Source organism: Juglans regia, chromosome 12 (genome assembly GCF_001411555.2).
Source record: "Juglans regia cultivar Chandler chromosome 12, Walnut 2.0, whole genome shotgun sequence".
NCBI lineage: Eukaryota > Viridiplantae > Streptophyta > Magnoliopsida > Fagales > Juglandaceae > Juglans > Juglans regia.
In genome coordinates, this window is record NC_049912.1 from 8,279,091 (window position 1) to 8,351,179 (window position 72,089).

At 35.4% G+C, this 72,089-nt stretch overlaps 2 protein-coding genes and 1 long non-coding RNA gene across 7 annotated transcripts; 2 read left to right on the plus strand and 1 right to left on the minus strand.

The window, feature by feature from the left end:
• The first annotated feature begins 3,168 nt into the window (after positions 1-3,168).
• LOC108999304 lies at positions 3,169-6,884 on the plus strand. Its single transcript, XR_001997471.2, has 5 exons — positions 3,169-3,397; positions 4,890-5,020; positions 5,310-5,344; positions 5,889-5,939; positions 6,401-6,884. It is a non-coding gene; the product is annotated as an uncharacterized LOC108999304 (long non-coding RNA).
• Positions 6,885-10,639: 3,755 nt separating this feature from the next.
• Positions 10,640-12,696, plus strand: LOC108999306 (3-ketoacyl-CoA synthase 1-like). The gene has a single exon (XM_018976187.2). It carries the CDS (start codon positions 10,952-10,954, stop codon positions 12,542-12,544), a length of 1,593 nt encoding a protein of 530 aa, XP_018831732.2. The 5' UTR covers positions 10,640-10,951; the 3' UTR covers positions 12,545-12,696.
• Positions 12,697-15,984: 3,288 nt separating this feature from the next.
• On the minus strand, positions 15,985-28,866 carry LOC109017231 (heterogeneous nuclear ribonucleoprotein Q-like). Of its 5 annotated transcripts, none has more exons than XM_035683850.1 (9): positions 28,736-28,866; positions 26,652-27,098; positions 26,445-26,561; positions 26,215-26,355; positions 25,943-26,119; positions 20,654-20,858; positions 16,683-16,861; positions 16,514-16,599; positions 15,985-16,414 (listed from the first exon to the last, which is right to left on the minus strand). In XM_035683850.1, the coding sequence occupies exons 2-9, from the start codon at positions 27,075-27,077 to the stop codon at positions 16,276-16,278; spliced, it is 1,470 nt and encodes a 489-aa protein (XP_035539743.1). In that variant the 5' UTR covers positions 27,078-27,098; positions 28,736-28,866; the 3' UTR covers positions 15,985-16,275. The 5 variants fall into 5 exon arrangements, with proteins under 5 accessions (XP_035539743.1, XP_035539744.1, XP_035539742.1 ...); XM_035683851.1 differs by having other exon boundaries at positions 26,652-27,093; positions 28,731-28,866; XM_035683849.1 differs by having other exon boundaries at positions 28,473-28,866.
• Positions 28,867-72,089: the final 43,223 nt, after the last annotated feature.

Consider the following 72,089-nt stretch of genomic DNA (forward strand, 5'->3'; position numbering starts at 1 on the left):
GTCTGCAACTGTTCACCTATGTGATGACAAGAAATTTCGGCATGATACACCTGAGAAAGCTCCGATGCTTAAGTCAGTAAGTGTAACAAACAATTTAGAATTCAAAAGAGAGAGACCGATCCCTTACTATCAAAGGTTACCTGGTATATATAGATTCCAACGTGATGCCTATCTGCTGCAGAGTTTATCGTTGTGGATCATTACCCAGTAACCGAACTGATCACGTATCTGCATGAAATCTCTATCTTCCCGTGAAAGGTGATGTGTGGTGTGTGTGTGACTTTGTTGGGCCTTGAACCCTCTAATTCCCTTTGGTTAACAAAGAGTCTTTTATACTGGACTTTTTTCATAAGTAGGCCTTCAAATAAAGTAGGCCCTCCACTACCCACAAATGAATTCATAAGTAGATAGTTTAGAAGATGGAATGTTGCAAGCAAGATCTAGACTGGAGTTTCACTTTCAGTGATTTGTAAAGAGTTTTCGTTTGGACGTCAAGAGTATGTTAGATCACTTATAAATAATAAAGAAATAATTTATAAATAATATTTAATTGTTCGATCGTGAACAAAAGTCTGAATACAAATCGTGTTTCCAACCGAAGGTTGAGATTTATGTCATTTCATTGGGCACAGATGAGGAGGGGTCACTTCCATCAGGAGGCATGCGTTGTGTTAGATAACGATCATTAATTGAATCGGTTTCTCGTTAGCGGATTGTAATACAATGCCGTGGTCCCCAACGAATCGGTTTCTGGTTAGCTTGGACTCTTTTTTTAGTTTATTTGATAATCATAACCTCTTTTTTTTTTTTTGAACTATTCTTTTTTTAGTTAGTTAGTAGGTTGGAGAAATTGATTTCCGGACAATGTCATGATCAACATTAATAAGAAGATTGAGAATATGGTAAATTACTTGGTGAATCATTTAGATATTAACTCTTTTTTTTTTTTTTTAAATATTATTTCATAGAGAGGGATCAAGAAATACTCTCAACTCATCTAATCTCATATTATTATTATAATTTTTATAAATTTTCACGAATAATATAGTAAATAATTTAATTTTTTTAAATTTTAAAATAATAATAATAATATTAAAAAATAATATTTTAATAATATTTTATTTAACTTTATATTTTAAAATTCTATGATAAAGACAATGGATTTAAGTTCCTTTATTTCCACTCAATTCGCATGACTAAATTCAATTTCTCCCAAAGCACACTGCTAAAAGTCAGTGAAATTAATTGAGCAATAACAGCTTTAGGACTCGTTTGGATTCGTAAGTGATCTCAGCTCATCTCAACTCATCTCACTACTATTCAGCAACTTTAACTCATAAATCTCACTACTATTCACAACTCATCTCATTACTATTCACAATCCATCTCAGCTCATCTCAAATCATCTTCGAATCCAAACGTCTCCTTAGTTTCCCTGGCTGTTTGGTGGTGCTAATAACTCTATTCCGTCATAGGGGGGTGACGGTACACACCGAGAGACAGAGAGATTCTTATCCGATCCTTTAACAAGCAATTATGTAGCGTTGGAATTACGCAAAATGCATTTGATTATGCGTTAAGAAATATTAAAGCACCGTAAGTTGTCTGCTCCACAATTGGGCACGTTTCGTTTACTTTTTTTTTTTTTTTTTTAAATATTTAAATTTTCGTTCAATTATATATATTATTCAAATGTAAAAATCAAAATAACTTTTACAAAATTTAAAATAAAAATTACTGTACTAATTCATTGTAAGTGCTCGTTTTATCAAGAGTTTCATAAACTGAAAAATGGAAAGTACGAAGAACAGAAAATATCATATGTAGACTATTAAAATGAAAAATATTGTATGAATCAAGTGAATTGATCATTTGTGTTTACATTTATTTATACTAAAAATAGAAAATAACTAACTAATGTATATTGTCTACTTTAGTCTTGGTCTTTCTTTTTTTGGATTTTAACTCCATATTTTCTGTATGGAAGATGCTACACTCCAACATGTTTAGATAAAGAGATGAGATGAGATGATTTTAAATTATGTATCCAAACAAGTCCTAAGTAATACACAGTTGCACAATAGTAATGTTTTTATTATTCATATATTGTTCAGAACAACATATAAAATTTACGCATCTATTATTTATTCTTCCTACAAATTTCATTTTTAAAAAATTATATTTAAATAACTTTTCAACTTTATAGTTTAATTTTACAAATTCTAATATAAAACGTAGTTAAAAAATATATCAAAATTCTCTATTTCTCTCACAAAATTCACTTAATAATTATCAAAATTTTCCAAAAAAGTATGAATATAAAATACTTTAATTACAAAATAATTACATAAAAATAAATTCATAAATTGATATATCTTGATCTAATTAATCATTCTAGCTCTTGAAGAGTTGACCATTCTGATCATGGCAACCAAACTCCAGCTAGCATACAAATTTCCAGAAAATTAAGTTCCCTTGCCCGCCTATTTTTCTTTAGGTACCTTGGGTTATACATGATTTCTATATCTCTATCATATCCCGCTGATTAAGCCATACTTAATCTAAATGCATATTGTAACTAACTCTCTTTCGGATTCGTGGAGTGTTTTTTTTATATAAAATATCATCTTAATTTATTACTTTTACTTTACTCTATTCATTTAATTGAGCAAAATCTTATTTTACTGAAAAAATAGCAAAATCTTATTTCATATTCAGAGCCTGTCCAGATTTAATTGGGACCAAGGATAGACTCTTTCATGTCTAATTGCTTGGAAAAGATAGATATATAATCTTTTAGTCCAAACTTGAACCACTATAAGAAAAAAAAGGTATTTTTCAGCAATTTTTAGATCGCCGTAAAAAACAAATCGCGGCAAATAGATTTTTAAATTCGCTGCTGAATTTGAAAAATTCTGAGGAAGAATTCAATGTTAAGTTTTTGTGATGACTTTTTTTTTTGCTGCAAAAAACTATTGTGTCGAAAATTGCGAATTTTTGTCGCTGCAAATGAGGAGTACCAACAATTTTTGCTCCGCTGAAAATGAGGAATTTGTATTTGCGGCGATTTTTTATTAATTGCGGTGATATTATGTCGCCGCAAAAAATAATAAAATTTAATTCACCCGTTCGTTTTCCCTTTGTCATTTCCCTCCCGTCTCCCCCCACTCCGCCGCGCACGACCCCACCATGCCACTACCATTCACCTCGACGGCCACCCCCTCGTTCTCCCCCAGCCCCCCGTCGATCTCTTCCTTTTCCACCCGAATCTGGCCTCACCTCTCTCTCTCTGTCGGATTTCTCTACATCGCCGCCGCTAGGGGCGCCGTTCGCCAGTCCTCCGTCGAAGCCCCCTTCTCCTCCACGCAAGGTCAAGCGATACAAACACGCTCTGGAGGTCTCTCTCTCTCTTTTTTTTTTTGTGTTTTTTTTTTTTCGGAATAAACTGTCACCATTCTCTGCACTCTCTTTATTTTGCCCAAGTTTATATTGTGGGTTGTTGTCATTCGCTTATTTGTGTTCAGCTTTGTCCTATGGAAGCGTTTAAAGTTGTTGTTAGAAACAGAGTCTGGGTTTTTTAAATGCAAAATTTTTGGGAATTCTTTATTGATTCATTAAAAAAAATTTGCATTTCAAGTTGAACGTTGCGACTTTCTTTGGTTTAGGATTTATTCTTGTGTTCTTGATTGGTAGAAGTTGCTTTAGGATTTATTCTTGCATTGCTTTGACTGGACGTTGGGTTTGTTGTGGAAGATGGCTTGTACTCGTCTACTTGCCTATTCTGTAATGATAATTTCTGGGGAAGTTTTGGAATTGCTGTGGATCTACTAGTGTTGTTGAAGAACTATGGTCATTGTGGAAGTTTCGGGTGATGCATCTCACTAGTTGTTTGGCTTCTACACTATGCATTTTGTTTGGTTGCTTTTCTTGAGCCGTTGGTTTTTCCCCTTCGCTGTTTTTTATATCGGCTCTAATCCAATAGTATCATTATGGCTTTAAAGCTGTGGTATTCTTCTAGTGCTACGGGATTCTAAGTGGTTGTTTCCTCCCTCCTCACATTCTATATAGTGGGCTATTTGCAAATAGTAAATTTGTATTTTATTGATGAAATAGGGGCCCAATTGATCTGAGTAGAATGTGAGGAGTCAAAACTGACAACAAATCCAACCTTGGAAGTACTAATTAGTAATTTATATTTAGATTATTGCATATGCTTTTACAGCCTTGATGATACTACTCATCTGATTCTAAAGTACAGAACTTGATTATTTAGATTATTGATTACTCTTCACTATGCATTTTTTACTTAATGTGCAAAAAATATATCTGTTAGGCTATGATGTAGATAATTGCCTATGGATGGATCAGATTTATACTGCTTGGGGATGTGATTAGAAACATTACAAATTTAGAGAGATTAATTGTAAGAACCAAAATAGTAATATAGGATATTTTACCCTTCTATATACATATATATATATATATATACACACACGTGTATGCTGTGTTTTTACTGTCCATGGCATGCAGGCAACAGTGGTGGTGATCGTACGTGCATATGGTTCAAACCATGGTATTATTTCTTTGGAGTTTGTAATTTTTTTCCTTTTGGAGCTATATATATATATTTAGGATGTCTGAGATGTTTTCCATGCACAAAGAGTTTCTTCTCGACTATATTAACTTGCTGCTATAGTTTTTTCCTCTAGTTCCTCATGTTAGAGTTTATTACAAAGAGTGCTCATACTCTTGGATAGTTTGGGCATCATGGATGATAGAACTTATATTTAAATGTCGCACTACTTTCTTGTATCGAAAGTATTTTCATATTTATGCCACTGTGACAGAAAGTTAGTATTGATTTAAAATCTGGGCTATTTTTGTTGTAGGCTGCTGGTGTCGACCTAGTAAAAATTCTGGTATGTATGATTATGGCCATGGCTACGTCCTACTCATGTAGCTATCACGAGGATCTCTTCGGTGGCTAATATTCTATTGAGCAGCTCAAGAATGCGATCAGGTACATTAGGTGTTTTCATTGTCTGTGTTCTCCTTACTTGCAAATTAAGGTATTATAGAAATTGGATACATTAATATTTGTCATGGCTCTTTTCTTGAAGTTTCTTATCACCGTAATTTCTTCACCTAAATTTCAATGATTGCTTTGAGACATTGACTAAGTTGTCCCAATATATTTTAGCTACTCAAGAGAATAGTAGCTATAAATAATAACAAGTACTTAAATAATATCGATTGAAGTTTCCAAACACTAACGTTATTCCTTGTTTTTTTCATTTTTGTCAAAACAGCCCCAGGACTAAGGAACTATTTTGGCTATACAAAGGTGAGGTTTTTATCTCTCTCTATAGATAGGCTGTGATACTGACATACATAAAATCATGTTCCACATTATATATAATCGCTTTGATGTTTAGTTGATTTCTAAGGTACTATGTAACTTCTATATAATCGCTTATTAATAACTCTCTTTTATTTTAGCACAGACAAACCGCGGTAAGAATCCATAACTCTCTTTTATTTTCTTATTATTTTTCTTCTTTAGTTTATCATTTTTTTTAATCTTTTCATTTTTTAAGGTACATGAAGTGAGTGAATCATATATATATGACAAGGGAAAAAAAAAACTGTACAGAATGCGGACTCAACCAATAATGAAAAAATATCCTGTACTGACACATGTCCCTAATTAAAAATAGTTACAAAAATAAACTAAATCCCTTGCCGTATCATTCACATAAAGCTTTAATGTTAAGTGTGACATTAAGCAGTTCCAGTATAACAAGTAATGCTATTAATGACCCTATTAATGACACTTTTAACAAAGCAGTTCCAAACGTTTGATGTTCTTCTTTTCTTCATCAATACAGGATATAAAGTCAGTCGTCAGATCAGACTTGATTTATATTTCCGTGACAGAGGTGAGGTTTCTATGTATAATTTAAAATCATGTTGTTTGAAGGATATATGATTGAAAGGCATGACATGAATTAATGACCTAGAAGAATTGGATAATAACCGAAGTGTCTACCCAATGAGGGATCTGATCTTGCTTTTGTATAACAATCCTCGATTATGAGCCACATGATAGCTCAAGACCATCAACTAGCTGGCATATATAGAATCGAGCTCAACTCAATTTAAAGCTAGCCTAGACATTTAAATCTAGAGGTTTTAGTTTATATATATATGTATATATATACACACATCAGTTAGACTCCATTTCCCAGCTGCCAACTTTTCTCAGCCTTCTTAAATTTCCAGTACTTTCTCTCATCTAGCAAGAATTTTCAATTTTCAACTTTTAAATTGTAACTTGTTTTCTTCAAGTGCACATTTTCTAATGTATCTCTTTGTTGTATTACTAATTGGAATGATACAGGTTGTTGAGATCACAAAGGGAAGTAAGGTGAAATATGAGCTTGACAAGAAGATAGGACTAATTAAAGGTATTGACCATTTCGTCCTCTTAAATGGAAGATTTTAGTGCTAGTCTGAAAAGTATATTCTTTCGGCGTTGCGTTGAAGCATACTTAACTAGAAAAGATTGGTTCAAAATGCTTCCAGTCCAAATGCTTTTTTGGGTGTTTCTGCTAAATGAGGACTGTAAGATCTTTGGAATGGTTTTTGAGTTATACTTATATTCTGGGAGAATCTTAGTTCTTGCATTTTGCTACCTTGTACTTTGATTAGATATCTTCCATCAGATTGATCTTACCATCTGCATCAATGGCTCAAGTTGATCGTATTTTGTATTCATTAGTAGTATATCCTCATAACTATGGTCTCATTCCTCACACATTGTGTGAAGACAATGACCCATTGGATGTTTTAGTTCTAATGCAGGTAGTTTTTTAGTGTTCCTATTTATGTATTCAATAGAAAATTCTCAGTTCTCAGTTCTTTGAGTGTTGAAAAAACAAATCTCAGTGTCATATTTTCCAGATAATTATGATATTGTTAAATTTTCAACAAATTTCTTATTGAGAATACAAAAGAATAATTCATTGTAGAAAGTTTCATTGTTTACCTATATTCCATTTCCAGAGATCCCTGAATACAAACTGTAAATTCCTGGGGTTTTCTTAGATTGAGACACAAAGTGCACATTGCTCTTCACTTCTTCGTTTTTCACTTTTCTCCAAGTCATTGCAGTAGTTCAACAAATTTGTCACAACTCTACCAAATAAATTGCCAGTGATGAATTTGCCACCACGTACTATGTTCATTGGAAGCACTTCCATCAGATTTTTGAGTTAAATATTTATTACCAGAAATAGAATGACTATACATGCAAGTGGTAAGTGTTTCCTCCAGTTCTTTACTTAAACATGGACTATTAAATGCATGCTTAGTTTCTGATACTACTATTCCCATCTGTCATCACTCTTCTTTGATGAATACAATCATTTATACTCTTGCTAACATTTTTGAGTTATGAATTATTTGTTATTTGACTTGGTTTCTTAAAAATCATTTTTTACACTCAGATATTTTACCCACTGGCTTTTAGATAATTTGTAAGTCTGGTTTTATGCTTCCCACTTGTGCAGTTGCTTTTTTTAGCAAGAACATATAATTTGGATGTATATTATATTTTTTGTGCATTTTTTTTAATTTTCTGGAAAACTCTTTTGCGGCGAGTAAATTTCGCCTCAAGTAATTTTTTTCGGCAATTTTAGTTATGTGCGGTGATCAATGTTTTGAATACCGTACCGGATGTTGTACCGGTCAAGGTACTGGAACGAAATATTTCGATACCGGTACCGTTTCGGGATAGTCGATATATGAATAAATTATATATATAAATTATATTCTAAAATAATAGTCTATATATGAATAAATTATATATAAATACATATATATATATAAATTATAAATAGTCTAGCTTGAATTGGGAGTAAAAAAATGAGCTTATAGGTTGAAAAAATGAAAAAAAATATAGGTCGAAATATCGGCCGGTACAGGTCGAAATACAAGCCGATACGACTGGTATTTCGACCGGTACGAAATACATATAGTACCTGTACTGGCCCAGTAGCCGATATGGAAATACCGGCCGGTACGGTATTAACAACACTGGTGGCGATACTTAATCGTCGCAAATAGTCATTTTCGGCGACAATTACCCACTGGAAATACATAATGGGGACGATAATTGAAAATTGTTGGGAACATATTGAGTCATTTGCGGTGATTTTCTAACATTTTGCGATGATGTATATCACCGCAATGGAGTTTTCTCAACGATTTAGGGGAAAATGAAAAGGCTATTTCCATTGATTTTTTGGACAGTTGTGATGAAAAAAAAATTGTCGAAAATAATAATTTTTTGTGACAATTTTCGTCAATTGCTAAAATTGATTAGAAATGACACTTCAATTTCTTCGAACATGCAGTGAATTAGAAATCATAAAAAATGATCAATTGCAGTGATTATTTAGAATATTTACGACGATTTTAAGCACTGGAAAAGACCTGATTTATTATAAGTTAAAGGAAAATAATATAACAATATTTATTATTATTAGTAAATAGAACCTTTATTATAAAGCTTTTAACTGTAGAATTTTGTTAAGAAGTTACAGTAATGAGAAGTTGTTTATGATTCCTTTATTAAATATACGTTACTTGCATAAACTTTTCAATAAAATCTTCAATTTAGGTTTTTTTTTTCCATAAAAAAAAAAAAATATTTTCAATTTTTAGATGCTTGAATCACTTTTATTAAATGAAAACTTAGATAGTTAAAAGAATTGGTTAAACTCTCAAACTCAAAAACTAAAACAGCACGAGTTCTTCTACATGGAAGCGGATGTAAATAACATATTCTTCAAACCTAGTTACCTTTTTTTTTTTAAGAAAAATTGATTTTTCATCATTTATTCATAAAAGAAACTTACATTTATGACCAGATACATTCTAGGATGTCTTCATATTAAACATGACATTATAAATTAAAATAATATATATGGAGCTCTACCAGTATATTATTTCTTTTTATGACTAGTCTGATTTTTATTATTGCTGATATTCTTTATATATAAACGTCTAAGTGACAACACTCTATATCTAAACAAAAATTCAACCTCATATTTCATAGAAAGAGATAACTCAACCTTTACAGATAAAAGTTTAAGAGACGATTTTTTTTTTAAATTAACAATAAGGAAATTAAAAAGAAAAACAGTACAAATAGATGAAAAAAAAAGAAGATTATATTTTAGACTAATTTTAATAGACTTTAAAATTTGTGATGACCTGTAAAGATAATACACTTATCTCTTTTTAACTATAAAAGACGTCATATCTAAAAGGTCATATTGAAGAAAATAAAATAAAATAAAGTAAAAGAAATATAAAGTAGATAAATGGTAGGAGAAAAGGGTGGAGAAGCGGAGGCCCAGTTACCTAACAGTATTTAATTCGTAAAATTTAAAATATTAAATATTCAAATCTAATCCTATCAACAGTGAAAATGACGGTTCATAAATAGAAATTTTGTTTTGGAATTCGCCCGGACTGTAGAGATTTATTAGATCCTTTGAATATACTGCAAAAGTCATCGTAGTCCTCCGGTGTTTTTAAAGAACGTCCGTTCTCTTTATTTTGCGACTTTGAAACCAAACTCACGAAATCTCTACAGTCCGGGCGAATCCCATTTTGTACTGTCCAATGTTGAATCTTTTGGTCAATATTGTACGAGTAATAAATAATATCCACCCAATAAATTTTATGACATATTTTATAGTATATATTATAAAATAAAAAATACTCTTTATTTTAAAATATTATTATGTAAAGAGATCAAGTACTATTCAGTTGCTTAAGTAGTACCGTTCTATTTGACCGCTAAGTTAAATTGATTTTTTTATTTTTATTTAATTTTTTATTTATTTTATTTAGCATTTTAAAATATTTTTAAAAAATATAAAAAATATCAATACACTAATAATTATTTTCTTAATTATATTAAATAAATAAAAAAATAAAAATACATAAAATATCAAAATATAAATATAAATTAAATGAATAAAATAACATTTTTCTTGTGTAAAATATTATAGAAGGTGATGTTTATTTATAATTTTTCGTATTATAAATGTGAACTCGACGACATAATATATACTATTTTCTGTGTACGTACACGTAGTGCATTGGATTTTTGAAAGGTTAGAGGTTAGCAGTTAGCAGCTACCGTATTATAGCTAGCTAGAGTCTTGGATTTGTGAAAGGTTAGAAGTTAGCAGTTAGCAGCTACCATATAACATTTATTGTTCCTTGATGGACGGCCACCTACGCCACCCACCAATTTATTTTCTTCCTCACATATTAACCCCTTAATTCCCAACATATTCTTCAATTATCCCCTAATTCCAATGGAATTCCTTTACTTAAAATTTGCATGTGAAACAGTACCTACCCATGCAGACTATTTCCAAGATAAAAAAACTACTTGCCCCAAAAAGAAAAAAAAAAAAAACATCTCGACATTCCAAAGGGAACAACAATTCACAAACCAGATTTTGATTTAAATTTTTGAATATTTACTACGTACCATGTTAAATAACGTAGGGTTGTTGAGCTACATATCTATCCATTCTTCGAACTACCTCGATCCCATTGATTCAAGAGAATAGAGTGATAGACCATCACCACAAGCTTTCAGTCAATATATATTAAATTATTCCAAGCATAGCTGTCTTCCTTATTCCAGCTCCTCAGTATTCATTTCAGGTTCAGATCTCTCACGCAACAAACCGTACGTGTAGGGTTCTGCTTTCAATTCAGCGTGTGTGTGTATACGTGTATATGTGTATATATATATATCCTTTTTCTTTGGAGGGTTAAGATAGCTCAGCTTCCCCCACCGACTTTGTTCAAGAACCCAAAAGAACAAGCAAATTGTTCACTACTACTGAAAATTTAGATTATGAATAGCATAGAGATGGATAACGAGAGACTAACTGCGGAAATGGCGTTTAAAGACTCGTCCTCGGCTGTTATCAAAATCCGGCGACGTTTGCCGGATTTCTTACAGTCCGTGAAGCTCAAGTACGTCAAATTAGGCTATGGGTACTCATGCACCCCTGCCACTATTCTGATGTTCGTTATGATTTTGCCTCTGGCCTTTTCCTTATTGCTTCAGGTCACTGGTTTAAAGCTGGACGGAGTTTCTGAGTTATGGATAAACCGGAGGGTTGTGTTCGATGACCTCGTTAATGCAGGCACGAAATCGGCTGCTTCTGCTTTGTTTCTCATCCTTTTTTGCATCTATCGAGCCAAGCGTTCCAAGCCCGTTTATCTCGTAGACTTTGCATGTTACAAGCCGGACAACGAACGGAAAGTGACCGGCGATTTTTTCTTGAAGATGAGTGAAGATAGTGGAGCATTCCAGGAGGAGAGTCTCCAGTTTCAGAGACGAATAACGGTCAGGTCGGGTCTTGGCGACGAGACATATCTGCCAAAAGGAATTACGTCCAGACCCCCAAAATTAAGCATGGAAGAGGCCCGATCCGAGGCTGAGGCTGTCATGTTCGGAGCATTGGATGCGCTTTTTGAAAAAACTGGCATTAGAGCAAAAGACGTCGGAATCCTTGTTGTTAACTGTAGCTTGTTCAATCCAACCCCATCTCTGTCCTCCATGATTGTCAACCATTACAAGCTCCGAACCGACATTAAGTCCTACAACCTTGGCGGCATGGGTTGCAGTGCCGGCCTTATTTCGATCGACCTCGCAAAAGATCTTCTTAATGCAAACCCCAACACGTACGCCCTCGTTGTAAGCACCGAAAACATCACTCTCAACTGGTACTTCGGCAACGACCGGTCGATGTTGTTAAGTAACTGCATCTTCCGCATGGGGGGCGCGGCAGTGCTCTTATCGAACAGGGCACAGGATCGGGGCCGATCTAAGTATGAGCTCATCCACACGGTTCGAACCCACAAAGGCGCAGACGACCAAAATTACAACTGTGTCTACCAGAGAGAGGATGATAAAGGACTTGTCGGGGTTTCCCTCGCTCGAGAATTAATGGCGGTGGCCGGAGAAGCATTGAAAACGAATATCACGACCCTGGGTCCTCTGGTTCTGCCATTTTCCGAGCAATTCATCTTCTTCGTTACGCTGGTGAGGAAGAAGATCCTGAAAGCGAAGGTAAAGCCATACATACCGAACTTCAAGCTGGCTTTCGAACATTTCTGCATACATGCAGGCGGAAGAGGGGTGTTGGACGAGTTGGAGAAGAACTTGCAGCTGAGTGAGTGGCACTTAGAGCCGTCAAGGATGACCCTGCACCGCTTCGGAAACACGTCGAGTAGCTCGTTGTGGTACGAGCTGGCTTATACGGAGGCGAAGGGCCGTGTTTCATCCGGTGATCGAGTCTGGCAAATTGCTTTCGGCTCGGGATTCAAGTGTAACAGCGCAGTTTGGAGGGCGCTGAGGCCGATTCCGGTGGGCGACAGCCGAGGTAACCCCTGGGTAGACTCCATTGATATCTACCCGGTTAAGGTTCCTGTTGGGTAGGATATATCACTGTACGTGTGGCGCAGCTCTGCGTGGAGGCCGAGGTACAGTACTCCATGTGCCCATGTGGGAGCTGCAATATGACTGTATGTGTGGTTTTTTTTTTTTTTTTTTTCCTACCCTTATATTTGAGAAGAATATTGCTATTTTAGTACGAGTTGTATTGTTTTTAATCATATTAATTTGTATGAAATATGAATTAATATGATTTAAAATAATAAAATCTACGATATAAAATAATATTTTCCTTTTTTATTTGTACGATCAATTATATATGATATAATAACATGCAAATATTTACTAAAATACTCTTCTATATATTCTTATGTAATAATATTAAATCGTTACGTGACCTTATTATAAATAGATACAGTACTGGTACTCATGATTGCTGCACGAGAGTGCAATCTTGTATACATCTCACAATTAGATAGGTAGTTATATAGTCGGTAAGTGCATTGAATATTGAATATATATAAAAAAAAAATATATATATATATATATATATCTTATTGAGAATGTAGGAATGACAATGTCTTGTTGTATGGATTTGCGTCGTGTCAAATTGGAATCGTGCTGTGTATAAGTCAATTCTAATTCAACTTATTTAACTAAACCAGTCAGATTAATATTCAACTTCACTCCTTAATTTCGAATTGTAATCCATCCGTTGGTAGCTCAAATGGTAGGGGCGAACTTGTGGGAACGAGCCCCATGCATCTTACAGTAATTTTGATTCTCTTTGAGATCAAATTGTGATTTAAGTGGAATGTCATGATGGTTTCTTCAAGAGTTGTAATCGAGTTGAGCCAAACCGGTATTTGATTTACCGATCGAGCTCGACTCGATTCAAAATTCTCGATTCAAAATTCTCGAATTCAAAATTTTTATTTATTCTTTGTTTGAGTTTTTTTTTTTTTTAAAAAAAAAAAATTGTTAGATGTCATGAGAGGCGTAAATGAATTACATAACATTTATTAGTCTTCGAGTGGCCAACTATTTTTTCTCCATTTTAGAAAATAAAATAGAGACAAACTTATTGAGAAATTCTAAATTTGACCACCTCCAACTGCATGCGAGCAATCACGACACGTACGCTTAATTAGTGGCCAAGACGAAGAGAGCCCTTTGCTATGACGTTGTCGTTTAACGTACTCTGGTGAAGAAGACGTGTAGTTTGGCTATTTTAATTATTTAGTATAATTTGTTTGATATATCTACCCTATATATAGTCCGAACCTCTGCTTAATTTGTGGCTATGGGTCAATGTTGGCATGCATTTTTGTCACATTCCCTATACATGCTAGTGGTAGCTTTATCAACGGCTTTAATTGATTCCATCCACAGCTTGATTGGGACTTGTAGGCAAGGTTTGTTCACCCAATCTTTTGCCCAAATTTGGAGTCAATTTTCCTTTTTTAAGTTTATTTCTCCATTTATATATTTAATTTTATTATTCACTAGTTGTATGTAGACATATATCAAAAGACGCAATGATTTATGTGATAATTCGATACTAAAACTTACCTCGGAGTGAAATCGACTATATAATATTATCTTTAGTACAAGATATCATATTCTTTTTAATCATATGATAAAGTGAGAACAGAGATGACCCATAGTTATTGTGCACATGGTGTCCATCTGTGACTTGCACGGTAAAATAAATGCAGAAAATAACAATAACAAAAAACACAGGTTCGAAATTAAGGCTTCGTTTAGTTGTTAAAATCATCTGAATTCAATTCAATTCAGTGTAAATTTAAACTAAATCTAACATCTAAATACTTAACTCTCAAGTTATTAAATTTATTTCAACTCAAGACCAAGACCTCTTTACAAGTAGGATCTACAACTTTTTTCAATTCAATACTTCTTTACACAAGAAGTTCACAACCTTTTTCAACTTCTCATAAATACATCTAAACTCATCTTAACATCTAAACACGTTGAAACTCATCTTAAGTGAACCTCACAAAACTCATTCTACCATCTCAACTTACTACTATTTATAAAAAACTCAACATTCAAACATAGCATAAAACTTACTTCTATAGATTTTAAGGAAGTGAAACCAACTATATAATATTATGAGTACATACTCTTCTCTTTGAGCCTTGTGTCCTTGTTGAATTACAACTTTATATTATCTTCTCTTTGCTTTTGGCAAGACTTTAATTTGTTAAAGAACCATGATTGGGCTTTATCCCTAATAAAAATGTAGCATATAATATTCTCTCCTCTTTTTCTAATTCCTTTTTTATTTCAAACTACTCATATCAATCTTAGAAAGTGGAAATTGTCTTCACAAGCCATAATAAAATTCCCCTGCTCACTATCTAGTATCTACCCTTTTTGGCAGAAGTGTGGAAAGACTAGCCAGCGGCTTTGACAATATTACCATGGCCGATTTATAAAGGGATGATGAATACGCAATCTTTAGACTTTAATCCTAAAATTCTAGAATTTTTATTATCAACCAAGTTTCTTGTCTATGTTAGCGGCGTCGTAAAAAAGATGATCAGTTTTCATTAGTTAAAAAAACTCAATGACCTCTGTTTATTTGAGAAAATGTTTGGTCTACAACTCCGTCAAAGAGACACCTCGGCTTATGAAGTTCTTTTTGTTGTAGTTCTCTCTGTTCTTTATTTGAGAATGTTTGTTGCAGGACCAACTTCATGCCATTCAGCTCTCTCTCTTTTCCCTTTTCTCCCCCCAAACCACCCCCCCCCCCCTTCCAAAAAAAAGAATCTCAGACCAGAGAAGAGGGGCTGGAGCTTTGACTCCTCCCTCCCTCATCTCTCCTCCCTCTTCTCCCTAGTTTTTCTTTTATTTTTTTAGTTTTGTTTACTTTTTCGTTCGCAGTAAGGCAAAATGTAGATCTATTATTCTCCGAAGCCAGGCGACCACCACACACCCCCTGCAAGATTCCCAAAGTGCCGATCAAAAATCTCATTGAATGGAGCGGTGCATGAGTCACATGCACAAACCAAAGAAATTTGTGTATTGGAAAGCTTTAAAAGCAATAGTTAGCTTGTGTTCTATATGTTTCAGATCAAAATTATAAAGTCCCGTTATGAATGAATAAAGTTTGTTCTACCTTCCAAAAAAAAAAAAACAAACTTCATGCCATTCTATCTTACAATAAAAATAATTTTACAATTTAAACACATCAATTTGTCTGCTTTCTTTTTGTAAATTTTCTCTTAGGCTATTTATTTTCATCAGGGTTTCAGTGAGTGATTCCCTGTTTAGCAGTTGGGAAGGTACGGGACATGATCCTTAAACTTTCCCGCTGTCAACTTTAGAAAGTCCAAAGCATTGTGGACCATGCACCGGAGTTTCTATTACCAAGCTCGTCACTATCACATTTGACAAGCTCCTAATCCTAGTGTAGCTGCCATAAAATTAAGAAACCGCATTAAAAATAAAGTCGGACATTGATGCATAATGGTAGCATGTCTCTATAGCTCTGACGTCAAAAGTATCAACAAAAAATGCAAAGAAATCCTATTACACGCAGAAAAGATGAGAGTTAAATACTCATACCGTTAATTATCACCTAATGGGACTTGGGCTCCAACATTTGTAGGACATTTCACTTCTAAATTCTACATTCTTTTTCTTTGGTTTTTGCTTTATGCCAGAGAGGGTTGGGGATGTTATTTTGTTTCATTTAACACATGTTTGCTTTCCCAAAACAACAACACGGTTTGCAGGGTCCTCGACCACTAATAGGGTCGGTATCTCCTGCCCCGATTGCCTTCATCACTGCCACTACCTCCTGCTCGAGCCGGCGGTCCACTTGAAGGATTGTTCCGATCAATTCTACGAGGCCGAGGAGGAGGTATCTGTACGCCAGGCTGCTGACTACAAAAGTCAAAAAAGGTTGTTTAAAATCTTAATCTTTAAATGATAACAAAACTTAGAAAGAAAAATCACTTGCAAAATAAATTAATGGTAACTTACAGAACATAGCCGATGCGACCATCTGGTAATACCATTGGAACCATGTGCATTCCTGCTGGCATTGGACCCCTACCATATATCATTGGCTGTTCAAGTGTAAAAATCCATGAGATGGTTTCGACTAGTACATTGACTATGTGAGAACATGCATACAAATACATGCAAATACCTGCTGGAAACCAGTGGCGACACCATATCCAGCCCCTACTGACCCATATTGATTACCGGCAAAACCACCATAACCAGAATGTGGAAGATGGTTTGGATGAGGCGCAGCATTATAGGGATACGCACCATCAAATTTTTTATCAGTCTGAGGTTTAGCAAGTACAACCTCCAACAATTGGCCTGCAGTTCAAATCCCATTGAACAAATTACTGGTGGAATAACAGATACACAGAAAAAAAAAAAAAAAGGGAAGAAAAAAGAAAACCTTCTTAGCCCTGTTCATCAACTAACTCAGATTTTTCATTGGACAAAATAACATCTAATTAAGAAATAAATGAATATGGAGTTAATGAAAGCAGTCTTCATTAGTTCTTTGACATTAACATAAATACCTCAGCCAAAATGACTACGACATTTTCATTCCTCCAAAATTTAGGCAATGTTTGGAAGTTAAAATCCCTCCAACGTGGGGAGATGATTTTTGAGTCAAAGATACATTCATTCCCAAAAATGCATATGAAAACATAATAAAATACAGAAGCCACCCCGAGGTGGCTGTGTTTTTTTGGTACACTTTTTTTTTCCAATTTACTTGTTATATCATCCAAAAACATTAAAAATTTACCATTTTTTTAAACTCTAAAACATCCTCTATAATAGATTTTACAACTATTTATAAATACTTTTACACTATTCATAAAACTATCTTTACATCCAAACATCACCTTAAACGAACTTCAATCTGTAAAGGTTCCTTAAGTTGTAGTTTCTCATCACAGTCATCAGCTTGGAAACAGTTAAACATAGTAATAGAAGTTGCTGGATTTCAACTTTTTGAAAAGAAAGGATAAATACATTTTGCACCCTCAAACTATCATGGGTCTTGTACTTTGCAGCCCAAAGTACCAAAACTGCACATTATATCTCAAACTATGCAAAACTAAAAATTTTGGACCCCCGTTTAATCCTAACCGTTTAGATTAATGAAAAATATGTGACGTAACACAATTTTGATGGTCAAATCTTAAGGGACGGTGCATAGTGTCAATTTTAGTATTTTGAGGATGCAATATGTAAGTCTTTGTAATTTGGGGTGTAAAGTGCAAAACCGTAGTAGTTTAAGGGTGTAAGTATAATTTTCCCTGAAAAGAATAAACTCTAACAGCAAATACTAGAACTGTGAGACAGGCATTAGATCTAATCATTCCATTCATAAGTCAAAATGATGAAAAAGCATTGCATTCTTCATCTAGAAATGCATGATGTAAGAACATTTTCTCTTAGGATTCTTCTGCCGATAGAAAACCTAGTAGAGAGAAAAACCTAGAGTCCCTAAACAACGCAGCCACCCACCCTAGACCGGCGAGTGACAACTCACCGCCAGCATAGACAAGGTCGACGGGCCCCGGCAACTTCTTCGAGGGCCCTTTGGCATAGGTCCTCTCTCCGGCGACCTGGTTTTTTTTTCACAAAATCCTTTCCTTCATTTTTTTACAGAGGCAATATTTCCGTCGATCTTGTGCTCCCCCCATTTCCACTGCCACAAACAAGGTCGACGGGCTCTGGCAAACCCTTTAAGGGCCCTTCGACGTTGGTCTTCCTCCGGCGATCGTATTTTTTGGCTGCTTCAGTTTTGCCGGTGTAGATCTGGTAACTCCGGCACCAAGCCAGCCATATTTTTCAGTGCACCAGATTTGTCTTGTGTTGTGCTTGTATCTCTACATGAACATTTGTCAGGAATGAAGTTGGGGAAGCACTTGCATTTGATATTGAAGCTTTGAAATTAATATAGGTTAGGTGGTGTTTTTTGGGTGGAATCAAAGGCTTTTGAGTTTTACTAGAAGAATGGAGGTCCTCAATGAAAATTGTGGAGAGGACCAGAAGGGTTTGGAGGTCGTTAGCTATGGGGCATAGTGGTATAGGATGGCTGGTGGCCACGGTGGAAGTAGTATTACAGGTGGGGAGAAATTTGGAATTCTCAAAACATTTACGTGAAGGGAACAAAGCATTTGTGGCTCAATGATGCTCCAATGTACATGGTAGATATCTAACTGTCACTACTTATATATATAAAAAAATAAGAAGATATCTAACTGTCACCAAATATGGTGGATGCCAACGGAGTGTTGCAATCATTCCTGAAGGGTTTGAAGGTTAGGTCTGGGAGAAGTTTGCTGTTATATTACGCAGAGCTATGAATATGCTTTTTTCCGGGAAGGAAAGCCAGAAGAGGACATTCGATCATGAGAACATCAACTTGGCGAGGCAATCTACTTATATATATAAAAAAATAAGAAGATATCTAACTGTCACCAAATATGGTGGATGCCAACGGAGTGTTGCAGTCATTCCTGAAGGGTTTGAAGGTTAGGTCTGGGAGAAGTTTGCTGTTATATTACGCAGAGCTATGAATATGCTTTTTTCCGGGAAGGAAAGCCAGAAGAGGACATTCGATCATGAGAACATCAACTTGGCGAGGCAATCATATGCAGCAGCTTTGAAGACGAGTCAAGCTTCGGTGACTCAGAGTGTGGGGAACTGTGTAAGTGGTCTGCAGATCACGCAAGCCCAAAACCAGCTTGTTGAGATGCACAAAACTTTAAAGGAGATGGAAGCCCATCTTGTCGAGTTAAAGGCAACGATCGCTTTCTTGTCTTCAAAAATAGACTTACCATCATCAATTGGAGGCAACATGGTTGTAAGAAACAAGCCTAAGATAGGCCCGAATCCTTTAAGCTCAGATAAAGGAAAACGGAAAATTGGATTCGACCCTGTCCATATACCTAGATCCAAGAGAGTGTGGTAGGTCAAAAGGAAAACTGAGTTATTTGAAGTGGGTTCTACGTCGGGTATAGGGGTTGAGACATCCTTAATGGAATGCCCTTCGCCACAGGTGATATAGGAAAGACCGATAGTCTGTGTTGCACTCTGGGTCAATCCCGAACCCACATCTGAAGGAGATGTAGGGTTCGTTGAAGTAGCGCATACAGGGTCGCCAGAGGTGAAGGGACTTGCTGCCTATCCAAAATCTCCAATGGAGAATACCAATGGAGTTGTTGAGGAGGCAAGGGATTTGTATAAGGGTTTGTCGTTGGTGCCTTGCGAGGGTAAATGTTTAGGACCTAGTGTTCCGTTGGGAACTATGTCAAGGGAAGATGTTGTCCCCTTGGTATCTCTTCCTCCATTAAACAATATAGTTGGATCATCATCGGATTGGATTTTGCAAAAGGTTAATGAGATCCAGCATATTGAGGACTCTCACATGGAGGATGTGAAGACTAATTTAAAGCAGTACTCACTGCGATTGAGGCGAGCCACTCTCGTGATACCAAATCAAGCTTTAAGAAAAGTAGAGAGTTGAAGCGCCTTTCTTGGGAAATCAACTACGATGCTAAGGGCAATAACTCAAGTTGAGGGAAGACTAGAGGGAGGGTATTATGAAGACGTTCTCATATAGGGTGTTTCGGGTAGAGTATTAGTCTACAGGAATCAATGGGTTGGGGTTGGGGAGGGGTGCTTTATTCCAACTCGAGCTTGATGTATTTTGGGTAGTTTTACACGGGCTTTTTGGGTCATTAGGAGCTCTCTAGTATGGGCTAAGTGTTTTCTTATATACATCCATTGTACTTGGTTACTCCCATTGATATATATAATATTTTTACTTATAAAAAAAGATAAAAAAATGATGTAAGAACCAAATAAAAATATAAGTATGATGTAATAAGCCCGTCAATTATATTCACATTGATGTTTGAACATATACCTATATTGCCTATAGATTCAAAAGTCTAAATTAGCCATTTCTTTTATTTTATCTTTAATTGAAGCTTTCTTGGAAGTTCTTGGGATCGACCCAAGAAAAATTGACCCTGATCATCATGTCTTCAAGTAGAATCAACTATACACATGTACATTCAAAGACAGAAATCTCAATGTAACCAAACATCAGTCATATATGTGTTGGAAATGTACCATCAATTTCATATTTCTCTGTATCTTTAACAGCCTTCAACGCACTTGACCTCTCAGCATAATGGATGAAACCAAAGTCCCGTTTGCCACCAGCTTTGCCAGGTGGCATGACCACTTTTGTCACCTCCCCATGGCGCTGAAATAGTTCCTTCATTTTTTCAGTGCTAGTGTTCTCGGGAATGTTTTTGACATAAAGAGCCTTAACCTGAATGCCAAAATAAATCATACAGTTTTGTAAGACCGAAAGCTCATATTTGTTAGGTATAAGTACCGAATGGAGGAATTCAATCTCCATAAATTTTACACAAAAGTACATGTAGCACTCATCTATAACTTGAACAGAAAAATAGAAGTGATTAATGATTATTAACCAAAGGAGCTTTGCTACACAACCTCCACCACACTCCACACTCTACACTTTTTTAAATTTTTTAAATTTTAAATATTTTTTTTAATTTTTTTTTGAGTTTATTCTTTTTAAATTATTTTAAATTATTTATTCATTATTTATATAATAAATATTTAATAAAAGAAAAAAATAATAAAAATTAAAAATAATGTGGAGTGTGGAGGTTGTATGAATAGTAGGAGGTTGAGTAGATTTTTTGTAACCAAAGAGCATGCAATTTAAGAAAAATAAAAGCTTACATGGGCCAAGACAACAAAAAGCTTACACGGGCTAATACAACAAAAAAATTTCACAGAAGCTTGAGTAACATTACGTCCATCAAACATACAGTTTGGAGAATATCATTGAAACATAATCCTTCATGTACATGAATGTAACGCCCCAATGGAAAGCCCAAGCCACATGGTCTATATTCCAAAATGACTAGTTAATGATACAATTGGAGTCTTATAAAGAGTAAGAACTTCTCATTCCCAAGCAATGCAGGATCTCATATACCACATACCCTTATCTTTATCAAATGGGGTATCACAATTTCCCCCCCTTAAATTCCCGACGAACTAGTCGGGCGTGTCCGTTAGAGGTGGCATGGCTCAAGTCCCACATTTCTGGTTGGGATAGGCTCTAATACCATTTGTAACGCCCTAATAGAAGGCCCAAACCACATGATCTATATTCCAAAATGATTAATCAATGATACAAATGAAGCCCTAATGAAACCTTTTATAAAGAGTAAGAACTTCTCATTTCTAAGCAATGTGAGATCCTATATACCACCTACCTTTATTCTTATCATATGAGGTATCACAATGAAACACCCTTACATGATACTTAAAATCAAGACACCTAGTCACTGTCTGAAACTTAACACCAAGGCCAACTAGGTCAGTCAAAGTCACTGGTTATAAATAACTTTTTTTTTATAAGTAAAAATGTATTAATATTAATAGGCGTAACCAAGTACACTAAGTGTATATAAGAGAAAACACCTAGCCCATAATAGAGAGCCCCTAATGAACATTGCCCAAGAGGGAGAAATTAGAAACCTCCCTATTGGGCGGTGTTAATAACTTAAGGGTATTGGCATGGTGTCACATGCAACCAAAACATTCTACTAGACAATCCTAAAGAGCCCTTAGGTTATTTGCATCCCTTCAATTCGGATTTGGAATCAAGCAATGATTAATTTGTTAAAATGTGTGATTCATGAAAGGTTATTTGCATCCCTTCAATTCGGATTCAGAATCAAGCAATGATTAATTTGTTAAAATGTGTGATTCATGAAATTTTGAATCAGGCATTTCAATACTAACAAAAAAAAAACAAGGCAAATTACCATACAGGGCCTACGAGGGCTAACCTTTTTTCAAAATGATTTCTATAGTTAAAAAGTTTCACAAAGATCCCTGGTATTAGATTTGTAAACCAAAAAAGATCCCTTAATCCAAACTCTATTAATCTAGTGATAGAAAACACAATTTGTCACGTCATAGCCAACCATAGATGGAACATGTCATATATATACACAATCAGTTTTTACAAATTAAAAAATGCAGTCAACATGCCAAGTCAGCATAAAATATAAAAGCATTAAAAACCTTAAAAATACAAAATATACAACAAATATAATGAATTGAAAAATCTTAAAAAGATTAACAAAATTAGCAAATAAAAACATAAAAAAATTTCAACTTAAAACAAAAAAAAAAACAATAAACTAAATTTAAAGAAAAAAACCACAATAGTTAAAATTATAAAATAAAATTAGAAAAGATATTAAAGACCTTAAAAGACATAATAAAAATTGAAAAAAAATAGAGAAAAGAAATTAAAAAAAAAATAGAAGAAAAACAAAAAAGGGGCTACCTTGCTCATGAGCAGCAACCAAGGGCCACCCTATGGTGGCTTTTTGTGACTTGCAACTAGCCACCCCTTGTGGGTGGCCTTTTGTTACATTTTTAGTTTTCTTTGTTTAATTTTTTTGAAGTTTTGAAATATATATTTCTAATTTTATTCGATAATTTTAACTATTTTGGTTTGTTGTACAAAACTTAGTTTATGATTTCTTTAACATTTTGAAGTTTATTTTGGTTAAAATTTGATGTATTTTTATTTTCTAATTTAGTTGATTTTTTTTAATATTTGTAATTTATTTTATATGTTTCTGCTGACATGACATGTTGACAATTCATATTTCTTATTTTTTTCAAAGCTTACCATGAATATATATGACACGTATACTATGATTGGTTGTGATGTGGCATGACATTGTTTTTGATCACTGAACCAATGGCGTTTGGATGGAGGGAGCATTTTGGTATATGGGACGTAACCTAGAAGTCATTGTGAAACTTCTTTAACCCTAGAGCTCAGTTTGAAAAGAGATCAAACCTGAGGAACTTCTACAACTATTTTCCCAAGAAACTTCTACAATTATCTTCCCAAAAAATATAACATCTACAATGTAATTCGGACATCTAAACTCATGTATAAATGAGTTTAGAATGTGCATTTAATTTTGATAGGTACAATGTGGACTTATTAACTAGTTAATGAAGCAGTATTAAAGCTAGTTAATAGAATATATGTATTTAAATACTGGCTTCAATAAAATATGATATAAATCCAAATAACTTAAATAAGAATACAATTTATCTATGTCATATCAAATGTCCATATCTGGCCTCGAATATTCTCATTTACCAAGATGATAAATATCCTGAAGTTATAAGGTCATGGTAATGATATTTTGTGCATGGTCACAAATTTAAGACAATACTCATTTTTCTCTTCAAATAAATGAAATAGAATTATACATGTTTATCCTACAATTTTTCTACACTTCCTACCAAATACCAAACACTAGGATGAGAAACTTAACATTGTGATACCTCCATATGATAAGGATAAGGGTAAATCGTGTATGAGATCCCACATTGCTTAGGAATGAGAAATTCTTACTCTTTATAAGGTTCTAATGAGACTCTAATTGTATAATTGACTAGTCATTTTGGAGTATAGGCCATATGGTTTGAGCCTTCAATTAGAGTGTTATAAATATACTCTCAGCTTTTCACATTTTCATACATGAAAAAAAGTCTCAATTTAAAATTTGGAATCATGAAAGGAAAGATTCATCGAGTCGCGTGATTCAAAAAAATTTTGATCAAGTATTTAAATGTTGATAAAAAAATATATATATACAATGCTAAAAAAATATGTACCCATTAACTGGCTTCAATAAGAATATGGTCTGAATCCAAATAGCTTCACTAAGAATGCAATTCATGTATGTGATCTCAAATGTCCACATTTTTATTTTGGCTAGAATAGGCTTGTTTAAGAAGAAGATAAATACCTTTCAATTTGAAAATCCAATACAAAATACTCATTTCTCTACTAATTATTCTAACCCCTAGGGGTTGGCTTAAGTGGTAAAGGCCTTGGGCTTGGGGGTATGCTCCCCCCAGGTCCCCTTGGGTGCAAACAATCTCTAGGGGCCACACCCCCTGGTGAAAAGTCAGAGATTTAACCAGTTCTGTATAGGGAAACTTCCGAGAGTGCGGTGCACGGGACCGGGATTTACTCTGCAGGGGTGGGTCCGAAGAGCCCTGCCTTGGAAAGGTTCTCCGACATAAAAATAAAAAAATAAAAAACTAAAAAAATAAAAAAATTATGTTCAACCAAATAAAGAATAAGATTCCATACTAGTATCCTTGGCCCCGTTTGGTTTTACAGATGGTCTCAACCCATCTCATCTCATCTCAACATCTAAACACCATTCAAACACAAACACTTTTTAATTTCAATTTTTCAACTTTTCAACTTTTTCATCTAATCATTACCTAATCATTACAGCTTTTCCAAACTTCCAAACAAAATACAAAAAATAATTCAACTTTTTCAAATCTCAAAATAAAAATAATATTAAAAAATTATATTCTAACAATATTTTTAACTTTATAATATTTTTATTCAATTTTTTATCTCATTTCCCAAAACCACATAAAACATTTTAACTCAAATCATTTCACTACTATTCACAAACTATCTCGCTAATATTTATAGATTTTTCATCTCATTTGTGTAACCAAACAAGGCCTTAATGTTTCTACCATTCTTTTTTCTTTTTTCTTTTTTAAAGTAAAAATCTTATATATATCAATAGAAGTAACTAAGTATACTGGACATAGACAAGATTAATGGTTCTAAAACATTAATGTATACAAGATTAATAGATGTAATTTTTCATCTCATCTCATCTCATCGGTAAGAATGTTTCTACCATTCTAACCGAATACAAAGATGAAAAAGTTAATATACCTTAAGTAATTCTCTCATATTTTCATACAAGACCAAAAAAAGAACAGAATCATGGTTCTAAAACAGAATATAAGAAAGAGAGTTTTGAATTTGCAGGAATCAGCCTGGAGTGGTCGATTTAATAAGTTCTGTGGTCAAACAGAATAATACATTTTTCTTATAGTTCATAATTCTTTCTCCACAGTTTTTATAGATTTATATCAATGGTTGTGTGTGTGAGTGCGTCTAGAGAGAAAGAGAGGAAGATTGACTTTCACACTAATAAATTATAAATCTAGTGCTCACTACAGATTGTGCACTCCCTTGGAGGTTCAATCTTTGATTAAGTACAGCCAATGTCATCCCCAACATCATTGTGCAGGACAACAAATTGCTTCTCCAAATTTAGATTGGAGAAAATCAAATAAATAATAATAACTAATAATCCCCCCTTCCCTCTTCAAAAAACAAAAGGGATGGGAACCACATGACGATAAACATTGACCATTTTAATTCCAGTTTGAAGTTAATAAGTATATTTTGTAAGGACTCATATTGTTCCACAGTAACTTATTTACCTGAGAAGCAGCTGAATGATCAGGTGCACTCTTCGGATCAGCCCAGGTGACAGTTGGGGTATTGCCATCCAACTTAAAATTTGAGCTTAGCATTTTCTGCCTTGAGTAATCGGCACAAGCATTATTGTAATATAACACAAAAGCAAAACCACGATTTCGGCTTGGATTTTGAGGATCCTGCAAATAGCCACAGCAATGTTGCCCACAAGTTAAGCATTCACAACCATCAAATGTTGTAGTATCGTCAAAGCAATATTCAATTTGAAACCTACCCTTATAAGTTCAATGTTTTCAACTCCAGGACCAGCCTCCTCAATGAATTTTCTAAACTCATCCTCAGTTAAGCTCTTAGGAACATTACCAATGAATAATCTATGCTTAGTTTCAGATAACGAACACCTTAAATTTTTACCCTGCAGTAATAAAAGATATCAAATAATACCGCCAAGCAGCAATAGTCTAACAAGAAGATAGTACTCTCTAAAATAAGCACCATGATTACCTTGAATTCTTTGTTATGTATATCTTCAATGGCCTTTTGTGCAACCTCTTTTGTTTTAAATGCTATGAAAGCATAACCCTTGGCATCACCAGTTTCCTTATCTTTCATCAGTCTTACCTGAACAACAATAATAGAATAAAACCTTGCAATACCAATGGAAAGAGGAGAAAAAAAGATTTAGCAAGCAATAGTGGGTGCAGTTCCAACCTCAAGAATTTCGCCTATTGGCTCACAGAGATTCCTCAAATCTTCTTCCTGGGCATCACGGGGAAGTCCACCAATGAAAACTTCAGACCCATGGGGAGGAAGGGCAAGAAGTTCAGCATGCTTCTCCTTCTCATCATTGTCAACAGAAGCAGCCGGCTTTTCTTCATCTTCAATGGATTCTGAGGCAATGTGGCTTCTATCTGCTTCTGGTGATTGGTCTTTCCCACTAGGCTCAGTTACAGAGTCCTCATGTACTTCTTCAACATTCTCTTCAACATTTTCATACTCACCTCCATCTACTCCATCATCATCTAATTGTTCTTCAACATCTTCATCTATCTGTTCTTCAGCATCGTCGTCCATCTCTTCCATGTAATTCTCCTCATCAAGATCCACCCGCTCTTCAACTTCCGTGCCTTCTGCCATATCTCGCCTTCAGGCCCTATGCTTTGTCATCCAATTACTAATCAGCACAAAATATCAACAGGCACAGATGGTATTGACGGAGGATACAATGAACAAATAAGAATTTTCATGATAATGAAAATGGTGAGAAGCAAGGAGAAATCGAGGGAAAGAGCCTTTTGTACTCAAAAAGGGATTTCATGGTAGCCTCCACGCACTGTCCAAAAAGGACGTAAAGGATGGATGTAAGATATGATACATAGTGCCACGATGGTACACGAGTCGTGTGAACCCTTTGGCTGCAAGAACTGCAACTCCAACCTCCCACTTTTTGTCCAAAAATGTTGATCAATTGCGTGCACAAAAAGCTATATGTAAATGTCACGTACCTGCTGCTTCTCCACCAACCCAATAACTAAATTGATAATCAAGAACAATCAAGAAACTCAAGAATTCAAGATGAAACCCAAGAAACCATTTATCATTTCTTGGAAGAGATTTTCAAGTAATCTCTCAAACTCCAAAAACAATTCACACTTTAACATCCAAAAAACTGAATTTAGAATACACTACAATCATCCTTTTATACCTACAGCTACTCTCATTACACACATCGTTTCATTCTAAAATTACAGCTAAAATGACATCGAATCTAGTAAAAACATTGCTGCCTGCATTCAGCTTCCACGCACCGTTTCATTAAAGCTCCTCCACGCACTGTTTTGATGCCAAAGGCAGTTGCTTTCTGTTATTTTCTGTTACAACTCGCGTGGAAGCTTAACACAGGCAGCAATGTTTTTACTAGATGCGACGCCGTTTTAGCAGTAATTTTAGAATGAAACGATGCGTGTAATGAGAGTAGCCGTAGGTATAGAAGGATGATTGTAGTGTATTCTGAATTCAGTTTTTTGGATGTTAAAGTGTGAATTGTTTTTGGAGTTTGAGAGATTACTCCAAAATCTCTTCCAAGAAATGATAAATGGTTTCTTGGGTTTCATCTTGAATTCTTGAGTTTCTTGATTGTTCTTGATCATCAGTTTAGTTACTGGGTTGATGGAGAAGCAGCAGGTACGTGACAGTAAACTAACTCTAACATAGACAAGATTCGAAGAAATATTTGTCTCCTTCGTTCCTATATAATTTCTCAAAATAAACAACGAGAAAAGCTCAGCAAAAAGATAGAAGTGTTCTTGAGATGCCCAAATCCTAAAAACTAATGCAATTAGACATATTAAAAAAAGATGACCTAAATGCCTTTGCATCGATGGGACTAACCCATCGTTAAGCTTTTTTTTTTTTCTTTGGGGGGGGGGGGGTGTTAAAAGTACTCATACAAATACAAGGAACCGTGATTAAAGATCTTCCAAAGTGCAACAAAATAAATCTTGAGCCCTATCGTCGAGAAAGAATACTCACATATAAGAGATGAGATATCAAATCCAAAGCAGACATAGAAATGAAGGGGTTATGAAGCTAGAGGGGCGAATAAAACCCACAAATTGATATTATTTTCTGAGACAAAAAATGAGGAGGTAGAAATGGGAGAGATTTGTAGGATTTGAGCAATGAAAATGATCAGAAGCAAAACCAAGAATATATATAAGGGGTGATTTTTGGCAAATAAAATTGAATGCCGAGAATGACAGGAATATAGAAAGTGAGAGTTTTGCATACCATACCAGTGGGGTTAAGGATTTGGTTTTTGCTTTTGGGGGTCTCTGTGGAGAGAGCGAGAGACAGAAAGACTCGAGGGATGTATTTTATACGACGAACGCGAGACCTCCAAATGGGGTTTTCATCATTCCCTATGTTTGGGAATGCGACTACGAGAGGCAGCCGCCAGGATACAGAGCGGATGGGTTTAGCCCCGAGAAAGTTTACACCCCTACGCAAACCGTGCCACTTTATACCAACTCATTTTAATTTTAGCTCTCCTATCCATCATCCTTACACGCTCATATATCATATTTATTTTTATATTTTTTAACTTTTTTGTTTTATTCTTTTTATATTAATTGATTTATTCTACTCATTATTCATATACTATACATTTAATAAAAAATAAAAAATAAAAAATTTATATATGAAGTATAATGTGAGGATGATGTGTAACACCCCATTCTCGGAGGTCCGGAGAGTTAACTCTTAATATCTAAAATTAACTTAAATAATACAACTATAAAATCTAAAAAATTCCATAAAATATTAATCCATTTAATCAATCCAAATATCTAAGTTCCTCCATGAGGACAATAAAGAAAATCTCAATAACATAAATTAAAATATCTCAAAAACTCGAAATTATCCTTAACTCATCAAATCAAAATACCTGAAAAATAAAATCAGTTTACTAACTACAACTCTCAAATAAGCACTTGTACCCTCAGGCACTTATTCTACTTTGATCATCACATCTTGCTAAAACTTCCTACTCTTGTTCTCCAGCTGAACCATCAAAATTATCTGAAAAATATATAGAGATAAGGAGTGAGTTATCAACAACTCAGTAAGTAGAGAACATATATCAGTGTGTAAATATGAGCATTTACAGAAATCAGAATGCAGAATAAAACATTTTCATTTTCAGAGTGCGGAAGCAAAACATGTTATCAAAATATCAGAGCGAAAATTTAGAAATAATTTCATTCAAAAATATTCTTTGACATAACATAAATGATCATCATCATCATCAGAACATCATATCAGAACAAAAGCCATGTATAACCCACGTGGTAGGGTTGTGCATCTACGGATAGCCAAGCAGAACATAAATCACTCTGTTACCAATGTGTGCACTCAAAACAGAGACCACTACTATAACCCGTGGTAGGGTCGTATCCACTACTATAACTCGTGGTTGGGCCGTATCCACTATTATAACCCATGGTTGGGCCGTATCCAATATTATAACCAGTGGCAGGGCCATAACTGAACAGAGCGGAAACAGAATCAAATTCAGAATCAAAGAGTCATGCCAAAAGTTTTCAGAAATCACATCTTATCCAAATAGAGTACTGAACAAAATTGTATCATCTTCGCAATCAAAGCAAATCCAAAGCATATTTACATAATTATGCACAAATTTTCATATTCGCTCTTTTTACATAAATCAGAAATAGAATGTCAAAAATAAGTTCATATCTACACCAGTCATGATAGAAAATACTTTATTCTTAAACAGAATCTCATGAATAATGCAAAACAAATAACTGAGGTAGTTCAAATTTCTTTTCATAACCAAATATGTATATTTTTCAAAAAGTCAACCTCAACTCATTTTATTTTAATGCAAAACCTAGCATAAGAACCCCGCTTACTTGGACTTAGCTTTTTCGAAATTTCCTTCAAAATGTCGAACAGTAATTAATCGTCACCTATAAAATAATCACAAATTCTCGTAAATTTTCAATTAATCTCATATTTTGATATTTAATCCTAAACTTCTAAAATAATCTATTTAATTCCTCAAAACCTAAAATTCTCATAATTTCCCAAATACCCTCATTTTCCCCAAACCATCAATATCCACTTAATTGAATTCGTACCAAATAAGAATTAAATCAAGCAAGTATTAAAATAAATATAAAACTAAAAAAAAAATTAATATTCAAAATATTTAAAATACCAGCAACGTTTTATAAATAAAAAGAACATATTGGTTACTAAAATTTCCATAAAATAAGTCATGAAAAACTCATCTCTTACAAAAAATAGGTTTACTTCCTTTAATTAACAATATTATTAAAATATAAATATAATATTTATTGAAACTTAAAGCAAAACTCATTTAAACATAAACCTTAAAAAAATAAAACTTCTCACCCGAAAACATTAGGTTAAACCTACCTTATATATATATATATATATATATATATATATATATTAGGTCAAAACTAGTAAGTACCCAATCTAGGATAAAACTTTCCATATATATAAAGTACGTATATATAACTTATAAGCATATACCAGACAAATAACACAGGATTTAACACATGCGGCGACAGGAACTTACCCAAGGGAAACTGAGGCACGCGTCGAGGAGTGAGGAGCGACGGGGCTGGCTGGAGGGACAGTGGTGGCGCGGCTGAGGAGCAGGAGTGGGGCGAAGATGCCGTTGAGTTGGGCTGAGCACGAGAGAAAGAAAGAGAGAGAGTAACCGAGAGGGAGTGAGAGAGTGCTGAGAGAGAATGAGAGAATGATAAACAAAAGAGAAAATGACGGGGGAACGGAGAGAGAGTGATCACGACATGAGAAAGAAGATAATACCGAGAAGAAGATAGAGTTGTACGGTGGCGACGCGTGGTGGCTCCGGACGAGAAATAACACTGAGCTGTTGATGCTCTGTTTTCGGGAGCTAAAACAGAGTATGCCGTGTGTTCCTCTTTCAATGGCTGGGCAATGGTGGTTGGCTTTCCGTGGTGGTGAGGACGGCTAGGGGGTGGTGCATTGTTGCACATAGGAGTTGCTGTCTGTGAGTTCATGTGGCAGGGCAACGGCGTCACGGAGAGTCAACCTGTGTTGCGCTACGGGCTTGGCCAGTGATTGGGTGTTGCACGGTTGCGCTGAGGAGAAGGTCTCACATTGATGAAAAGAAGTGGCTATGGTGAGGCTTTGGGCCTTGGGTGATGGTCGTTTACGGTGGAAGTGGGTTGCTGTTTGTGTGGGAAGGAGTTGCTAGCGGCGGCAGTGAACGTAACGAAGGCGTTCTCTACGCATGGTTATTGTGTGCGTATAAATATGATGCGAAAACTCTAGAGATAAGAGAGACGTGTGTGCATATGACAGGCTGAGTCGTGTGTGTGCATGCATGTTGTGGACGAGAGGAAGAGTTAGGGGGAAAAAGAAAATAGATAGAAAGAATAAAACGAACAGAAGTTAACGTGTGAAAAAAAAATAGATTAAAAAAAAAACAAAAAATTAAAACAAAAAAATAAATAAATAATTGAGCTTGATTGGGTCCGGATGTTACATGATGAGTAAGATTTTTCTTTTACTTTTAAAGAAATTTAAGTCATTTTATAATAAAGATGATATTTTTTAAGCATCTTAATAAGGCATTCCATAATTGCACCTGATCAAAATAATAAAAACTAATAAAAGTACAATAATATAATAATGGTCACTGATTTTTTTTTTCTTTTTATCTTAATGTATTAGTGAAAATAGTAAAACCTGAACAATAATATGATAATAGTGGCCGAAAGTAATTTTATCTTGATCCATCAGTTGAAACAGTAATAATAATTATTCTTGTCCTGATTTCTGACTTGAATAATTGTACCATTTCATAAATAAAGACTGACTTCCCTACATATTTATTTTTTTCTTCTATGGCGTAAATCGTGGATCATAATCTAAAAAATAGATCTGAGTATATTGGAATAATTGTGCTGGTTGGAGAGAAACTTGTGAAGAAATAGGCCTTTTGAGATGGGGAGGTCGACTAAGAATGACTTGATGGTGGACTTTAATAATGGAGATGATATTTTGTTTCAAAAATATTTTACTTGTATTTTAAATTTTGTATAGTTTTTTTTTTTTATAAAAAAAAAGAGTTGTAAAAAAAATTATACTATGTCGCGAATAATCCTTTCAAATTATAATGTACCCCTCGTTTTCATTAGAAAAAAATGACGAATAATGTTGGGTCAAAACATCCAAGCCTTCATAGATCTCTAACTTTCATAATTAAATCACTTCACCCATCTCCATATAGGATTTTTTTTTTTAATGAGACAATTGCCATACAACTTATTTTTTTTTAAAGGAATAGACTTTATTCATTAACGTAGATACTGGATACAAGGAGGATAATCCTCAATAAGTAAACAATCTTATGAGCAATTGAAAGCAAACTTTGCCAAATAATGGGAAATAACATTAACTTACCTAGGGACATATTGAATAGACCAGTTACGGGTCTTAGAAAGCATGAGCTTGATGTCTCTGATAACAATACCAGTGGAACTCCAACTATCTTCTTTGTGTTGAACAACCTTCACCACAACAAGAGAGTCACCTTCTAAGATGATTTGGTGTAGCCCCAACTCAGCACATAAGGAAGTGGCTCTACGTGCAGCTACTGCTTCCCCTAGAAGAGGATTAGGGTTCAATGGCATAGATGAACATAATGAGGCAATGATGGAACCCATTGAATCCCCGTTGAATGAGCTCAATACATCCCTCTCTTTTGCCCCAGGCAACTTCATATCTAAACACATTCTACTTAGGAGCTTCTGATTGAGCAAAATTCGAGCATTGGATGAAGAGAGGGTTGTCATCTGAACACTGTCCTGGCAAAACAAAAGCATAATTGAATTCAAACGGATTTAGCCACTCATCATTAACCAAGGTCCTATCCAATCTAGACTTAGTAAATTCAAACCCCTCCCTTCTGTTATTCCAGGTAAATTTAGATCCTATGAATCCAATGTCCACAAGATTATAGTCCATTAGAGCCAATCTGAAATCCTCCATTTGCTTAAAGGGTCGTGCATATGAGCCAAATTGTTCATCTTGGTACAGAATTTCATTAAAATCCCCCATGCACAACCAGGGATTCTAAATTTTTGAGTGGACACTACAACAGATAGTGATTTTTCCCGCCGATGATTTCGTTGCAATTAAGGCATTTTTGTGCCAGAATAAAGTGTTACCTGCCAAATGTGATCGTAGCTGACTCCTCAGAATTGCGTCGCAACCTAAAGTGATTAAAGCTACGAGCATGTATTTCGTCGGAATAACAATTATTTTCGACCGTATTCGATGGTGACAAATATATAATTTTCGTGAGAAAAAAATGATCACACTGTACATTTTTTCAACGGAAGAGGTTTTTAGTAACTAAAATATATAGCGAGAAATACTTACTTCTGACAAAAAAACTTTGCCAAGAATACCATTTTATGTTGTCACAATTTACATTTTTCGACAAACATGTCTCGTGCGTTTTGTCTATTGTGCTACAACTAATTCACATGAATTTCAAGTACTTGCTACATATATATTCCGTTGGAAATATGTTATTGCGAGAAATAGACTTGTCGAAAAAAGTCATTTGTTATACAGTTTGGATGCACATAATTGTTTTCTTGCGATGAACTTAGTTGGTTAGTAAATGGTTTTATCCTTACATGCAAACAAGGTCAGGAAAAGGTATTTCTTGGAACATACAATAATGTCAATAATAATTATTACCCATGTATAGTTTTATTACTAAAAATACTGTATTTCTTGCCATATAAATGATGAATAATATTAATTTTTTTGTCACGAGAATTTTAGGTCAGGAGTATTTGAGTTACTTTTTTGTGTTTGTTTTATTGTAGTTAATTGGGTAAAATGCTCCGCTTAACATTAACCAATTCAATCACTAATTATTATGAATATTCAATTGATCATTTACATTATTTCACTGCAGAGACCTGTATGGCAAGTTGTGAAAAAATTATCTACTTTTGATTAAGCAGCTTTCTCGTATCCTCCTAAGTCCAGATCAAAGCATGAATTAATCAACCAACATACATACATATATGTATATATATATATATATATATATTGCCGTTATAATGGTGTCATTAAAGTCACCAACATGTATATAGTACTTACATAAGTTTCATGTACCAGTAAGATTCTTGCATTTACATGGACAACAAGAGTTCCATTGATTACATAAATACAATCCAAGAGTTTCCAAATACATATAATTTAGTCATATCTGAAACACCTTCCTGGATGAAACATTCTTCTTATAAATTCAAGCATGCATGCATGGAGACTTGGTCCATTACTATCCATGTAATGATCGAGGACTTTTGATTCACCAATTGTAACTGGTGTGATGATCATTATTATAATTTAATTGAGCTGCAAAATTGGAAACACAAATTACTGAGATTAGTGTACGAATCTGCTTTAACCAATACCAAACTATAATCATCTACTAGTTATGGCTATCAACCTATACAAGGAAATTCCAAACTTTTTGATAATCATCTACTGCAACACACCACTGTTTAACTTTTTATGTATAATAGGACGTGTTTCATGTCTAAAAATTAATCCATACAATTCTACCAAATATGCCTACGTACATTACAACTACATAGGATAATACCTGTAGGTTTGGCTGAGTTTTTCTTGAGAGCATATGAGGAGTTAGATTGACCCTATGTAGTTTTTCCATCTTCAATAATAGACAAAACAGTGTATCAATTACAAAAACACATTTTATAAACCAGCTAACACTTACATGTAACAAAACTGCCCCTTGACTTGCATTGACAACAAACTAAATAAAAAGGTTATTTGCAATATCTTAAAACCATCTTCCCAACACTACAACAAAAAGGTTAGATTAATCCGGATTAATCTAAGTAGGTCCCCGCTTTTACTTCTTTTTGCAGTAACAGATTGCCCATAAAAACCTGTTAGAGTCTATCTCTTGTCCAAGACATCAGAGAAGATCGAGATAGAAATGTGATGGTTGGAATAGGACTCCAAACTAGCATCCACCTCCTTCTTCCAAAGGATGGCTAGACCACCATCCCTTCCAATACAATCAACAGTAAAACTATGGTCAAAGTTCAACTTGTTCCAAACGATCTCAATCATTTCCCTCTTACATTTGGTTTCACTAAGAAATATTACATCCGGGCTCTTCTCCTTCACCATTAGGTGAAGCTCTCGAACTGTCTGAGGGCTTGAACTGTTCAAGGGTTCCCAAGCCCTCGGTAGTTCCAAGCTAAGTGTTTCCTGGGGATTGGCAGGGTTGAAAACTAGCCTCTGCCAACCTAGCTTGCTTTGCTCTCTTCCTTGTCATGATGGGCCCATGACACCCTTCACCAGGCCTTTTCCTATGTTTAGGTTCATTAGTATAACACATAAGTGAATCAGGTGAGCCATTCATTCCCTTAAGCCCCAACCCTCTAGTCCCTTTAGAGCTGCCAGAAATAAAGTTTTTGATGGGGGAGTTATGGGATGGGGAGCTAACCTGAGGAATATCTCTGATAGGACTGGATGTACCAAGGCCAACTTGATCGTAGAAGGCGCATTGGTTTGACAAATCCACGTTAGAGATCAAGGGATCCTTTGAGTGCACTTCAGCCAAGTGGGGGGAGGTCTCGAGGCTATCAGAGCTTGCTTGAAGAGGAAGGTCAGAATGACCTTTAGAAGTGTACTTATTGCCCTTTACAGTAAAGGTCCTCTTCCCTGGTTATTGTTAGAACTCCCAAGGTCTGCTTGCTCAAAAGCTATAGTAGAGTTTCCAGGAGCATTATGTCCCATCCCACCATCATCGTTCTTGCTATCCTCAGGTTTGTTTTGGCGCCAACTCCCTAAATTTTCAAAATACCCATTTTTGCTGAAAGTTTGAGAACTTCTCATCTGTGAACTAGCCCTTAGCCATGATTTGTACTGGGATGCAGCTCCTTCACGTAATTTGCCACCCAAAGGAGAGCTTGGGCATGAAGGACCATCATGTTTAATGGCATTGCAATGGAAGTAGAACAAAGGCAGCCTTTCATACTTGAAAGGAATCTAGAAATGTTTCTCTCCCATGTTAATAAACCGACCACGAGTAAGGGGTTTAGAGATGTCAAGTAACACTTTAACCCTAAGGAAGCTGCCCCAGGCCATTCCACTAGCATCTACATCCACTGATAAAACAATACCCGTAGCTGCACCCAACCTTTCCCCATGGTTTTATTCATACCATCAAAAGGCAAATCATGAAGCTGTAGCCAGAATGGTTCTTTGTTGAAGGAAATATCCTTGGGAGCCAAACAACCTTCACAGTCAAACAAACACACCAAAGACCTATCAAAAGACCAGGGTTGTCCCGATAAAACTTGAGCCTTTTCCATGGTACTTTGAAACTCAACCAGAAATTTGTTGAAACCAGTAATCTTAAAAGAAACCTGGCCCTCCACTTTCCATACCTTACTCATAGTAGACCGAAATGCTCCTCTGTTTACCTTTTTTTCTGCTACAACAAGAGTAGCCAAGCACTTCTTACTCTTTTCAATGGATATCAAAACTTCCTCAGTCGGAATGAAGACTTCCTATTTCTCTTCCTCTGTGAGACATAGGCCCCTGTACATGCTGTCAGGCTAGATAGTTCTTCAGCCATGAATAGAATTTCAATAATGAAGCTTGCTACCAATCAAAACAGTGTGCTCTTTGAACTAAGTTCAAGAGAGAAACCTCTACGTTTAGAAGAACAGTAGAGAGAAAACACCCCACCTTTCTAGGAGAGAGAGAGGACTAATTGCTATACAACTTAGGCCTTGGTTTGCTTTTAGGGATGAAACTAAAAAAACAAACACCTATTTTTTATCTCATCTCATCGTATCTCATTTCATCTCTCATTAATTTATTATTGTTAATAAATTGTACTGTACAGAAAAGAAAAAAACTGATATGAACCTCTCCTTGATTGTTGTTTAGTACGGTTAGGGAGAGAGCTAATCTGCCGTCTGAACCTTCGTCCTTGTTGTTACTGTTTTGTACAATTATTAGACTATACAACAACACCAGGAAAACACAGGAAAGGAAAATTGAAAACTATTTTTCATTTGGTGGTACTATTCATGCACTGTCTTCAATATTTTGGAAATATTTTATTATAGAAAATAATATAATTAGTTGTGGGTCCCACCACTATAAATACTTAAAAAAAAATCAAACTAATCTCATCTCATCTCTGTAAACAAACACAATTTTATCTTATCTCATTTATACTCAACATATCTCAATACTATTCACACATCTCAAAAAATCTCATCTGATCTCATCTCTAAAAACAAACGAGGCCTTAGAATTCACGTGTAAGGCACTCAAAACTTAATGTAACACCCTGCCTAATTAACCATTAAGATTAATCTTTAAACGACCTTAGATTAAGCTTATGATTTTGGGCTTCAAATATTTTTTTATTATTTTAATTATTACTATTATTATTATATTATTATTTTTGCTTATTTTATTTACTTCAATGTTGATAGTTAGATTTATTTAGGCCATGACACTTAGTGTCATTTATTATTAAGCATGAAGGATTAGAAAAACAAGCCCATTCGTAATTCTATTAAGGCCTTTAAAACCTTAGGACATTTATGGGCCAAGCCTTAGAAGCCTTAAACTAAGCCTCATAGGAATGCAAGTCTTGGTAGGATAGCCTTGGCCCAAATATGAGGAAGGCATAAGGCCTTTGGGTCAAGCTTGGTATATGTTTGACCTATGGCCCAACTAGGTCAATGTAAGCCTTTCAAGCCCCATCTTTGTAGATTTTGAAGCCTCTTTTAATCCCTCAAAATCTAGAAACAAGGCCTCCATTCACTCAAACCCTAAAGCCTTTGGACCATAACCCACACTCATGGCCCTTTTAAGCCCACAAGGCCCAAAGCCTTGTTTTGCTTCTATTTTACTCTTCAATTTGAAAGCCCAATACACCATACCATGGGTTTTCTCAAGTCCATATCATATCCTAAGTACCCAAATTAAGTTTTAAAATTGGGTTAAGACCATTAATCACCTTACCCAAGATTAGTGACCTTTAAACCATGTTTTAGAGCTTAATTTTCTTTCTTAATCTTTTTAACCTTTTTGATCTAAAATCTTCTTGTTTCATTATTCAACTACATCATTCTTAGATCATATTAGGACTCTAGATAAACCTCCACACATGTCATTAGAAAAAATGACATATCAAAACCCAAACTACACCAATTGCCATACATGTGTGCCCTTTGTGTGCAATGGACTGCTTTGCCCTTAAGCCCAATCCTTTTGTGCCTTTTTCTCAAGGGCACTATGGTCTTTAAACACCTCATATGATCCCTTTAGACCCAGACCAAGCCTTGGATGAAATTTGATTTAAAAAATCAAACCAAAGCCCCAAACCGAATGCACCTTGGACACTAGTTGGATGGAAACTGAATTAGTTGAGTTTCAACCTCCCTTCTGCCCATGGTTGAGCCACCACCCCATGCCACCTCCAGCACCACCCAATCCTCAAAAGGCCCTCATGGTCATCATGATAATTTGAACAGTTTTCACACCCAAAGAAGGCACCAAACCGAATGACTTTTGTGCAACACTCCAATCGGCAACCACCCTCCATTACATCATTTTCTTTGAGCTGCATCTTCATGATCACATGGAAGCCAACCCTCCACCTTCTGCCACTTGAGAAAGCCTTCACGAAGTGACTTATGACCTGCTCAAATCAACCTTGAAGAAGAGACAAGAGGATGACTCAAGGCTATGATCAAAACTGCCCAAGGAAAACCACTTTGAACCCGTCAGCCCCATGGTTGGTTTTTCTTCTATTCCTTCTACACCACGACTTGACCAGCACCTTTAGGATCAATGTAGCACCTGTAGTGATGAATTCATGGTGATTTAGGGCACTATTTTGTTTTTCACAAGTGACACAAGGTGATGAAGTGCAAGTTGAAAATTTAGCTCCTTACATCACCACCCAAGTCATCCAATTCCCATGGACTTAGGCCAATGTCTCCATCCCCTTGGCCACCTATAAAAATCCCCTCCGCCCCCTCATTTCCTCCACACCTCATCTCCAGCTCCCCCTTGGGCATTGAGAGCCACCTTCCCCCTTAGTTTTGAGAGAAACCGAAAGGTGTGTGAGTGCTTGAGTGTTCTTGAAGTTCTTGGGAGTTCTTGTGCTAGGAGCTTGAATGAGATATGAAATTTGTAAGTTTTCTTGCCCTAGATCTTAGTTTACATGTCAAGTTATGATTTTAAGTGTTGGAGTAATTTTTGGATGAATTTACAAAATGTTACCATACTTAATTCAAAACCGGGTTCATTAAGAATGGTTTAACTGTTTAAATTGTTTTAAGTGGAAATTTTGGCTATGACATGTCTTAGCATATTTTGATATGATTTATTAATGTCTTAGAATGATCATGGAAAGTTTGATTTTTGAATAGAAGCCTGACATGATAGGTTTTAAATTCTATTTTATGTTGATCATCAAAACATGTATGGGTTTAAGTAAGTTTGTGATTAAGGTATGAAGTTTGATTATTCTACTTGGGCTTGATGATTAAGCATTTAGAAACGTTCTAATTGGGATAAGAATAAAAATAGATATTTTGGGTGAGTTTTGAAAGCATGCATTTGTGATTTACACTAGAAACATTAAGCTTGATTAATGAAGGATTAATGAAGATTAAGGTTTTTAGCCATGATTAAGTGTTGGGATGAACTTGCTCACTAAAGAATTGGCCTTTTATCATATCATTAGGGATTATAGTAATTATTTGTGACTAAAGAAAATTACATAAGTATGCATTCATAGAGATCAATAGTTGAAAACACACTAAGATATCAACTAGAGTGTATGCCACGGGTTGATATCAAAAATATCAAAAATATAAAAAATATGAGGCCCATGAAGTTGGAAATTTGAGGTTTGTTTGCAAAATAGTGAAAATTTAGGGCCTTAGTGGTAATTTTTGAAAGTTAGGGGTATTTTTGTAAATATCTATTTTTATCCATTTGATTATGAACATCTTCTTTAGAGGTTCAAATCCTAACTTAGTATGAATTTTATTTTAGACGCTACGACTTTTCAAACTCAGGAAGTTTATAAGTTGGCCTTTAACTTACACTTTGATAAATTATTTATGATTTGTTGATAAATGCCACATTCATGTTTCAGTTGTCATTTTGAACATAAAATATCATGTTATATGATAAATTGAGTGCATACTTATATGACATGTGATATTTTCACCATTTTAACATGTTGCATCTATAAATGTTTTTTTCACACGAAAGCTTGCTACATATGCACATGTCATGAAATATTTTTTTTCAACATAGTATGAAAATAATTTTTGTCACGATCCCAAAGGCTAGGATGAGAAATTATCCCAGTGGAACTCCTTTGTCCACTCTGGAGTGCTTAAGAATGGAATGATAATCCCTAGATTGACGAAGAACAGTCAACAAGCTTCGAATGAGTTCTTTTTAAAGAATACCGGAGCAAAGTCAAATGTTATGAAACCTAATGCTGGTGGGTGTATATGTTATGATGTTATGATGTTATATTATATTACCAATGCATTGAGAACTAGTCTGCATATAACGTAGTTTCAACGTGAGTTGTACTACGGTCATCGAGAGGTACTCACAATGCATATGGAGAATTGTGATGATACCACATGTTATGATATTATGATTAAATATGAATTGCCAATAATATTGAAACGTTATGATTATTTTTGCTAGCAAAGTGAAAACTATTCTCTAAAAGAAAATATGTGTCTCAATTTTTTTGAAAATGTTAAGGAATCTGGATGGAAAACACATATTGATTTTTTGCATTTCATATTTATAATTCTTCATGCATAATTTATCTTTGTGCACGTTAGTTGTTTAACTTACTGAAATTTCAAGTACATCTCACCTCTTGTGGACCTACATTCAGAATGATAGAAGTTGTGGCAGGACTCGAGAAGGATGGACTGGATGGAGCGGTGGATCTAACTGATTGAGGAGGAGCCAGATCTCGAGAAAAGATTAGATTTTATCTTAATGTTTATAACCCTAGTCCTTCATGCTCTAGATCGCATGAAGTTGTCACAACCCCGCCCCGGGAAGGGCGGGATCACGACGTACATACCTGTCCTTTTCTTTCTTTCATTTTTTTTTCTATCATCATGAACATGACACATGTGTACTCTAAACTTTTAATTTAATAAAGGGAACACCTGATATACATGCTATTCAACATTCAACCATAAGAGACTCTCAGAGTCCATCCCAACATAAAACGTCTATACATAAACATAACCCATCATCCATATAAGGTCGAATAAAATGTTCGACCATAAACATAATCCATCATCCATAATCATCTGCCTCTCCCTTTGTAGTAATGCCTTGCTCCCCAGCCTTTTCGTTATTACCTCGACGTTTAAAACATTTAAAACAAAAGTGAGTAAAATATTCAATAAACAGTACACCATGCAGTCAACTTATTAATCACATAATCTTTTCGTTTGAAAACATGCATACATAAACATTTGCTAATCGTGACAATGCTTTCATGCATAAACAGTTTAAGTAATAAGCCATACTTTCATGCATATACATTTTAAGAAATAAGCAATAACTATGATTTCATGCATAAACATTTTAAGAAATAATTATACTTTCATGTTTCAGTTTCTTTGGTCTGTACACACTATTACGTCCCGTGTATTAGGGTTAACGGTCTTCCTTTAGACCTGGATTCCGCCCGTGCCCACAGGTTGAGAATCCCTTTCAGTCAGGAGGCAACACTTGGTGCACTACCAGTACTACTTACCCGACATTGCCATCTGCCCATTCCTTTAGTACCCTTCTCATTCATATGTCCGTTACATATTTTCATACAATAAAACATTCATTCATTCATTTCTTTCATTCATTCATGTCAGTCCTTTCAGTCATTTCTTTTCAGTCATTTTCATTTAACAATTCATTCATGGAAGAACATCATTTAAAAGCATGAGTTTAAACATAATTTTTCATGGCATTTATAAAGCATCGGTTCATATGGATATTTTAAAATAATTTATTCGCATCATTTAAAGTATGAGTTCATAGGGACATTTTAAAATACTTTCTTCGCCTTATTTAAAGCATGAGTTCATAGGGACATTTTAAAATACTTTCTTTGTCTCATTTAAAGCATCGGTTCATAGGGACATTTTAAAACTCATTTAAAGAATCACTTAGAGCATAAGGCATGAGACATTCATTTCCTTTCCTTTGCAATCAAAACATTTTCGTCACCTTTCTTACTCCGATGCACATGCATTCCTATGAATAAGATACATTTTCATTCTATATTACATATAGGAATAATCAATAAGTTTATTGAGAGAGCATGTATGGAAATCTCATGACTTAGAACCTATGTGCATGCATTAACTTATACACATACACACAATTATAATCGATAGGGTGCTTAACAGGGCTATCAAGAAAGGGCTTGTACATATTATATTCATTTACTCTTTTCTTTAGAAGAACATTTGCAATAAAAGAGAGAAACATTCTTTCATAAAGAGAACTTGGTGTAAGAAACATGGTCATAGCTACTTAACTCTATTCTCCTCGATACTTCCAACTTCAATATAGGTCCTATTTCAATAAATAACATAATCGTGTTAATGCCCATACAATATTCTTTAGCCCTCCATTTAAAAGAGAAAGTCATGATATTGCGATCTAACATCCCTTCCATGCTTAGCATTAACCCAAATGACTACTTTTCACCTCAACTTATAAGAAAAATAACTTAAATATTAAGACATGCTAGCTGTCCATGGAATGTCTATTTTAAAAGTTTACATGAAGAGTAGTTAAGAATTCATAGGCTTCAAGTAAGGTCTCTTCAGTTCAAGCTCACTTTGGGTTGTGGACATTAGGAGATAAAATTTAGAAATTCTCAACAATAGACTTTAAAATAGATTTAGGCATCTCAAGTAGGCTGAACAAGTTTAGGAAACATGCCCTTTAAATCAACTTGTAGTCCCTCATTATAAAAAGGATAGCTTATCAACATTTTGGACTCTTGGATTAGGTAGAATTTAACCAATTGAGGGACAACATAAATGAGCTATTTTTACATTAAGACATGACATGATATGGACTTGGGAATACTTGGACAGCTTTGCATATCATAATATATTATGCACAATTAATCTCTTATATCTAAACTAACCGAGCTATAATCTATTCACATAAGCAATATTTTCTAGTTTAACTAGCATATCCCATTAAAATTAAACATAGCATAAAGTATAGCAAAGTTACCCATTAAGCAACTTTAAAACCTTTAAACACTTAAGCTTATGCTTTACCCACTTAATACTTTTAAAGAGCAAGATATAAAATTATAGAACCAAGCAAAACCTTTAAACCAAACCTCTAGCATCCTAAAAATAGATTACCAACCAAACCTCAATACAAGGCACATGATACCAACATATATAATTTAAAATCACTTTAATTATCACATATGATTAAACCAAGTTTAATAACAACATAGTATCTTTGAAATAAAGGAAAATACATACCAAAACAACTATAATACCATTCGGTTTGGGCCAAAAACAGGGTATACACATTTATTTGCAACATAGGAAATTAACTACATCAAAACACAAGCTAAAACAACTTAATTGGCTTCCAAAATCACACTAAAAACAAATGAGTCAAATTAAAAATTTTACCTTAAGTTCTTAGCTCCTTTCAAGAGGCAAGACGGTGGATTGAATAGTGGTATAGCCATGTTGATGAAGAGCCAAAATGATAGAACTGTTTTAACCCCAAAATCGAAACAGTATGGGTAAGAAAATGGTGAAACTCGAAACCCACATGTAAATCATACTAGGGAATAAATTAAAAGTCTATTACCTTCAAGATTTCACCATTTTGAAGATGAAAACAAGCTTTGGTTCCAAGTTTTGAGGCAAAACTGAAAATGGGCATGGAGGGAGTGTTCTCATACAGTTTGAAGAGGATGAGAGAAAAATATTTTTCTTCTTCGCTTGCTATGGAGCAGTGTTGTGAATTTTGTATCGTACCGGCCGTACGGTCGAAATTTTTCGTACTGGTTGTTTGACCGGTACATGTACTATATCTATTCCGTACCGGCCAAAATACCGGCGGATAACGAACGTACCGGCCTCAATTTCGGCCTGTACCGGCCTCAATTCTGATATTTTGGCCATTTTTTTTTTCAAACTACAAGTTTATTTTCTAACCCCCAATTCAGACTAGACTATTTATAATTTATATATATATGAATTTATATTTAATTTATTTATATATAGATTATTATTTTGGAATATAATTTCGATATATAATTTATTTATATATCGACTATCCCGAAATGTTATCCCGAAACGGTACTGGTATCGAAATATTTCATTCTAGTGCCTTGACCGGTACGGCGTCTGGTACGGTATTCAAAACATTGCTATGGAGTCACAAAGCTTGAAGAAGATGAGGGAAACTTGGTTTCTTGAAGATGAAAATAAAGGAGAATAAGAGAGGATCGACTTTAGCTTGGAGAAGAATATGAAAACTTTTCTTTTTCTTTCTTGGGTGTAGACCGACAGGTAGAAGTAGAATGCCTTAGGATAATTTTTGTTTTTGTTTTCTTCTTTTTGGTTGCTTCCTACGTAAGCTTGGAGGAGGGAAAATGACATTTTAATCTTTGTTTCCTCCTTCCAACACAAGGAACCAAATGGATGGTGGAGATCTATCCACCTCAAGGATGCTTTTCACCTACCAATCTAATGGTAGAGAATAATTGGGTCATTTCTTAAATGAATAAGATTAAAGGGCTCAAGGGAAAATATTTCAAAGTCTTAAAAATAATACCCTTGATTTATTTAAAAAAAAATCATATTTTAAAATAAAACATACTCATCTTAAAATAAAGTAATTAAAAGTAATAAATATCTTTATCTCAAAATATTTAACTTAAAGAATTAATAAAATGACGTAAGGACCTACATAGTAGGACTAGGGTATTACAGAAGTGGTTGATCTAGCTTTGGAGACTTCTTAAGTTTAGCTATACTAAGATTATGCTATTATTTGATTTGAACTTATGATGATCACTAATGAATTGAGATGTTTTTAATTATTCTAGCATAAGTTTTATTTTCACCCTTAATCCATTGCGAATATTGCATTTTGTTAGTTGCACTTATAGGATGCATTGCATACTAACTGTCATGTATGAGGGTATGTAACCCTGTGTTACATGTCTCGACGCTCTAAATATTCGTTTCATTCCAAGCGAAGGTTGGAGGCATCACAATTAGCATCAGAACTATCTGTGTCATCTATTCCATAAGTAGGCTTGCGAGCTACTCTATGCAGGTAGGCAGGTGGCCATCTCAGCCCCGGCACTCATCCAGGCAGAGGACCTATTTTTTATCCTACTACCTAGCCCCATTATATGTGGGTGAGTGGGCCCGCTCATCTGGACGAGCGGGCAGATTGGCCCACAGATTGTCTGGCCACCTATGGATCTCAATGGGCCATTGACCCATTGAGCCTAGAATTCATTTTTGAAACCATAACTTGCTTTATAACCCACCCAAAATGGCCTTAAGCCCACGTAAAAAAGATATACATTTTCAATCTAAATATAAATAAAGTTTACATCTAAATTATTACAAATTAATCTAAAAATAATCTCAATCCCTAAATAAAGTTTATAAATAAAAATCCAAAAATATTAAAATAGTTTGAGTACTCTAAGAATGAAAAAATTGTTACAAATAGTCCCTCCAAGGCATCATGCCACCAAGAGTCCAAGATGCATTATGCAAAAAGTTAAGAACCATATAGAACCTGGAAAAAAAAAGCATAAAAGAATGAATGAAAATAAGAATATGATATCTAAAAAATAAAGGAAATTTAATTAAAAATGTAAGTAAATAAAAAAAATTATCCAAGGAATAAATTAACAAACCATGAGTGTGTCAATGCGCATCCAAATTAGATTGAGCCTCTTTTTCCGAACTTGATCCTACACTAATTGAAATCAAAATTAAATTCTAATATGAAACATAAAACATTTTACAACAAATAATTAATCAAAAGTAATTACCATTTCCATCTTGATCGTCCTCCAGCTCGTAGTTGTCCACAAAGTCTACCACCTCTTGAACCTTAATAGGCTTCTCTTTGATCCATCTTTAAGTGAAGTCTCCACAGTGATAGAAGACAATGAACTCTTAAATGGATCTAATATGCATTTCCAGTGCTAAAGGCAAACTTTGAGGCTACTATAGAAATATGGATGACTAAGATACCACGAGCTATCTCCTCGAGAATAGGATATTTGATGGCATTTATCTTCCACTAACCTAAAATATCATACTCCTCCATGTATAGGTGTAGCTTTGCTGAAAAATAATTTTCAAGTCCATTTGGCTGTCTAAATTCTTCTTCTGTTTGTATATATCGCCAAACCACATACCCTACTTATGATTTCTTCTCTTCTTGGCATCGGTAGGAGGCGAAGTAGTGGTGGATGATGGAACCTTGGTACTGAGTCTCTTGAATAAGGCAATTGAGGGTATTCTTAACCCTTAACAAAAGTTGATCTACCAATCCCTTACCACTAATACTTTCCAACCCATACAGAATTCCATCAATCTTGTAGCACGGGTAAAAACAATAACAACATATACAAAATGTTGATCTTACTCAAATCTTCCCATCATTTCTCATATTTGAACTTCACATCTCATCCAACTACATCTTAACTTGATAAATTTGTTGCCAATATTCATTTGATATGACATATAAAGAACAAAAATTGGTGCAGGTGATATCATGGAAAAGCCTCAAACATTCAACAAAGAACTTGAAATTTTCCTAATCTGCATCTTTGGACGGCCCTAACCTCCCAATCCCTTCCTCCTCATCAAAGTGATGAATATTTTGCATGTGCTCATTTCCCAAGCGTCAAAGGTCTTTCTATATTATTTGGCTATTTCTAACATAAGAAAACTTGAGTTGCATTTTGAAGGGATATCAAGGCACAACATCTTTTTACATTGGAGACCCACATCATCAACAAATGCTTGAATTTCTCAAGTCTTACCCGTAAACCCTATTAAGGACCTCATGCCCATATTAGATTAGGGTTTCAGATTGAATCCCTAAACCCTATATGAAGTTAGGAGTTCAATATGAAATCCTAACCTAATTTAGGGTTTTGGATTAAAACTATGATGCCCCCAAACTCCGCTTAGGATTTGACAGAGATTGAAGCGTCGATACATGCACCACGAGATTATATACCCCTGTTTATGATAGATAAGATGCAATGTACCTAACATGTTTATAAGAATATGCAGTAAACGCAACAGATTATTATTTTTTGACCAACATTCATTGTACTAGAGTACTAAATCCAAAAATAACCTTACGTTTCATTCATACATATCCAAAAGTATCATCATTCATCCAACAAGTCTTCAAAACAATTAAACATTATACTGGAGTTGAAACTCCTTAGTTACATACATAAAGAAATCTATTCTATAGTCCAAGCTGCTCATGCAGCTCACCTATTAGAGTCAAAACAACATCCAAAAATTGGAGTATCATCTCCATTAGCTCTTCAAGGCTCGTCCTTGATCCACTTGACGTCATCCAACTGGGGACTCGGTGCTCCATTGAGTCTTGGCACAACTTCTACCATTCCGGGAGGAATGGTATTTTGGACTACCACGATAAAATTTATAATTCTCAGCAAGTTATACTCTTAAACTACTAATAGTATATTAAGTATGCACGACAATAAATATGACATGTATGTGCGATAGACATTGACTGGCTTATGCAAAACATAACTTAATGACATCAGAGTTTTTCATAATTCGTGACATGCTTACTTTCGTAGACAGATGCCATTCCTTCTTATTCTTGTTCTTACATGATATAGACACTCCATAGTTCCTTATCAATTGTGCGCTCTTACTGATACCACATTACATCACAGGTCCTTGCACCAGCTACGAGTACGTCATGAAAGTTTTACCTCATGGTAATTCCTTGTCTTAAGTCATGTTTGGCACCCACTAGCGTTTGGTGCCTTTGATTTTTCTCCGGAATCTTTTGGATCTATTTGAAGTTTGATTGACGGTTCTTTGTCAACTCCGAGGATTCCAATCCATTTTATTCACTTCAGAGTGGACAAGAGAGTTCCACTAGGATAATCTCCCATCCTAGCATTTGGCGTCGTGATAAAACTTAACAGCTCATGCTTGACTAATTAGAAAAATGTTTCATGATAGACTCGTATGCTTTATGACATGTGTTCATGTTATATGACAGATATTCATGTTTGAAATATATGGCAACATGGCATGGTATAAACATTTCAATATAAAATAAACCATGATTATAACATGGATTTACTTGCATAAATCTTACCATCTTACATACTATAATACACTACAAGTTAGAAGCTAACTTATAGTTGCTTGTGCGTAACAACATAGAGCATGCTAAAATCAGAACTTACTAATTCTAGGACATTAATTGCAAAATTTCCCCTTAACTCTTGGGATTTTGCAAATAAGCCCCTAAACTTTCAAAATTTACAAATGGGTCTCAAACTTTACAAATATTTTACATACTTAATGGATTTTTCATTCTAATTCCATCAACAAAAAATCACATCTAGTATAAAAACCTCACATGGCTGAAACATCTAGCCCTAGTTTTTCACTTGGTTTGATTTTTTGGTCTTATGCACACTATTTATTGCAAAATCCAAAATTAACAAACTAACTAACATCCAATTCCTAGTTTAGTAATATGCCAAGACTCTAATCATATATTTTTCCAAGGCCATAAACATGTCATTTGAAAGAATCAACACAAAACAATAAGAATAGGCCAAACCGAACCTTAACATGGTGTCTTTGGCCTTTCATTTGAAGTTTGACACTAAGGACTCCAAATAAACCTCTAACATGTTAAACACTGAATCTTAGTTGATATTATGCATGAATAAGCAACAAAAATGATTTTTTTCAAGAGTTGAAAAATCAGCTTGCACACCAACCCTAGGACCCGAAACATGTTCATACTCGGCTTTGAATAAAGTGACTAAATCCCTAAGTTGCATGCATATTTTTCTTGAAATAACACATCTATACATCTCATATTCATGTTCTATCTTGGTCTTAGAACCATTTTCAATATAACATAACAAGTCAAAATTTTCAAAGCTTGCATAAAAATTCATATATTTGCATGTTCATAAAAAGCTAAATCCAAAACCCTAGTTATAAGGCTAAAAATCCAACTCAAATAACGGACTCAATCTTTATGAAAAAGAGTTTATGGGATCAAGCTATTGATTCAAGTTTTCTAGAGTTTAAAGGACAAACTTAGACAAATAACTCCATGCTTTAAGGTTTCGGTTTCTAACACCCTAGAGGAGCATGCAAATCTTTCTATTAAGACCTCATATGCCATAAATCCAACGAAGGATTTGAATAGTCATCAAATTACCACACTAGAGAATCGAAACACTTAGGATTACACAACACTTCATCAAAACTTCCAAGGCACACCAACGATGCTCAAACTGAGAACCTCAATACCAACTATCAAGATTCAACCATCAAACTTTGAAAAAAAAATAACTAACATACTACTAACAAGCTCAAGACTCAAAGCATCATAAAATAAAAGAGCTTGAAGTAGAAAATATACTTACAATCTTTGAATGACCAAGAGAAAACTTAGCACCAATCTCCCTCAATACTTACACTAGGGTAGCTTACAAGAAAACAAAGTGTGAAAGTCTTGTGTGTGAGAAATGAAGAGAATGGCATGGGGGCTATAGAAGAAGAGACAAAGGGGCTGAATTGGGTGGTTGATGATAGGTTATGATGATGATGGAAGGCTTGCTTGCAAACTTGGTGAAGCCTTGGTCAGCTTTGGCTTTGTGCTTGCTGAGTGTGTGTGCGAGGTGGAGTGTTGTGGCTTGAGTTTCCAGTACACTATTGGGCTGACCATAAGGTACAAGGTTGTTCAAGAGAGTGGTCATTCAAGGGAGGGTTGCTTGTAGGAAAAACCAAGTGGTTGGGATGTATTTGGCTGAAACAAAAAACATCACACCTGATTGCCTCTCTTTAGGGTTTCAAGTTCAAACCCAATTGGGGTTGGTCAAGGGAGGGTACCAAGGTGTAAGAGAGTGGATGGGAGTGTAAGAGAAAGTATTTGAGGTGATTGTTACTTGTAGGATGAGCTTCACTCCAAGAAGGAAGCAAGAAAGGTCAGATCGAGTGGCATCCAATTTGGGGTTTGGGGTCTCAAACCCTCTTTGGGAGCCGACCATGGGTGTACTTAGGTGGTTGGAATAGTGTGATGGGTCTAAGAGAGCATGTAGGTTGCTTGATTTTCACTCAATCCTCCTTACACAACTATACTTCACTTGACAAGTGTAAAGTGTATTCTAAATAGAGGGTTGTGATGGTGCCATATGTCCAATGAGATTCCCTAGTGATCTTAGGCTAATTTGGACACCCTACATGGCGATGTGACGGTAGTTTGGTGTCGTGGCGCTCTCCAGTTGGCCTATTTTTCACTTGGAAAACTTGAAAAATTTTATTGCACCATAAAATCTTAAAACTTTATACGAGTCTAATGGTGTAATCTGTTTCATATAATTATGATCCTAGGTGCCTCAAAAAAGAAAAAAAGGCAATATGTCCCCTTAGCATATCATAATTTGACTATGCTAACAGATTAAAACCTAATCAATTGCTCCATCCATGAAATCCTCATAGTTTTTCATGGAATTCCTGGAGTCCAAAGAAATTCCTTCTATTGAATTTCTTTCAGGGCATTACATAAGCCTTAATATCATTTATAACTCACTTTGTTGGTTTTTGTGGCTTTGTATGAATTTTAGTTTATGTGGTTGATTTTCTGTATTATGTTAGGTGTTTGATATTTTGAAATGGATAGTAGTAACTGTGATAGTTTTGGTGATCATGTCACTTCTCTAAGCTCAAATAGTTCAAACACTAGTACTAGTGTTACGACCCCTACATCTACCCCTACCTAAACATTCATGGGTTCACTAAACAAAAAAAAGGCCTCCATATTGTGGGACCATTTACCAGATTAGAGAATAGTGATCATGATGACCCACAAAAAAACTGTAACTACTGTAGTGTTGTTTATAGTTATCACTATAAACGACATGGCACTACATAAATAAAAAAACATATACTAAATCAATGCAAGAAGAGTCCTATAAGACGTATCGTATATGATAAAAATTGAAATCGATTGGGGATAAGACTTAAAAAGGCTATGGATGGGAGTAGTAGGGGTAGCACCTTGAAAGTGTTTGTGAGGTTTGACCCAGATAGATGTAGGTCTCTAACACGTATGATCATAATTGTTGAGCCACCATTTAAATTTGTGGAGGGTGAAAGGTTCCAAGTCTTCTCTAAGAACTTGGAGCCTAGATTTAACATTCCATCTTACCACGAGGTTGTGAAAGATGTGCTTAAAATATATGTGCTTGAGAATGATTTGTTGAAGAATTTATTGAAGGGTCAAAGAGTTTGCCTCACCACTGACACATGGATATCTGTCCAAAATTTGAACTATATATGTCTTATTGCACATTTTGTTGATAATGATTGGAAGTTACACAATTTTTTTTTTTTTAAATCTCGTCTAATTTCCAATAACGAAGGTGATACAATTGGGAAGATGGTTGAGTCCAGAAAAGGTAGTGGGGTTTGGAGCAAGTTTTAACAGTTACTTGTGTTTTAACAGGTAGTGGATAATGCATTTTCTAATGATATAGACTTGAGTATTTGAAGAATTAGGTTAAAGAGGAAAGGTTGTCCATCTTGGGTGGTGAGTGTTTACATGTGTGGTGTTTTGCACACACCCTTACTTCTTGTGATTGACAACTTAAAAGATGTACATGAGTCAGTTGCAAAAGAAAGATATGCAGTCTGGTTTGTGAATTATTCACCGGCTATACTTGAGAAATTCAAGACTTTGTTAATGCTATGGGCCTAAAAGTGAGGTATTGATGTTTTAAGACATTATGCCTTGATGTTCCTATAAGATGGAACTCAATTTCTTTTATGTTAGAAATGACTGAACAATATAGAAAGGCGTTTGAGGCCATGGGAGATGAGGACATTCAAAATGTTCATCACTTTGATGAGGAGGAAGGGAGTGGGAGGTTAGGGCAGCCTAAAGATATGAATTGGAAAAATGTTAAGGTCTTTGTTGAATTTTTTAGACTTTTTTATGGTATAACTTGTACTATTTTTGGTTCTTTATATGTCACATCAAATGAATGTTGGTAACAAGTTTGTCAGGTTAAGGAGCAATTGGGTGGGATGTGTGAAAGTGTTGATCCTACTTTAAGTGTGACACTCCCAAACTCTGATTGCAATTCGATGAACATTGAAGCGTCGAGAAGTGCAACATAAGATTACATACCCCGTTTATAATAGTTAAGGTGTAATGCATCTAGCGTGTTATTAATAGTATGCAGTAAACGTAGCAGATAAATTTTTTTTTATCAACAATATTGTACCAAAATGCCAATCCCAAAATATCATTACATTCCATTTATATTCACATAATCAAAAGTTACATCATTGGCCCAACGAGTTTGGAAACAAAATGAACATAGTACTGGAGTTGGAAATCCTTAGTTACAGATAAACAGAAAAACTATTCTAGATGCCAAGCTGCTCATGCAACTCAATTATTAACTCTAAAATGATGTCCAAAAGCTGGAGAATCAACGTCGTCCAATTTAGGGTCCGATGCTCTTTCGTTCCTTGACACATATTCTACTAGGGGTTCTACTTACTCCCTATGGGGTGGGGTTGCCCCCTTCCCGCACCCTGCCCCTGTATGGATGTGGCCCCCGGGGGGGAGGGGAGGGTTTGATCTTAGGGGGAGCCCCCATCCATGTGCTAGGGTGGGAAGGGGGGGTGGACCTTGGTCCATCCGCCCTCCATCTGTTGCCTACACACTGATGTCACAGCCATAAAAACTAAAAAGAAAAATCAAAGAAAATAGAAAATTCATAACAAAAATACAAAATCCACAAAACATCTACAACAATGAACAAAATCCACAAAAAAATCTAACCTAGTAAAACCACGGCCATGGGCCAACGACGATTATGAGAGGGACTCAGGGAGAAAGTGTCTAAGGTCTTAGGAGAACTGAGGAAGATGAGGAGGATGAGAAGAAGAGGACGTGGGCTGCGTCGACACGACAATTGCGAGAGGGAGAAAGGGTCGGAAAGGGCAGCAACGTAGAGAGGAAAGAGAAAGGGAGAAGAGAAACTGTGGGAGGGGGGGGTTAGGTTTTACTAAACCCCCCACAATGTCATTTTGGTAACGATTATATATATGTGTAAATATATATATTTATATAATTGTATGTTTATATAATGTGTTTTGGGCTAAGGTAAGGAAAGCATTAACCCAGTATTTATAAAAAAAACCTAAGTGAGCAAGAAGGGTAACCCCAGTTTCAAGTATATGTTTGAGTTTCATTTCTACAAGACCATTCTGGTGGGAAGTATGAGAGCAGGAATTTCTATGAACTATACCATGTTGGGTAAAAAAAAGATTAAAATCAAACGAAGGTAACTACCTACCACCATCCACTTTAGGCTATAGGATTTTGGGCCAAATCAGTTTTCAATAAGTGTCTTGAACTTGATTAAATGTTCATATGTTGCAGCTTTTTGGATTGAAGGGGCTACAACTATGTATAATATGAGAAATCATCTATCAACATAATGTAGTATTTGCAACATCCAGTTGAGCTAATGGGAAAAGTCGATAGGTTAATATGGATCAATTCTAAAGGAGAATGTGTGATCCTTGTGGACTAAAGGTAACATTTTACCGTTCCCAAGTTTGCAATCCCAAAATTTGCAAAAATCATAGAAAAACTCATTGTGGGCAACATCACGTGTAGGGGTGAAAAAAAACTGGTGAACTAGTAAACTGGACAGAACCGGTGGGTTTGGTTCGATCTGGTTCCGATTTCATTTTTCTCAAAATGGGTCAAAATCAGTCCAGTTCCGATTTTCCTTTTTCTAATACCGGACCGGACCGGTTCATATATATTTTTTAATTTTTTATATTGTATAAAATATTTTTTATATGATTTTTATATTGTATAAATTTTATATATAATATATATAATTATATATAAAATAATTTTATATTATATGATAAATTACTAATTAATATAATATTAAATTGTAAAATCTTATATCATTATAGTCTATAATACAATTATAATATATAGTATAATATACTACAATATATTATCACTATATTATTATATACTATAATATACTATATTATATATATGATATAATATACCGAAAAACTGGACTAAACCGGACTTGAATTAGTAAAATTGGAAGTACTAGTTTATAGGTGTAATTGGTGTGGTATCATTTTTTCAAATCTCAAAACTGGTATATACCAGTTTGGTTCAAAAATATGTCCAAAATCGGACCCAACCGGACCAGTTACACCCCTAATCACGTGTAAGAGGTGAAACAAAGTCTTTTATTACACAAGTGACAAGTATAAGAGAAGGGTGTCCTAATCTGAAATGCCACGTAAGAACTGTGGCTTCCGCCTGTGAAAGAACAATGAATAGATTATTGTTTCTAGATGAGAGTCTTTAGAACTACAAAGGGTACAAGCTATTCTCAACTTGCCTTCTAAGAGTGTTGCCTGGGTCCAATTGTGCTTCACAAGGAAATAGGTGGAGGTAAGTATAAAGTGACAATTACTATATGCACAAAGCTTCTATATTTAAGTTGGAATGAGGAGTGTAAGAGGGTAGAGGAGACATTGTTTTGAATTTTGAGTCTAGCTACATAACAACAACAATTGCTTCATGACCTTGATAAGGCTTTTGAACGGTGAGATCTTCAAGTTGATTTGTTATGTGGGCATTAGCCCCACTATCAGAATACCATGGTTGGCTACCAAATCCTTGGCTGCATTATGCTACCATTGCAACTAATTATGGAGGGGGATGACGGCCTTGATAGGAGTGGTCCATACAATGAAAACAATCTAAGGCTTGGTGGTTTAACTTGCCACAAATCTCATTGGAGCCTTAATGGAGTGTTTCTAGAGGGTTTGTAGGTTCCATTCCTTAGAGGGAATCGAGAGTTGTTATATGATTTTGGCCATTTCTAGTGAAAGCTTTGAGAGTTGTTGTGAGGAGGATATTTGTTGACGAATAAAAGACTTGCTTTTGTACAAATAATTCAAAGTTGAAGGAAACAAGAGACTTAGCTACTTCCATTGCACTAGGTATAAAAGATTTCGATATGAAATTAAAAAAACAAAGTACTTTATTGAAAGAAAATATATGAGAAATAGTTTTTAGTAGCACTTATTGAAAAGAGTCTAAAAGTTGTGTTACAATCACTCAGTATTGAAAAAGAAAGCAAATAATATCTCAAATTCCTCAAGCCTCAGTGTCTTCGTGCAACATCCTTATAATCATCATCACCTGGGTTAGACACATAAAAACATAAATAAGTCGAATTCTCAGTATGAACTACATCATACAGTAAACATAATAGTAGTCTAGGATTTCAGTCAAACATCAAATAGTCTCAATCAACATTATCATCATGTAACACCCGCTCCCCAATAAAGATATTTTTTTATAATTTTTGGAAAGATAGCGTGTTACTAAACTTGACTGAAAAAATTTGTTTTTAATGACATGCTAGATGCGGAAGATTCCATAAATAAAACAAACTTTATTAAATACTTAAAATCCAGAATAGAGTCTGTGGAAGCACTCATTTAAAAAATAAATATTAAAATCTCATGTGCTTATCAAAATAATTTTTTTAAACCTTAAATCATAAACTGAACATGACATAAACTATCTAGGCCTCTGCCTTGCCTCCCTAGGTCAAGTCTTGTCCTACAGTCTCATTCACATAAATTTCATCACCTGATGTGGTTTAAAAACATAAAAATATACAAAATGAGTCGAATACTCAATAAGCAACGCATCATACAGTAAACATAATAAACATAAGGTTTCTTGAAAAAATTGCATACTCATAAATACATACGTAAATACAATGAACATGAACATGAACTTATCTTTCATTTATCATAGGCCGACACCCACTATTGACCCTCGTGAGTTAGGTTTAGCGAATCTAAGTAAATTCTGATTATGCCCATGGCCATGGGTTGTGGAATTCATACATAAGGAAGACATACTGGGTGCACTACTAGCATGTACGACCTGACAATGCAATATACCCATAATGTACCGTCTTCATATCATAACATAGGCCGTTACATATTTTATTATTCATACTTGCATACTTCTCATATCATAGATTTCAAAGAAATTGAATGCATACTTGTCATATCATATCATAGATTTCAAATGAAATCACATTCTTTCATAAATTTCATTGATACATATTTCCTCACATAAAATCATGATTTTTCATAAATATTTTGATGCATAAATCTTTACATAAAATCATGCATGGCTTTTCATAAATATTTTAATGCATAACTCTCACATACAATCATGTTTTTTCATAAATCTTTAGATGCATAACTCCTTTCATAAAATCTTGATTTTTTTTAAATGATTTAATGCATATATCTTCTCATAAATTCATGAATTTTCATAATTTTATCATGACTTGTGTACGTAAAAAGAGGATTCCAATGGAGGGCGTACATGCATAATATTTTTTATAAAAGACATGCCGTTTACCGTACATATGCGTAAGGGTTTGATCATGCTACTTACCTCGTTGCACTAATCCACTATTTTTGGCACGTAATCAGTCGCTTATAAAAATAAACATGTAATTTGCATAAATTTCTAATCACGGCAACGGGAGGAGCGGCTTGGATGTGGATATTGCAGCATGGGGGAGAAAGTTTTTTTTTAATCATGTGAAGGTTGAGGGGTAGTGCCCGACGTGGTCCATGGAGGTTGTTTGTCGTGAGAGAGGAAGGGATCGTGGGTGGGTGCCGTGTGGGTGGTCTGCTGGACGGGCTGAGGAGAGGTGGTTTGTGAAATATTAAAATAATGGTGTTGTGCAGTGCTACAGTGGTTTGATGCGTGAAGAAAAAGACTCACAGTGGAGGACTTGGGAGCCTGGGCGTGTTGCGTGATGTGCTTGCTAGTTCAGGTTCCATAATGAATAGAAGGGAGAATATTTATACTGTTAGGTTAAGGCTCTTAACCTAGTATGAATGTGGGTAAGGCTCTTAACCTAGTATGAATGTGGGGTTGTAGTCTTATTAGGAGAGCTATATTGGGTGAATTTTAGTGGGAGTTTGAGACGTCCATGGTTGTAGTTTATAGAGGAAAATCAATTAGGGGTTTTATTATGAAGAGGAATTTAGAATGCTAATAGTGTTTAGAGTCTTAACACTCATGAGCTTGGAGTTTAAAAAAAAAAAATTAATGAAGCCTTAACTCTAGGTTAAAATAAATATAACTTATCCGATAAACTCTCTTATAGGCTTTAACTCATTTATTGAGCCTAATAAAATTATTCATAATTTATCCCTAGTAATATAGGATCGGGTCATTACACATCATAACATACATGATCTTAGCTCTCAAAAAATAGATATTCTTTAACTTCATATCCTTGATAGCCATTGCAGACTATTAACCCTGTGTATTATGAGTAGCGATCATTGCGGTCTTGGCTTTACTCGAGGCTAGCAGATTAGAACCTAGCCCTCCTCAGGAATGGACATCACCAAGTGCATCACCAGTGATGCACTCTAGCATTGCAATATGCCCTTTAACCTCATGGTATCATCTTCACTATCATGGCTAGATCATTTTGCCTCAACAATCTCATATAGTTATTCCTTTCCTTTTATTTTCTTTTTCTTTAACCTTACCTTACCTTACATTTCATTCATTTACAAATATATAGTTGTACCATATATTGTTTAATCACATCATCAATCATGTATTTTCACAATCACATACATCACATCATTAATAATAAGGGTTCATGAATAGGGGCTGCCAAGAATGGTTTATAAGTATACATATATCTTTATGAACATATACATTACTATAACCAAATTAGATAAAATGATATGGAAAAGTATGATCATAGTTACTTACCCTCAATCCTTGTGCATAATAAGTTAAAAGCATGTGTCACAAAGTGACATGAAACCTATAATATTTTATACAGTCAGATAAGAGTTTTCTCGAGCTACGGGGATGCTTGGTAATAATTCTCATCCCATCTCATTTTCTTCCCAAACATCACTCAAATACAAATATTTTCAAACTAATCTTGACAACTTTCCCAAACTTTCAAACAAAAAATGAGAAACAATTCAACATTTTCAAATTCCAAAACAAAAATAATATTCTAACAATATTTTAACTATATAATATTTTTTATTTAACATTTTCTCTCTCATTTTCCAAAATTCAAAAAATAATTAACTCAAACTATCTCACTACTATTCACAAACCATTTTACTACTATTTACAAAATTCTCATCTTATCTCATTTCCCAAATATCCTCTTAAATGAAATATGCTTGTGCGACATGCAACTAGGCCTAAAGAGGCTACTCGTGACATCTAAAACCCCATTAATTCCACCCTAACCATGGGCATGGCCTTTAAACCTAATTTCCTTACAACTTGCCCTCTTCCTTTATTCCTCACTTAAATCATATCACATGACCTCAAGACATCACCAATCATTTTTTTTAACCTAGAATCATCCAAATAAAATAATGAATTCCAAGGTACAATCTCACCATTCTTTGTTACACAACCACCTAGCACTTCCCATCACTTATGCCCAAACCCATAACACATACTTTTACCCCACTTTGCTTGATATTTATAAGACATGAGCACTCATGCACATACTCACAAGACTTGGAAGACCCCTAATTTGTGCACGTCTCTTACATGGCTAGTGCACACATCCCACCCACGGTTACACACTTCCACCCAACCACACTCTTGCACTTGAGTTAAAACACCATGATAGCTAGCTCTTGAGTCACTTAGGTACATATAGTTTTGGTGCCAACCACCTCGTGCATACACACAATTCCTTGTCATGGAACACAAACCCTTGTATATACACACACATGGTGCCCATTAAAAAAACTTACCTTAATTCTCTTAGGGACTCACTCGACCAACCCAATCCTTGAAAGGTCTCCAAAAAGTCCAACCCAAGCCTACCTTCTTTCCTTATGCACACTCACTTGGCGCTATGCTGGCTGCACCTTCACTACCACATGCACAAAATACGGTCCCTCCCTTAGCATCACTTGATATTAATTCTAAACACATATAAGGTGAGGGAGAGAGAAAGGTTTATACCTGGAGAGAGGAGGTTTAAGTCTACGACAAAGAGGTTTATGAATGTTGGGACCAATAATTTCCTTCCCTATTTTTGGTTGGTAAAAAGAGATATTATACTCACAGTTCACATCATATGGGACCTACAAGGTTTTGAGCTAGAGGAAGAGGTTGAGGATGTAGGTGAACCAACCTATTTTCATGGTGAAAAAGGTAAAGGGTTGTGCGCTTTAGTGGGTTGTGGTGGTGAGACTTACGTATTGGGTTTGTGTTGTGTGGTTTACCCTTACATACGGTTGTGCACGAAAGGGCTGGGTAGTTGGCGGTGGGTGGTGATTGACTTGCTGGAGAGGAGTTGTGGGGTGCAACGCAATTGAATTTTGGTGGGTTATGGTGAACTGGGTCATGGTCTAGGGTGTTTTCACTTGTGCGCTTGGCTAGGTCCATCACAAGGGTCTTGGGTAGGATTGGGCCATGGGCCATGAGCTCAACCTCAGGTCCTTGTTTTTAATATGGCTTGGACCACTACCCTAATGCTAACCCCTCTCACACTACCTCTAAACCCACTAACTTAAACCCTAAAAGTCTTTAAGGTCCTACTCCATTTTTTTCTATTTAACTTCAATAAAATAAACTAAAGCCTAATAAAATATCCAAACTTGAGTTAGGCTTTCCTAAACTAAAACCCTAATTGAATTAATCATAATTGGCTAACTAACTAACTAGTATGAAATAATAACTTAAAACCATACATAAATTAATAGCAACAACAACAATAAGAAATAACCATGTTAACAATAAAATAATAATTCTCTAAATTATATGAGGGTTCATTAACAATGTATTCCACACTAGGGGTGAAAATCGACCCATTCGGCACGGTTTTTGGGCAAAACCGACGCCGACTGATGTGTGAAAAACTGGTGGAGCAACCTACCGTAACCGGTCGATGGAGAGTGATAAAACCAGCCGGTGTAGTTTCGACCGGTTGTCGTCGGTTCATCGGCGTGAATATTGGTTCCAACACTCAACAATACAGATTCAACAACAAACATCAACTTTATAGATCCAAGCAATAAGCATCAAGTTGATTTCATCAACTATTCCATGAGAGAGAGAGAGATGAAAGGGAGATGAGAGACAGAGACCTGAGAGGCTGACAGAGGCTCTAAGAGCTCGTGAGGGAGATGAGAGGGAAAGAGAAATGGCATCACCACATCGGAGAGGAGATGGCATCGCATCATTGTAGAGGGAGTTGGCATCGCTGCATCGAAGAGGGAGGCTGGGGGGTGGTTGCTGTTGGGGAGAATCTGAGTGAGGGAAAAAAGTTTTGAAATGAAGAATGAGGAAGAAGGCTTGCAGGGGTATTTTACCCTAATCCAAAACAGCGCCGTTTGCCTTAAGCCAAAAGGTGTCATTGCATTCTTAATTTTTTTTACAACTTGTGTCCCCAAAATGACGTCGTTTCACTTATTTGAGTGAAACGGCGTCGTTTCTTATATGTATATTTGTAAAAAAGGAACATAGTTGATGTTGGCGGGTTCAGCGATTTTTCCCTGGGTCGAACCAGAGCCGACCCGACCGACGTTGATTTTGCTTAATTCCTGCCGCCAACCGACCGATTCTCTGTCGATTTCGACCGATTCCGTGCTCCGGCAGCTGGTCTGAGTCGGTTCCGGCCAGTTTAACGGTTTCTTGTACAGCTCTATTCCACACTTGACGAGATGTGTATAGTTAGACAAAAATGGATAGAACAGACTCATATAGAGCTATGTTGATCCACTTAAGAAGCGTTTTTTTCCTTTTTCACCAAGTAGTATGTGTTGCATTAGGATCTCATTGTCTTTATTTGTTTTTTTGGTTGGCTTAAACTCGTTAGTCAAAGTGTTGAGTAGATGTTGATAAACTTGAAGTGGTTTTAGATGGTTATGTAATACTTAGCCAAACTGTTTTAAAGATAGAATTTTGAGTTCCAACAAAGGGATAAGGATTACAGTCACTCCAAACCGAGGATAAGCCATTCAACAACCTGTCGTGACAAGGCTCTATTGTAATATCAATAGAGTGATTTTCTAACTTTGTCGTGATTTTCTAATAAAGTGATAACGATGAAAATTAACCATCAAGTCTATAAGATGGATTTACGAGTGCTAGAAGAGCGAGAGTGAGATAAACGTGTGTGCCAAGAAGTTAAATGTGTGAAAGACTAGGAGAAAATGATGCTCGCTTAATCGTGTACTAAAGGAGCAACTTCTTGGACTAAGAGAAAGAATTTTTGTGTTGTGGCTGTATTGAGATATTTCTCAAAGGTTTCAACCATGGGATGTTTCAGGAGAAGAAGCCAAGTTTGGAGATTGTCAAAGATTCTGGTTGGATCAATCTAGTAATTTCAGCCTTGGTCATCAACAATGAAAGCGTGAGGGCATGATTTAGAACTATCCAAAATGCCCATCATCTCATGCTGACTTCTCAGTATGGAAACCATCTCAGATAGCCATTGGAGGTAGTTAGCACCATCTAACTTCGCATGAGAGAATTGTGAAAATAGGAAAAACATCAAGAGTATGAGATTCCATTTGAGCACAACGGAGTAGTGGACCTAATTTTGGTTCATAATAAACTAGAACTAGTATAGGACATTCAGGTTGAGAAACCAAGACACTGTCGAGCATAGACAACAACAATGAACTCAGCCACTGCCACCTATGTCGAAAACTACCAAAAAATGCATTCACACTGTGACACTCCTAGACCCTGCTTGAGATTCGACGGAAATTGAAGCGTCGAGACATGATACTCAAGATTACATACCCCTCATACATGAAAACTAACATGCAATGGACTTAGCAAGTGTCTAACAGTATGAATAAACTCACAGCAGAAATAAATACATAAGGGCTTGAGCTATGAACTTGATACCAAAACATAATCTATTAATCCCAAACATGTCATAGTTTAAACATCCTTACAAAAGTAGGGTCCCAAAACTTGGCCTTTAAAATCATCAAAATGTAGTCTTGTGGAACATAGTCAAAAGCATTGTCCTAAGGTCTCTTGGATCTCTACTATCAGCTTCATATTAGGCCCATTCGACTGTGAGACATTCTTTGACCACTAGTGTCCAATGGGCCTAATATGTCCCTTTGAAAATCTTCTAATAATTGCACAATGATTTCCTTGTTGAAATCGACTTCTTCAAAACAGGCTTGAAGGGAACTCATCTTTTATGATATTTGACAAGGGATCCATTAGGCTAATTGTAACGACCCGAAAGAAATTCAATAGACAAATTTCTTTAGACCTTAGCATTTTTATTTAATTGAGGCACTTAGGAATATAATTTTATGAAATTAATTGCACCATTAGACTTATATGAATATTTAGGATTTTATAGTGCAATAAAAAATTTAGATTTTTTTGGGTGAATGGTAACCATTTGGGAGAGCGCTGCGTGGCATCTGTTTCAAATAGCTGTCAAATCACCATGTAGGATATCCAAATTCACTTAGGATGACTAGAAAACTTTTTTGGACACATGACACAATCCTAGCCATCTACTTAGTAAGCCATTGCACACTTGTCAAGAGTAGAAGTGTGTAAGTGATGGATTGTAAATCAAGCCTTGTCATCATATCTCTTACACCATTCACTATTCCATCCAACTAAACACTATTTGACCAAACAAAAGAGGGTTTCAACCCTAATAAAACTCCAAATATTTGAAAGCAAACAAAAACCCCAAACCCTTGTGGAAACCGAAACCTTAAAATGTCTCATACCCTAGACATGCACTTGGTTTGTAACCAAGTGTTTTCTCACTTGGTTAAGCTACTTCCACAAGAAACCAACCACTCAAGTACAAATTTTTACACCGTCATCCACTCTCTTGCACCTTGGTGATTTCGTTTGACCAAGAAAAATTAGGATTGAACCGAACCCTAACTGAAACCCCAAATGGAGTCCATTCGGTTAGTCGCCATTTAATCCTACTGAAACTAGGTTGTTTCACCAAGCTTCCACCAGTTACAAGGCCATGCCTTGGCTTCCATACCACCTCATGCTCAGTCTCAAATAGTCCCATTTATGGCAAGTCAGACTAACAACATGAAGCCACCCCATTTCACCCACTTGGCAGCCATCAAGCCCTTACTTCCATAAACTTTTCCTTCTTCTTTTCACAATTTAATTTCACATTATTGTGTCATAACTCAACCATGAAGTCAGACCCCTCCTATAAACCTCACACACTCTTCATTGCCTCCCACACTTGTGCAAAATGTTCCTTTTCCTTTCAAGAGCAAACTGAGAGAGAGAGCTAGAGAGAAAAATCTAGGTAGCTTTTGCTTCCTTGCTCCAACCATTTGTAAGTTATTTATTTGGCTCAAACCTCTTCTATTTTGTTTAATGAGTCTAGTTTACTTGGGAGTATATTGGTTAATTTTGTTTGGAAATTTGTTGGATGCAAGTTGGTGTTGATGGTGGAAGGGTTTGGTATTGTGGATGAACCTTGGAACTTTTGTGATATTTTGATAAGACGTTGTGTAGATCTCAATTTTATGAAATTTTCACATGATTTTTATTCAATTTATGGTTTGATTCAAAGCACTTTAGTTTTTTATAAAATGGTCTTTTTGCATGATCTATGGAGTGATAGAAACTGATTGGTCCAAAATGAGTTTTGTTTGGTTTAGTTGTTGTTTTAACCTTAGGATATTTATTTTACGGCTTTTATTTTTATAAATCTTATTCTTAAAGCTTTGATCTATGGATTAGGAATGAATTTTTTGAAGATTTATGACTTAGGTCTTGGTTGGATTGTTGATGAACATGCAAGGATATGATTTTAAGCATGACTTAGAGGCTCTCGCCTTTGATGTTTATTTTAATGGATTATTTGCTATAAAATGATAGATTTAATGCTTAGATTAAGTTAAAACTTGAATGTGAGGTATATGGTTGCATTCTTTCAAGATTTATTACATGAAAATCAAGGATCTAGACACTATGATTCAAGTCAATAGCATGCATATTCGGTTTCAATGACTTCATGCAAATCGTTTCTAAGTTGTTGTGTTTTGAGATTTTTGAAGTTAGTCAAGCATGCTATCACCTAGAATTGATTCATAAAAATCTTAGGAGTTAGATGTTGGCTTTTGGAGTCCTTGGAGTTGATATGAAAATATTAGACCAAGAACATTAAGATTAGGTTTGGTTTGGTTTGACCTAATCTTGATATTTTGGGTTAATCTTTAAAGTGGTGCATATAAATTTTTATGAAATGCAGGATTTAGTGTCTTGGCATGATTTTAGAACTAAGGATGTGATTTTGTGAGTTAGTAATTTTGGTTTAAGTATGTTAGTGTGTTAAATGATCAAGTAGCAACAAAATTATGGATTTTAGCCTTTAAGTGAATAGGCCAAGGAGTGTTTTCATACTTGGGTTTAGGTTTTAAAATTTCTAAGCTCATATTTGGATAAAATGTAAATTTTGAGGAATGTAAACTTTGATAAGTTTTAGAGTTCGTTTGCAATTGTTTTAAGTTTAGGAGCAAATTTGTAATTTCCCAAAAGTTAAGGGGTAGCTTTGCAAATTTGGCCTTAAATTGGTAAGTTTTATATTTATGAGGAATAAGTGAGATATTCTAACTCTAAAACATCTATCATTTCAACTTACCTTTCTTTATGCTACGCTTACATTTTATGTGACAATCTATACGTTAGCTTCTAACTTATTTATGGTATTTTTACGTATGTACGATGGTAAGAGTTCATGGATTATACTCATGCTCATTTATGCCTATTTAATTGTTTATAATATGCCATGCTACGTCATCTTATTCTATTACATGATTATTTGTTAGATGCCATGATTCCCATGTCCTCATTTTTGTTACATAATTATTTATTACATGCTATGAATGCCATGCCATCATTTCTGTTACATGACTATCTGTTACATGCCATGAATGCCATTTCATCATATATGTTGCATGATTATCTATTTATGCCATGCCATGTTGTCATTTGTAACCAGCATCAATATCTGTCACATGGCATGAATACATGCCATGAACCATATGAGTCCGTTGAGAAAATATTTTTTGAGTCAAATATGCATAGGGTACTTGTGACGAAAGCCTTCTGCTTGTCAGAGTATCTATAATAAAAACTTGAAAAAGGTGCTCATGGTGGAGGCATTCTGCTTTGTCTAAGTACCTCTAATAAAATATTCATGGTGTAGGCAGTTCGGCTTTGTTTGAATACCTTTGATGCAATACTTTGGGTGAAGGTAGTCTGTTTTGTTTAAATATGTTTTATTTGGGCAAGCATGCCATGTAATTTTCAAGTCATGTCATGCATGTGCAAATCCATGTCACGAAACATACATGTCATATTATTGTCACACATGCCTATTCATACTGCTAGTAGCTTAGGAGTTTTATGTGCTGAGATTTTATAAATCTCACTTGGTAGTCCCAACTACCATATCCTCCGGAATGGTAGACGATGTGTCAGAGGACAGGGGATCAGGACACGACTAATTGGACGAGCTCGAGTAGGTCACAGAGGACACTCGAGGAGCATATGGAGTCGATCCTCCAGTTCTTGGATTATATTTTGGTGATCATTGTTGAGCTGCATGAACAGCTTGGTGTTTAGTCTTGCAGTTGTATTTTATGTCTGTACTTATGTAGTGTTTTCTCTAGTACATGTTTTGATTACAGACTTAATGGATAACTTTTGGATATGTGAATATTTAAGAAAATATGATCATGTTTTGGGATTTAGCATTCTGGTACATTATGTATTGCTAAAATATATTTATCCATTGCGATTATTGCATTTTGTTAGAAGCATACTAGGTGCATTGTATTCTTAACTGTCATGAACGAGAGTATGTGACCTTATATTAAATGTCCCGAAGCTTCAAGTTCCATAAAATCCCAAGCGAAATCACACTAATTGTCTTCTAAATCTGTCATAACTCCTACCACAATGAGAATGAGATTTTGAGAAATTCAAGCAAGTTATGTTACAAACATATACAAAGATAATGTAAGCATGCATAAGGTAAACAAGAACATGAATGCATGAGCATGAACATGCAATTTCATAAACTGTATTTTTCACCCATTTAGATTCCTTTTTTAAAAACACACAACAATTTCCAATAACATAAAACAGTGTAATCATTCGTTTTCATATTCATTCATAGACTCTTATCCTAATACTCACTTGGATACCTTACAATCATCCCACAATTGTGTACATATGCTAATTATCGTATCACATCATAGGTCTCTCGAAACGCCTTCACCATGAGCTCTCTTTTGCTCTTGGTAGATTGACTCGCCTTCACCAAAAGCTTGTAATCAATACAGCGGTTCGTATCGCCTTCACTGTACTTATCACTTTTCACATGCACTACTATTAGGCACTACGACTTTGCTCTAAAAACCATTTGGTTCATTTCGAAGCTCGTAGACTGTACTTCATCAACCCATAGATACCAGTCCATTTTCACTCACTCCAGAGTGGACATGGGAGTTTCACAAGGATATTCCTCCATCCTAGCATTGGGTCGTGTCAAAAGTCTTCTAGATGCAAAGACATAACATGTAACTTTTTCATGTGATCTTATTATGGCATGTGAATGACATGTAACATGGCACAATATTTAGTGATTCCAACATACAAACAACTTGAAATAATTAGAACATTCATTTAAACATATTCACAACGATTACAACACATATCATGAACAAGAAACTTTATTATCAATTAATTAAGCAACATGGCATGACATGGCCAAATACAAATCATGCCAACCAACCAATATTTTAAAACAACCATAGATGCCACGTTAACTTAATAGACGCGAACATATTATCGAAGAGTAAGTTAGAGGCTAACTTACAAAGCTTTTGTTTTAAAATAATAATGCCGACGATCAAGCAAGTTGAAAAGTATATGTTCTAAATGTTATAACTTAATTTGAAAGAAGTTCTTGAACTTACACACTAACTTGAGTACTTAGAAGATCCAAAGTTAGCTTACTAGCAACTCTCACTTCTCTTTTGAATTTTGTGAATTGGAGCATTCTTGCATTTCTAGTCCATGGTACTCAGTTATGATGAATAGTACGGTCAAGGGTTTCTTTCTGGGAGGTCGTGGTCTTCATCAAGGGGATCATTTATCTCCTTATTTGTTTATTATTTAGCAAGAGATACTTTCCAGGATGATTCATGCCAGTGTGAGAGATAATAATTTTGGCCAGTTTTATCAAGCCTGAGGTACAGCAGTTGTGTCTCATTTAATGTATGTTGATGACATTATGATTTTTTCTAATGGAAACCAAAGATCGGTCCGACCTATTCAGAACATCCTGATGCAATATGAGAGATGGTCGAGTCAGGTTATCAATGTTCAGAAATCAGAGTTATATTGTTCAAAGCATATTTCTCCCATGCGCAAGCATCGACTTTTACTTCGTATTGGGTTCATGGAGGGGACCTTCCCTTTTAGATATCTAGGTGTGCCGATTATTGTGGGGCGCCTTAAGTAGTGTCATCTAGAAGGCATGGTGAATAAAGTTAGACAAAAAATCAGTGGGTGGAAGATGAGGCTACTTTCTATGGGCGGCAAACTTGTTCTACTAAGACATGTTATTTCTAGCATGGCGATTCACCTCTTTGTTGTTTTACAGGTCCCTCAAGCTACTATTAACAAGATTCATAGATTGATGAGCTCTTTCTTTTGGGGGGAATCTAGAGGGCAGGAGAAAAGGAAATGGGTGGCTTGGAGACATATTTGCAATCTTGTGGAAGAAGGTGGTCTTGGGTTACGGCATCTCCATGACATGCAAAAAGCTTTACACGTGTTTTGTTTTGAATCTACTACAAGGTAATTCTTTATGGGCCAATTTTTTCAAAGCTAAATATGTGGGTTTGAAGCCTTGGGCATTAGTAGAAGACAAGAAAGGTACAAGATTCTGGAGAATGGTTGCTAATTGTATTCCATGTTTGCTGAATAACTCAAAATGAAAGAGTAGAGAGGGAGAGATTTTTTTCTGGTATGATAAATGGAGGGATAATGGTCCTCTCATTAATGAGATGCCGCTTGTGGGTTCACCTTTGCTAAAAATTAAAGAGTGTAGATTGTTGGATACTTGGGATGTGGATTTTCTGGAGAGTTTAGTTGGGCAGGAGAAGGTGGATGAGATTTTAGGAGACGTTTGGATTCGAAGATGACTTGAGATGGATTGTGAATAGTAATGGGATGAGTTGTGAATAGTAGTGAGATTTGTGAGTTAAAGTTGTTGAATAGTAATGAATAGTAGTGAGATGAGTTGAGATGAGCTGCGAATACAAACGTTTCCGGCTGGGCCTAAGCCCGGAAAAGATGTTCTTGTTTGGACTCCGATGGAGACAGGTATGTTCTCTACAAAATCTGCTTGGCATTGTATTCTCATTAGAGGTTCTCCCCTTGATTGGCATGATTGGATTTGGCATAAATGTCTTTCCTTAAAAATGTCTATTCATTTTTGGAGGGCTTGGCATATGGCTTTGAGTGTAGATGAACGCTTGCGCCTTATTGGTATTCTCCTTGTTTCTAAATGTGATTGTTGTAATGTTGGCCATATTGAAAATATTAACCATGTTCTTTTTTAGGGTGAATTTCCGCACAAAGTTTGGTCTTTCTTTGGCACTCTGTTTGGTATTCCTCTTGGTAGATTTTGGATGCAAAACTCTAGGACTTGGAGACTATGGAATCGAAGATGTCTGGCAAGAATGAAAGGTATTCGAGAAACTCGTGAAATTGTTGTTCATTCTATATGTTTGCCTTGGTTCCCTTTGTGTTGGGGCAAAAAATCCTTTGTGTTTGTCTAAACGGGATGAGAAGACCTTGGAGGCCTTGCGGATCACACTGATCGTGCCAAAAGCTCCTTGTTGCAAATTGGTTAAGTGGATTAAGCCGTCGTTGGGTGGTATAAACTGAACACAGATGATAGTAGCCTTAGAAATCCGGGACCTTGTGGTACTGGTGGGGTTATTCGGAATGAGTCAGGATGTTTTGTCAAGGCTTATGCCTCTCCTATTGGTTATGGTTCAAATAACAAAGCGGAACTTCTTGCGCTCCTTCAGTTTGAGAATTTGTAATTCTTTAAATATTTCTAATGTGATTATAGAAATGGATTCCATGGTGATTATTTCTTGGTGGATGCGAGGGCGTTGTGGTGTGTGGTACCTTGAGGATTTTTGGGAAGAAATTATTGGGTTGACTCATACTCTTCAGTGCCAGTTTCTACATGTGTTTCGTGAAGGTAATATGGTGGAGGATTGGTTAGCCAAGGAAGGGGCTTTAGGTGCAGATTTGGTCTATTTCTAATAATTACGCTCTTCCGTTGATTCTTTGTGGTCTGTTCTAGTTGGACTTCTTAGGTCTCCCAACTCTAAGAGTTTAGGTTTTTTTTTCTCTGGTTTTTGTGGTTTTTTCTATTTTCCTTTGTTTTTGTCATAAGATTGTCATAGATTGTTTTCCTTGGCTGCGGTCCTGTTGGTTTTCCTACGGGCCTTTCTTGTTACCACGGTATTCCTCCTCCATAAGAGAAGACATTATTAATAAAATTGGGAGGAGATCACTATTGGACATGTGACTTTCCTGCTCTTTTTTAAAAAATAAAAAAAATAAAACTCTCAGCCCTATTCGGTCATAAGAGTTTTATCAACCCTTCCAATCTCTTCTTTTAATCATACATTTGGCTTATTCACACATATACAAACACGACAAGAACCCTAGTGAGGCCAAATGACAATAGATTTGTCACCAAGCTTCACCGTCACATGGACAAAACCCCAATAGGCCAAATATTACTAGGTGTGCAATAAACCAAATCGGCTTCTAAACCATCTTTAGAAAATGGTCAAACAAGTGGTATATGCAAAAGCACTTTACACCTTGTGGACTCTCTAACCAAGACTCATGAAACTTTGAAAACAACTGTGGGGAAAGTAGTTTTCGTTACCTAGCTAGGGCTCCTCGAGATGCTTGGCTTCTAAAACACCAAATCTTGAAGCAAGTTAGGTGTATATGATGTTTGTGTTGATGGAATAAGCACCTAGGCTTTTTCCTTGGAAATGTGCAAAGTGTAAGGGACGGGAGAGTGAAGAAATTCTAATGGAAACCAAAATGACCATTTGGTTTCTCCTTTATGAGTGTAACTGAGTGCCATAAATGCCTCCCATTAAATACCCTCTCGCCCACTATTCTCTCACTTCCATTATTCTCATGATTGCTTGCCTTGGGAATACTAAGAGTCTCAATCTATGCTTGCCATGTGTCTTGCCCCCTCTCCTTGTTTGTTGCCTATAAATTTCGGGACCCTAAATGTCACTTGCTGAAATGTCCTGTCTCTTTTCCTTCCTCATTTCTTTCTATTTAGAACTCAAGGAACCATTGCATGAATGCCATGTGGTGAGACCTGGCCAAATTGAGCACAACTCTTCCTTCTTCTCATGATTGATGTCTTGAATCTCTAAGGAATACCTTGCATGAATGCCAAGTGGCATGACCCTACCCAGAATCGAGCACCCTCTTCATCTCCCTCATGACTACTTCCTTTGGGAACCCAAGAGGCATCTTGAATGAGTGCCAAGTGGCACTGGCCAAAATCTCCCTATATCTCCCTTTATCATTGCTCTCTTGGAAATATAAGAGTCTCACATGAGCATGGGCACCAAGTAACATTTTCTTGCCGAAACTACCTCTCTCTTTCTCTCCCTAGTCATTTTGTCCATTGGAAATCTAAGGGACATGTAGCATGGGCACCAAGTGGCATAACCCTAGCCAAACCGAGCACCCTTCATCCTTCTCATAGAAGTTTCCTTAAAACCTTAAAAGACACTCTACACAGGGATGGCAAGTGTCATAGCCAAATAATTTCCCTCTCTTCCTAAAGATTTTCCTTTTGAAACTCTAAAAAATTCTTACACTTGGATGCCTAGTGGCACCTTAATCCTTAAAACTAAAAATCACATGATCCTAAATGGACTT

Excerpts from the sequence above, each read along its gene's own strand:
- LOC108999306 (XM_018976187.2), top strand. The coding sequence starts at position 10,952 with ATGAATAGCATAGAGATGGATAACGAGAGACTAACTGCGGAAATGGCG.
- LOC109017231 (XM_035683850.1), bottom strand. The coding sequence starts at position 27,077 with ATGGCAGAAGGCACGGAAGTTGAAGAGCGGGTGGATCTTGATGAGGAG. Across the intron at positions 26,562-26,651 it reads CAATAGGCGAAATTCTTGAG|GTAAGACTGATGAAAGATAA; the intron begins GTTGGAACTGCA and ends ATTGTTGTTCAG. Across the intron at positions 16,862-20,653 it reads AGAGAAATATGAAATTGATG|GCCAATTGTTGGAGGTTGTA; the intron begins GTACATTTCCAA and ends TTTGAACTGCAG.